General features: G+C 45.9%; 7 protein-coding genes and 1 long non-coding RNA gene across 11 annotated transcripts in view; 5 read left to right on the forward strand and 3 right to left on the reverse strand.

Moving 5' to 3' along the window:
• The window catches only part of socs7 (suppressor of cytokine signaling 7), a 13,443-nt gene extending 3,235 nt beyond the window's left edge, over positions 1-10,208 (reverse strand). The window contains exons 1-7 of one of the 2 annotated variants that reach the window (XM_034600381.1): positions 8,274-10,208; positions 7,518-7,600; positions 6,182-6,286; positions 4,793-4,921; positions 4,492-4,637; positions 4,065-4,233; positions 6-134 (exon numbers count right to left, since the gene is read on the reverse strand). In XM_034600381.1, coding sequence (XP_034456272.1) covers positions 6-134; positions 4,065-4,233; positions 4,492-4,637; positions 4,793-4,921; positions 6,182-6,286; positions 7,518-7,600; positions 8,274-9,745 — 2,233 coding nt within the window. In that variant the 5' untranslated portion in view covers positions 9,746-10,208. The remainder of the gene's footprint in view (positions 1-5; positions 135-4,064; positions 4,234-4,491; positions 4,638-4,792; positions 4,922-6,181; positions 6,287-7,517; positions 7,601-8,273) is intronic. The other variant, XM_034600464.1, reaches the window with a different exon arrangement.
• A 4,812-nt stretch (positions 10,209-15,020) lies between these two features.
• si:ch211-156l18.8 (probable G-protein coupled receptor 158) lies at positions 15,021-31,522 on the forward strand. Its single transcript, XM_034599980.1, has 11 exons — positions 15,021-16,773; positions 17,376-17,484; positions 20,819-20,915; positions 21,379-21,599; positions 22,319-22,387; positions 25,013-25,122; positions 25,554-25,792; positions 26,595-26,733; positions 26,813-26,915; positions 27,708-27,848; positions 28,174-31,522. Exons 1-11 carry the CDS (start codon positions 15,863-15,865, stop codon positions 31,375-31,377), a joined length of 5,343 nt encoding a protein of 1,780 aa, XP_034455871.1. The 5' UTR covers positions 15,021-15,862; the 3' UTR covers positions 31,378-31,522.
• A 37-nt stretch (positions 31,523-31,559) lies between these two features.
• On the forward strand, positions 31,560-32,556 carry LOC117770978. The gene is made up of 2 exons (XR_004615474.1): positions 31,560-31,979; positions 32,027-32,556. It is a non-coding gene; the product is annotated as an uncharacterized LOC117770978 (long non-coding RNA).
• A 481-nt stretch (positions 32,557-33,037) lies between these two features.
• mrpl45 (mitochondrial ribosomal protein L45) lies at positions 33,038-38,800 on the reverse strand. The gene is made up of 8 exons (XM_034590051.1): positions 38,682-38,800; positions 37,956-38,151; positions 37,204-37,321; positions 36,935-37,033; positions 36,359-36,407; positions 36,102-36,251; positions 35,171-35,344; positions 33,038-33,489 (listed from the first exon to the last, which is right to left on the reverse strand). The coding sequence occupies exons 1-8, from the start codon at positions 38,742-38,744 to the stop codon at positions 33,391-33,393; spliced, it is 948 nt and encodes a 315-aa protein (XP_034445942.1). The 5' UTR covers positions 38,745-38,800; the 3' UTR covers positions 33,038-33,390.
• Positions 38,801-39,666: 866 nt separating this feature from the next.
• Positions 39,667-54,122, forward strand: npepps (aminopeptidase puromycin sensitive). Its single transcript, XM_034589046.1, has 22 exons — positions 39,667-40,036; positions 42,273-42,357; positions 42,547-42,624; positions 43,191-43,312; positions 45,182-45,289; positions 46,592-46,792; positions 46,900-47,030; positions 47,517-47,631; positions 48,087-48,251; positions 48,434-48,538; positions 48,629-48,689; positions 48,768-48,877; positions 49,008-49,071; positions 49,179-49,318; positions 50,311-50,445; positions 50,576-50,795; positions 51,022-51,164; positions 51,836-51,892; positions 52,108-52,215; positions 52,688-52,843; positions 53,187-53,234; positions 53,805-54,122. The coding sequence occupies exons 1-22, from the start codon at positions 39,914-39,916 to the stop codon at positions 53,949-53,951; spliced, it is 2,622 nt and encodes an 873-aa protein (XP_034444937.1). The 5' UTR covers positions 39,667-39,913; the 3' UTR covers positions 53,952-54,122.
• A 1,874-nt stretch (positions 54,123-55,996) lies between these two features.
• On the forward strand, positions 55,997-59,690 carry c1h6orf120 (chromosome 1 C6orf120 homolog). Its single transcript, XM_034590420.1, has 2 exons — positions 55,997-56,136; positions 58,537-59,690. Exon 2 carries the CDS (start codon positions 58,585-58,587, stop codon positions 59,128-59,130), a length of 546 nt encoding a protein of 181 aa, XP_034446311.1. The 5' UTR covers positions 55,997-56,136; positions 58,537-58,584; the 3' UTR covers positions 59,131-59,690.
• Positions 59,691-61,624: 1,934 nt separating this feature from the next.
• mrpl21 (mitochondrial ribosomal protein L21) lies at positions 61,625-62,488 on the reverse strand. Of its 2 annotated transcripts, none has more exons than XM_034590325.1 (2): positions 61,830-62,488; positions 61,625-61,773 (listed from the first exon to the last, which is right to left on the reverse strand). In XM_034590325.1, exon 1 carries the CDS (start codon positions 62,480-62,482, stop codon positions 61,844-61,846), a length of 639 nt encoding a protein of 212 aa, XP_034446216.1. In that variant the 5' UTR covers positions 62,483-62,488; the 3' UTR covers positions 61,625-61,773; positions 61,830-61,843. The 2 variants fall into 2 exon arrangements, with proteins under 2 accessions (XP_034446216.1, XP_034446225.1); XM_034590334.1 differs by having other exon boundaries at positions 61,634-61,750; positions 61,832-62,488.
• A 1,535-nt stretch (positions 62,489-64,023) lies between these two features.
• Positions 64,024-69,523, forward strand: part of wipf2a (WAS/WASL interacting protein family, member 2a) — a 32,178-nt gene continuing 26,678 nt past the window's right edge. For both annotated transcript variants that reach the window (XR_004614334.1, XM_034589704.1), the window contains exon 1: positions 64,024-64,449. The gene's annotated coding sequence lies outside the window, so the exon portion shown is untranslated. The remainder of the gene's footprint in view (positions 64,450-69,523) is intronic.

The raw sequence follows: 69,523 nt of genomic DNA on the forward strand, positions 1-69,523 counted from the left end.
TTTACCTGGGACTCTGGAGCGCAGGAAGTAGAGGAATTTTCCGTTCTTGGAGTGCATGATGGCTCGCTCGATGAACTCCACCACCGAGTGGCAGCGGTCCTCAAACTTGGGGTGACACCACAAGCTGAATGTCCCTGGAGAGAGAGAGAGAGGAATGTTTTTCTTTATGTGTCGTACGCAGCATTTTATCATATATAAATCATCCCCACGTTAATTATGAAACATCGGCATCTTTACAGTTTTCTGTGTGTGTCAAAGCAAATGTCTTGGAGGAGGACGTTCAAAGTCATGTTCCCTTAGATCGTGTGAGCAGAGGCTGGAACAGCTTTAAGAGGACGAGCTGCGCAAAAAATGAAAATTGTTGCTTATTTACAACGAAATGACCTCAACTTCCTGGAACCTGTTCGTCTCTGGGAGCGAGTCAAGCGTCTTTAATGTCGACGTCATGGATAAAGTCGACATTTCTTCTTTCCACCACAGGAGATAAAGACAGTTGTGGAGGTTGAACTGTGAAATATCTCGCTGGGTTTAATATATTGATCACAATTCATTAACAACTACATTTAAATAATCCCTATAAAATATATATATATATATATTTTACTGTATGTGTTCATGTGAAATATTAAAATATAAGATACTGAAGTTAATATCTTAGTTGATTCACAGGTCATTTAGGTTTTATTTTCACCCAGGTCAGCTTTTTTGTTTGTTGATTGTGGGATAGTTTCATTGTTGGTTGTTTGGTGAATTTGTTGAGTGGTTTGTGGGTTTGATGGTTTGTTTGTTGGTTTGTGGGTTTGATGGTTTGTTTGTTGGTTTGTGGGTTTGATGGTTTGTTGGTCGGTCTGTTGGTTGTTGTGGGGGGGGGGACCTTGTGCCTTCGGGGTCTCGCCCACATATCAGGTCTGTTCGTGAAGCAGTTGTCTGCAGAGCTTGATCTCAAATAACACAGAGAGTAGTGATCATCAGCAGGACTGATCAAGGTGCTAACGTGGCTACAAACTGTGTGTGTTTGTGTGTGTGTGTGTGTGTGTGTGTGTGTGTGTGTGTGTGTCTGTGAGTGTGTGTGTGTGTGTGTGTGTGTGTGTGTGTGTGTGTGTGTGTCTGTGAGTGTGGACTCGCTCAGAGCTTGTTTATCTCAAAGCCCCCCTGCTCTCGATCTAGTCGAGCCTCAATCCGTTCATGCAGACACGATCGTGTTGATGTGAATATGTTGTGTCAGTCGAGGCTGAGCGTCTGAATAATGAATGTGTTTCCAGGCATGACTCTATAGCTTTATGATGATGACTCATTAATGTAGAGCCCCGTTTCTGTAGGTCCTTGTGTGTGTGTGTGTGTGTGTGTGTGTGTGTGTGTGTGTGTGTGTGTGTGTGTGTGTGTGTGTGTGTGTGTGAATCACCTTGTTGGTTTGTCACACATGTGGCGTTGTGAGCGTTATTCATGCTTCAGCTCTGGAGTGTGACCTTATTGACTCGCTCTGAGGTCGTGTTTGTGTTTATTCTCTCTTCTCTCGTGGCTTTACGGACTCTTTGTTTTGTTCAGTTGGTCTCACGCTGTTCTCTTGTTGTCCTGTTCTTACGCTCGGATTGTTTTCACGATGTTTTGTGAAGAAGATCCCGAATCAAAAGTGACGAATGTGACTTTTTAAAAGTTGTTATCACAGAAACATGAAATATTCTTGACTAAAATTAGAGTTTCGCTTCGGAGAGAAGTCGATTTTGAACTCTGAGGACTTTAGGGATTCTGTCCTAAACTCTTGAAAGTTGTCACATTTTACACAACAAAACAATCTGAATGTCTACACCTCTGTAGATTAGATCACTGCAGACTATAGATTAAATGAACCAGCAGCGTTTCCTGATCAACAGTAAAGTTGATCCTCAGCCAGTTCTCATCAATCATTGAAAAGTTGTTTTTAAGCATAAATGCAAAATAGCTGATGAGGACAAACTGCGGTTTTTCCTTCAGTGTTATAATAAATTTAAAATCCGTTTATTTCAGTTTCAGTTTGAGAGCAGAACTTGTAGATTTTCTAAAAGCTTTCACTCAAATACCACTCGCCCTAAATGGCCCTGCTTGTGCTCTGACATTTTGTCGCTTGCACTCAGGTTCCCTGCGCTCCAGCTTCAGCTCTTCTCCCTGCGCTCATGCTGCTTCTGTGCTCGTGTGAAACTCGGACTCGTGGAATTGCTGTCTGTCAACAGTGCCCAACCAGTAGAACTTTGACTTTGAAAACGATGACGCCTTGATGGAACAGGAGCCCTATATGAATCAAATGCATTATAATGAATATTATTATTGATAAGTCATGTGACATCTGATGTCTGGCGACTTCCTCTGATATTTACAGAGTCTTACTTTGGGAGCCTCTGATCTAATAAATCACTCAGTCACTGTTTATCTGCTGAGTGACGATGGAACCAGGAAACAATCACTCACTCCATCATCGACACGATTATCAGAACAAATCTTTAGTCGAGTATTTGACTGAAAACTGCTTTTGTCCGTCAAACACAGTTAATCTGCTGCTGTGAACAAGCTGAATGTAAAGAAGTACAAGTATATACATGTGCTGTCTGTCTGTGTGTGTGTGTGTGTGTGTGTGTGTGTGTGTGTGTGTGTGTGTGTGTGTGTGTGTGTGTGTGTGTGTGTGTGTGTGTGTGTGTGTGTGTGTGTGTGTGTGTGTGTGTGTGTACTCCTGTTCTAACTTCTATCTTTGTGAGGACCCGTCTTGACTGTGGACATGTTGGTAAAGTGAGAACCTCATCTGGTTTTGAGAAAGCGGTTCAGGTCACTTTATGGTACAGATAAAGTTCAGGTAGATGTGATGGTTTGGGTAAATAATAGTCCACGGTGGTACAGCGGTTTGCACCGCTGCCTCACAGCAAGAGGGTTCAAACATCAGGTTCAGGCCTGTTAGGTTTGCATCTTGCCTGTGGGGGGGTCAGGGCTGCTACCAGGTTTATATTTCATAATAGGCACAAGAACTGCTCGTGCAGTAATGTCAACATTCGCACATACGACTACTCCGCAAGCGAGCACGTTCGATTCTGCAGAACTTCAACTGGATGTCACGCACAATAAAAGCCTTCACGACACAGGAGCACAAACAACGGTAAAAAAGATCTGGGAAAAGGGAAGAAGTGTGTAACTCACTCTATCGAATGTGAACCCAGAGAAACCTGCAGGAAAAGGCTGAAAAACAAACTCCCTCATTGAAAAGCTCAATGTGTCTCGAGACAGGAAAATTAATCTCTTCCTCGAGCACATTGTTCCATAAATAAAACATCCAGAGATGATCTGCTGTATTTACTGAGATAGGATATTCACCGTTGCCAGCTCTGGTGGCTTCTCCCCACAATCCAGAGACTTGCAGGTTAATTCCTAATTGATAACAAACTGTACATGTGTGAACACTGTGGTCAAACATACGTGTTCCCTGCGTCCTACTTTCTTTTCACATCTTTCTGGTCAATTTTAAATGTGAAGGAATGTTTTCCTCCCTCGTGTCTTCAGGCTTTAGATCTCTGACTAAAATCCGTGCTTTGTGTTTCTCTAACTGTCTCGTAGCGTCCGGCCGGCTCATTCCCCAATGCCAGTTGCCTTAGCAACCAAGGTCATAGTGCGAACCCTGTGTAGTAGAAGGTATGATGAGGTGGAGTCATAACAGTCTGTGTCTCACAGTCTCATGGTCAGTGAGACCAGTGAGACCAGTGAGACACACACACACCAGAGCTTCATGTTGTGGTTCCATTAAGAATGAGCATATTTGGACATGTAGTGAGTATGATATGATACGGACGAGTTTAAATATGGTTAACTCGAGAGGATCTGGAGGATATTAAACATATTAACTGAGAGGCTTCTCCCGTTCACCTCCATCACAAGACTGCAGCTCCACATTCAAATATACGACAGGTTGTGTGAACCCCAGAAGAAGTGACGTACTGAAACTCTGTGTCCAGACCCAATCTTCTAGACATTTTCCACAACATGTCTGAAAATTGCTATAATGTGTCCGTGTGTGTTTGTGTGTGTGTGTCTGTGTGTGTGTGTCTCACCTCTGTAGTGCTCCATGCGTGTGTGGTGCGTGACTCCCTGCGACCTGAAGCTGAGGCTCAGGATGTATCGGGGGTCTGAACTGTCTCGGACCAGGAAGGATCCGTCCGGTTTCCCCTTCAGCTTCATCTCTGCGTCCTCCCAGTTCATCGGACCCCAGTACCAACCGCACTGCAGCCGGAGACACCAGCACAAGTCTTACTTAGTGCCAAGTCACAACACACATCATCTACACAGTAAGATTGAGACCTTGATAATTTAATTAAAGTCTATTTATTAGAACTGGTGATTTATTTAAAGGAGACATGTGAGGTTTCTTTTTGTTTACTCAGTTTACTACAGAAATATTAGCAGATATTCACATTTCCGAAGCGGGAACTTGTGACAGTTTTGCAGTGACGTGATTGGGTCTCACTTCGCCCGTCTTACCTTCTCCAGCTCCCTCAGACTGGCGGTGAAGTTGCTGGCCTCAGACCGCCGCAGTGCACAGAGCATAGGGGGAGGAGCCTGTCTGGACGGGGGTAACGCGTCCACCGGTGATGGGGTTGAATGAGGGAGGGCCCGGAGGAAGGCGTCTAAACAAACAAAAACATTTAAAAGTCCCGTCTGAGGAGGTTTTAACATCAACACGGCACAAATTACAATCAAGCCATCATTTAGTCAATTCAGATGAGACTGAGGAGGAGATGGTCAACACCCCCCAACCCACCCACCCCCTAACGGGTCTTACCATTGAGGCTGAGACTGTGCTGGATGGTGGCGTGGGAGGGAGGAGGAGGAGGAGGGAGAGGCAGGGGGAGGGACTGCAGGGAGGCGCCCATAACTAGGAAAGGCCCAGGCTGAGGCCCGGCTATGTCATCTGGAGGAAGGACAACAAGGAGAGGAGAGAGTGAGGAAGGACGCCAGGAAGGAAGGATGCAAGGAAGGATGCAAGGAAGGAAGGAGGGAAGGAAGTAAGGAGGGAAGGAAGTAAGGAAGGAAGGCAGGAACAAATAAACAAATGAAAAACAACAAGGAAGGAAGGAAGACATTTTCAACACTATCAGACAGAAAGCCTGAACTTCATTGTTGTCAAAAACAATCAAAAACACCTCAGTGAACCAAACTGTCGCATGTTCCTTCATTACTCTGAACACACACACACAGCACTTTATTTTGACACACACACACACACACACACACACACACACACACACACACACACACACACACACACACACACACACACACACACACACACACACACACACACACACACACGCTGCCCCAAATACTCAGCAGAGCAGCCCTAACCTTAATCCACCAATGAAAACAAACGCAGCTTCCTCCTGCTCCTAACTCTTGACGTCTTTTCTGAAATGAATGATCTGATCTCACGTCTTCAGCCAATGGGCTTTGAAAGCACTGAGCGACAAACTAACGCGTTATTGGTTTGGGTGTTTTTCATTGGTCGTGTTCACGGCAATAACAACACAGAATATCTCCATCTTCAGCTTTTGAAGAAATCCAACACGGTGCTTAAGGCTGCTGCATATGTGGGTCAGCAGACATCAGAGGCTCGGAGCAAAGGAAAAGATGCGATAAAAGGTCAGAGAGTGGTCCTGAAATTAGAAATGAGGGGATGAACCAAAGCCCTGATAGTTAGTAATATAGTTTTAACACGTCAAGTGGTTTTCCTTTCTGTTTGGGGACCAGGCGCCTGCATTAGGAGTCTGGACTTCCCTTTACTCAGCTGTAGACTGTCAGTCAAACATCTGCATCAACGAGTCCCTGAGTTTTCATTCCCCTGATCCCGTTGCCACCTCGCCGTCGACTTTGTCTTTGCGTCCAGATTTCAAATTCAATCTGTAGTTTGCCGCTGACCTTTCAAAGCTCCGCCAATCAGATTAGAGCAGATTACAAAAAACTTGCTCTGCATCCGAGTTTCCAGAAATGACAGACGAACACAATATTTGACTAAGAGAGAAAGTAGCAGCGCTTCCTCTCCAGTAAAGCCTGTAACTTAAGCTGCTTGCTGCCATTTTCCTCACTGCACATATGACGCTGTTGGGTGTGTGTGTGTGTTCAGATGAAGAAGAGGAGGAGAGAGGGAGAAGCAGGAAGAAGGCGAGAAAGGTACCTAACAGACTGAGACTTCGGCGTGGAGGAGGGGGCGGCGTGGGCGGGTGTGGCGTGTTCGCCCCTCGCCGAGAAATATCCACGTCCACCAGAGAAACAGTCTCACCTGAGAGAAGCAGAGAAAAAGCAGTGAAGGGAAACAGAAGGAAGGGAAAGTGAAAGAGGGAAGTGAGAGTAAAGAAGAAGTGGTTGGTGTTTCTGTGTCTTTGCCTCCTGTTGCTGCAGAGAGCCATTAAAGCTGCAGCAGGCAGGATGTTTATGGAAAATTACACCCAGCTAATCAGCCTAAATCACGGCAATAAAAAAAAAAAAAGAACGAACATCCCATCATCCTCACTAATTGAGATGCTGCAGATTCACTGTTTACTAAAGTGAAATTCTGCAGCGAGGGAAACAAACTCAAATGTTGCACGAGTCAAATCCCAAGCGTCTCGTCGGCCGCGGGGGAAACGGGCCTCACCCACATGACACCTCTGCCTCCATCGTCTCCTCAGCGCCCGCCAGAAACATCACAGGCCGCGGCCGGGCGGGTAAACATGAGCCTGTGGTGCTGTACGGGACTTTGGGTTTGAAGGATTTCAAATAACTCGGGCCCGCCTCCGATGGGACCGCCAGTGCTGCTTTAATGTTTCTGTCTAATTGGTGGTTGAGCCCCATGTGTTCGTCAAACTACAGAGAAAAATCGAAACAATTTTCAAGAAGCAAATTTAGTAAAAGCTGGAGAGTAACGTGGGACAGGAGACGAGTCTCTGAGCCCGATGGAGGTGATGCTGAGTTCCAGACCTCCTCACCTTCTATACCCACAGGCCCTTTGTGCTGAAGCAGGCCTCGTCACCAGTTACACAGTCGGACTGGTGACAAGTGTGTTACCTTAAAGGTCCAGTGTGTAAGATCCAGGTGTGTGTTTCATCTAAATCGTATGAATTGTTGTTTTCTTTAACGTAGAATGTGCCCTTTAGGTTTAATTACTCTATGTTTACATCAGGAGCGGGTCGTCTCTACGGAGGCAGCCATGTTTTTTACAGTAGCCCAGACTGGACAAACGAAAACCCTTTTGAGTTTTTATGACAACTGAAGCTACCACAGGTTCTCTGTCATGTTTGGAAGCCGAGGGTGAGGTGAGGGGTGTTCAGCTGCAACATGACGCTTCACCACTAGATGTCACTACATTCTACACACTGGACCTTTAAAAGATGACGTTTGATGGTTCACAGGCTACATCCACAACATCTAAACGCAGTCTGTCCACATCCGAATCCCTGCTAATCCCTGTTTTTGTCCTCTGGTTTGGGTGAAGTTAGAGGGAAGCAAGCGTCAGTGAGGGAGACAGATCTTACCAGTGAAAGCAGAGAGGGAGGCGGAGAGGGAGGCGGGGGAGAAGGCACTGTGGGCCCTGGTCAGTCTGGGCTGGTGGTGGCTGCAGGACGCACAGTAACACAGTCAGAAGAAGAAGGAGGAGAAGAAGAAGAAGAGTGCGGAGAAGAAGTGTTAGTAGCTGCAGAGGCTCAGAAAATTAACTCTTTGAGTACGAGTGTGTGTGTGTCGGCGGTTCGATGCTCTCAGCTCTGGTGGTCAATACTTCTGAATGTGTTTTTTAATCCCTTCCTTCAGCGAGCTGCTGTGAATACCGACGAAGCAGCGGTGGGGGGGGAGGACACAGGCTTGAAAAGTCTCTGCAGCAGGAAAGCACGAGTTCCTGGACACCTGAGAGGAGGCAGCCTCCGATCCACCGGAGGACGGAGCATGTTGAGGCTCCATCAGGTTTCAAAACGTTTCTAAAGGCCCCTCACCTCACACACTTCTCACCTTTAGGAGGATGGACCTTTGTTTGGTTCTTATACCTCCTGACCTACATCTTTTCAAGCTTATTTACAACTTCTGGACTGTGTGTTCTGGAGGGAAGTCACAGTAAGTTCACATGATAGAGCTTCATACATGTACAATGTGTGTTTGCTCCTTTGAGAGGTAAGACCATCAGGCCTCAGTCAGTGTCACAGCACACATCAGGCCTGTGACAGTGCTGAGGGTCATGTTACATGCTACATGCTACATGCTACAGGTCATGGGGGGGGGGGGGGGCTCACCTGTCCGCGTCCTGCTCGGCTCCAGCAGAGCTCGCCATGTCCACCAGGCTCCCGGCTGAAGACACCGAGTATGTGACCGAGGGCCTCTTGTCCAGCAGGTGGTTGGAGCCGCTGCAGCTTTTAGTCCGGAACAGTTTGCTCAGGCGGATCTTTAACGAGCCCTTTTTGGACTTGCCCGGAACTTTCAGGCTCTTTTCCGCCGCCCGGCCCGTGGGAGTCCGCGGCGCGCTGGCGCACCGCTCCGGGCGCCTCCGGGGGGTCGACGCCTGGCTCAGGTTCGGACTCGTGGCCCAGGGGGAGCTCTGGACCGGCGTGGGTGACGGGGACATGGCTGAAACCTGCGCCACGACCTCGGAGTCCCCGGAGCTTACCTGCGCCAGGCGGCCGGCCGCGCTCCCGTGGAGGCTGCACACCTGGGTCGCCGCCGCCGGGGCCAGAACCTCCACCTGCCGCCTCAGCTCCGCCTGGAAGCTGCTGATGGAGAAAGCCCCGGACATTTTCTGAACTATTTCCCTTTTCCTGTTGAGGAGAAACTCGCGGCGTCCGGTCTCGTCGTCCGTCTCGTCCTCCGGGCACTGCTCCATGCCCAGGCCGGCAACATCCCCGCTCCCCAGCCCCTCCAGCACCAACAGAGCGTCGCTGGTCTCTGTGGGGTCACCCCCGGGTTCCACTCGCCCTCCGCCCGGCCCGTGTGCACCCTGACACGAGCACTGCGGGAGCTCCCCGGCTTTAAACAGCATCTTGGGGACCGCGCCGACCCCGAGCTCCCCGAACCGCCGGGCCAGCTCGAACACGGCTCCCTCTCGGTCCCTGGAGGCGCAGCCCCATTTAGACTCGATCACGGTGAGAGGGTTGGATCTGTCCGACAACAAGGGCCACTCGGGCGGGGTGGAGATGAGTCGATGCCGGCGGCACAGCTCCGCGGCTCCCTGCATGTCCGCGGACACGGAGATCCGCTCCTGCTGCGAGTCCCCGGGACTGTTGTTGTTGACAGCCGGGCCGGAGCAGCCGGAGCCCGGGCTCTGCTCCAAACCCACCGCATCCCTCGGCTGATTCCGTCGGTCCAATTCTAAAATCCCCTCCTCGTTCCGCATTATATTGGAGAAGACCAGCAGCTGAGGCCGGAGGCCGGGGCTGGGAGCGAAGTCAAAGCCCTGGGCCTCCATGGGGCTCTGCGGCGGAGCAGGCGCGGACAGCGGGGCTCTGCTCTCCGGCAGCCCGCTGTCAGGTGCAGCCGTGCCCTCCCCGCTCGCCTGGCCTTTGTTCAGGCGGCCCCCGGGATGCTCGACGCCCGCCGTCGGATCTCGGCTTATATCCAAACCCGCCTTGACGCCGCTGTGAGCCAGGACCTCCTTCCCCAGCCCCGGCACCACTCCTCCCGGCGGCACATTCCCGTTTTCTGCGTCCAGGCGGTCATCCTCTGCCGCGGACACCAGGCGCATCAACACGAAATCCGGCGACATATCCTGCGCGTTGTTCATAATTATTCGTCAGGATCGCGAGATGAGAATTATCGGGCGATCTTCACATAGCGAACCGCGGATGACTCGTCCCTATAATAAAGAAAGGGCCGAGCGGCTGCTCCCGTTACCAGCCTAGAAAAACCTCGATGTTTTCATCCTCCTGCGCGACGACGGCCCCGCATCCATCTGTCACATGTGACGGGGGATGAGTGCAGCTCGCTCCCGGCAGCAGACGGACCCCTGGGTCAGACATGCGGTCTGATCACAGCCGAATCAAATCCAGGAGAGTCTCCGGTCAGTGACCAGAGCCAGGCCCCACCCGCTCCTCCTCCTCCAGCCCACAGCAGCTCCTCGCACCGAGGAGGAACCAGTGGCTCTGTTCCCATCCTCAGCTGAAGACCAGTCCCGTCACATGCATTTACCTTCAGCTTCTATTTGTACACTGGATTTATTTAATATGCTATGTTTGCTAATCCAGAGTTCACATCCTTCAGTTCAGCTGCGAGAGTGTTGTATTTGTTAGAAAACAAGTGTCTCAACCTAATTTAAAATAAGAAAATAATAATATTAATAATAACAATCTGGAAAAACAAGTTTACAAAGAGCTTTAGAGACAAAACAAATCATCAATTAATCAATCAAATTGTATCTGTATGGCCCTTATCCATTAATCACAGTTTGCCTCATAGATCTTAACAAGGTGGGACATCCTCTGTTCTTAACCCTCAACACGAGTACAACTACTAAACAAACCTTTTAACAGGGGAAAGGAAACGTAGAAACCTCAGAGAGTCGCATGTGATGCTGCGTGGAATAGATAAGATAAGATAAGATATATAAGCTTCGATAACACAGCCGGCTTTAGGAATTCTCTATGTGAGAAATAACACGAGTGCCATTCAGGTTTATAAGTGATGTGACAGAGGGAACATCAGCTGGAGTCATGGACGGATACAACACGGTATCATCAGCGTAACGGTGACGTGTAAAAACAATAATGGGCCAAGAATAGTTCCCCAAATATCAACATCATCGTCACTTCGCTCCAGAACAATCCTTGAAGGACAGGTGGGTTTATAATCTGGATTAAAGTTCGAGCCTTCAAGCTTCTAAACGTCACTGCTGGGATTAACCTTTGGTTTGTGTGAGGGAAGTATTGTGGTTTGAGTTAAAGACCCCACTCGGGTGAAGGTAAAGATCTGTGATCACCATGTGACATCAGAACATTTAGAGAATCCACAACTCCACAGTGAGTTCCAGCTCATTGTTCTTGTGTCTGGACCACGACCGACCTCATGGTGTGAATACTGGCTGCAGCAGGACGTTGGTATCAGAAGCTTTTAGCTGTGAAGAGCCAGAAATGAGCCTCAGGAGGTGGTGGAGACCAACAGCAGAGTCACAACAGAGGCAATACTGGACTCAGATTCAATACTTCAGACACAAACAGGACTCCTAATGAGTCAAAACACAATATAAAGAAATACAAATGTTTTCTAACAACAACATTGTGCAGACATCTTGTTTTTGTTGAATCACAACTTTAAAAAAATCATCAGAAATGTGACACGTTTTCAGAGGTCAACAGAAAATCGAAGGATGTTCAACCGGAGATGAAAACGGAAGAAATAGTGAAAGGATAGAATGAGTGAAATAGAAGAAGAAGAAGGATTATGAGAATAACAAACCGTTGAGAAAAGAAGACGACGGAGATTCAGGTGAGGGAAGCAGGATCTGGAGCCCAGAGAGCGGCTGAACACGTTAGTCCATAGAAATTAAATCAAAGAATTAAACTCTGTGATCGGCTGCGTACAGGAGACACTACGGTTACAAACCTCGTTGTTAAATTCCACCTCACACGAGCAAATCGTCTGAGATGTGAAGTCAAAGCTCGTGATTCATGTGCGTCGGCTCCTACAGGTGTTTTCGTCAAAGAAGAAGAAGAAGTAGAGGTTTGTTTGCTAACAACGCTAACAACGCTAACAGGAGAAACACGCCGCCTTCATCATGGGTGTCATTTTGTGCCCGAAACGTCCGAAACGAAGAGGCGCTGGCTTACGAGGAAGACATTTTGTTTTGGCTGTTTTGCAGAGAGAAGGCTGAAACGTGGATTGATGACTAGAGTCTGATTACTGAACTGTAAGAAGCTCTGTATCTCTGTATCTCTGTATCTCTGTATCTCTTGCTGTGTTGAGGCGTCCGGCCGTAAACTGCATCTCACACAACATCGAGACTCTGCTTCAGCTGCGTGAGATTCTCTGTGATTGTTCATGATCGTTCTTTGGCACTATTTATTCTTATTGTTTCCCATTGTTGGGACTTTTCTTTGGCCACTTCACTCCTGTGATGGAATCTGAAGCGGCGTTGGATTGGAAAGGGTCAAAGTGTAATCCTGTGTCAACGGGGCCCAAGGCCACTAGCTCGCTGCCAAAAGACGTTTGGTAGAAGAATTGATTTGGTTTGATGGGGGGGCCCACAGGCTCCTTTTTCCTGGGGACCCCACAGGTTCTTGAAGCGCTCCTGTGAACGATGGATGTAGATGTTGCAAGAAAATTCGGTTAAATGAAGTTCAGACCGAGAGGAAGAGAAAACAGGATCATAAACTAAAGTACTGGATGAATGAGAAAATGTACCTGAAGAGGGCGCTAGAAGAAAAGTCACCAGTGGTACAATTCACCCTGAAAGGAATGTCGTGCTTTATCAATTTGAAATATTTCTGCCTGGTCCGAAGTGGAGGAGACAGCAGGAGAACCAAAAGTAAACAACAACAAACAATCAAACTTTCTCCATAAGCTCGTCAGCAGTTTTCTTCTTATAGACAAGTGCAGAACAAGATTAACACTTATAAGATGTAACAAGACTTTAAATCTAATTAGACATTACTAGAAATTATACATTCTCCATTGTACATTACATTCTGACAAGGATCTAACAAGAGTCTTATAAAGACCTCACAGTGGGAAATAATGCAGTATCCATGGCAACAGCCTCCGTAGATGTGGAGCTGGATAACCACTGTTTATTAGGGTCCAGCTGTTTATTTACTGTCTAATGAAGAACATAATATTATGTCTTATTTGATTTAAACTTGTTACGTCTCTTTAACGCAGGGTAAAGACAAGCGAGACCAATATTTCTTACAATAAAGTCAAACTTTGAGACTTTAAGGCCTGAAACGTCTCACAGCCAGAAAACAACAGCACCGACCTGGGGTGATGCAGTAATGTCACGTGGCAGGCAGATGGCGCTGCAGGCCATCCAGCTGTGATGGAGGCTGCTGCTGGAGACAGATAATGACAGAGAGGCCATTAATCCTGTGTGTGTGTGTGCGTGTGTGTGTGCGCGTGTCTTCATATCGGAGGTTTTATGTGGAGTAATCAAACTAACACCCTTCCCCTGCAGAGCTGAATATTGATGTGATGCAGGCCGGAGGTCAGAGGTCAGCGGCGAGCAGCATTAATGTTACACAACAGCTTCATTGTCTTGTGTAGTAATGTTTGTTGTTTTGTTTGCGTTGTCTCATCATGTGCATCTAATCGTTTTCATATCATATTATGTGTTGTTGGTTTGTTATTTTGCAGGATTACGCAAAAAACTGCTGAACTGATCTCCATGAAACTTTGTGGAGGGGCGGGGCCTGGCCCAAGGAAAAACACATACAAGACAATAAAAGTGACACGGTACAAATATTCAAATTACACAGTCTTTTTTGAGTGTTTTTAATATTTAGAAATACTTCCCCATTTTTATATTAACGCTCAACACAAACATACCACAGCAAATTCCTTGTATATGAAAACCTACTTGGCAATAAACCGTGATTCTGATGCACTTTTTCCTGCCGTAATTATCTGACCTCATACAATCCTCTTAAAAAAAAAGGTATTTTCATCTGACACCTTTCAACAGAAGCCGATGCCTTTGTTTGAATCCCACCTCGTCTCTCTGCTGATTCCAGAAATCTGCGTGTCTGAGTCTCACATATCTCAAAACGTCCATCCTGTCAGCTTCACACCTCACACGTGTGTTGTTAAGGTTCCAGTGAAGTGCAGCGTTGAATGTGGTTCCATTCGGACCCTTGATACGTTCAATAGACCGTCTGAAAGTCAGGTTCTTGATGGGCGAGGAGGAAAGTTTTAGGGATTGATCCAAAGAATGTTTAAAATGTAAAGTTTTATGTCAGAAGTTATGTTGTGTGTGAGCAGAATGTGGTGTTTAACTGACGGCAACTTCTCTTTAAAACTGCACGAGAGCAGCCAGGAACATGATAAGACTGCAACAGACACACAGACACACACACACACACAGACTCACACAGACACACACACACACACTCAGTGCCTTATTGTCTTCCTCCGGCTCGACTGCAGCACCTTCGCCTTCTGCAGTGAAGTCCCGGGGTGGGGGTGGTGTTTGAGGATATGTTTGTGTGTGTGTGTGTGTGTGTGAATGGAAGGTGATTTTGTGTGTGTGGGGGGTGGGTGGTGGTGGGGAATTGGGGATGGGGGGGGTGATTCTCAGAAACCTGTTGCCATGGTCACCGACACAAGGACTCTTGCCTGCATCACTCCTCCCAGTGAGAACGCTTCATTTCGCTCTCTCTCTCTTTCTCGCTCCTTCCCTTTTTATTTTTTCTCCTCACACTTCTGATGCAGCATCTCTCATCCAGAGTTTGGTGCATGCACACACACACACACACACACAGACACACACACACACACACACACACACACTCACACACAGACACAGACACACACACACACACACACACACACTCACACAGGGAATTCCCTGACATCACAAAAACAAGAAAGAATGAAATCAAATAGCTTCTTGTTATTTTCATGTGTGTGATCTACAAACGTCAACTTTGTGTATTTATCATATCCCTAAGTTTGTGTGTGTGTGTGTGTGTGTGTGTGTGTGTGTGTGTGTGTGCGTGTGTGTGTGTGCAGTTAAAGAGCATCCATCCACTCTTCCAGTGAAGGAGGGGTTAATCCATCCATCCATGCGTCCATCAAGGGGATCCTTGATGGACGCCCAAATGCAGCAGAGCTTAACCCTCATCTCTCACCGACTGCATCATCCTCACACACACTCACACATACACACACACATATACACACACTCACACACTCACACTCACATACACACACACATATACACACACTCACACACACACACACAACAGATGTACCACTCTCATCACCTTTCAGCACTGATGAACGTCCCTGTCGATACGGAGGAGGAGGGAGGCACAGTGTGAATGAAGGGATGAAGGGAAAAGAGGAGAAGAGAGGGAGGTGATGTGAGAGAGGGGGTGAGGAGTGGTGGAGGTGGGAGGGGGGGTTGGAGAGAGAGAGAGAGAGAGAGAGAGAGAGAGAGGATGGTCGAGCATCACAGCAGCCTCCGTCAGATGAGCTGAAAGCTCTGTGGAGCAACAGATAGACTGAGAGAGAGCGGGTGAGAGGAGGAGAAGAAGAAGAGTGAGGAGGAGAGAGAGGGAATCTACTCTTCTCTCTTCATCCCTCCATCTCGACAACACGCTGCTCTCCACCTCCCGCCTCCTCCCACCAGACATGGGGATCCCCCAACTTTGAGGCTTTTCCCTCCTCTCCATCCTCCTCCTGCATCCACCCATCCCCATCATCCCCTCCTCCTCCCTCCATCCTCCTGCATCCTCCTCCTCCCTCCATCCCCATCATCTCCTCCTCCTCCCTCCATCCTCCTCCCTCCATCCCCATCATCTCCTCCTCCTCGCGTGTATTTTGCTCTGGAGCCTCACGGGCGGCTGAACACTGGAGGAGCTGACGGAGCGCAGAGATGCAGGGATCTCTCCCCCTGTCAGCCGCCGCCTCCTCCCACCTCCACCACCACCGAGGACACGCAGCTTTTATGACATTTTCTTGCGAGAGCGTGCAGGAGCGCAGGGGGGGTGCGCGCATGTGCCCGGGCGGCGCACAGATGGATCAGTGCGTTCCGAGTGTGATGGAGACAAACACCCGCCGCTGCAGAAAGTGCGGAGCTCTGCCAACATGTGACGAGTTTTCTGCTCAAGTTTGACTGAAAGAGGCTCCGAGCCGCAAAGAGAAGGTGTGTGACCCCCTGCTCCTCTTCCTCCTCCTCTTCCTCCTCAGGATGGATCCTCTTTGGCTTCTTCTTCTGCTCCCATCCCTCCTCCGAGCCCAGGTGACTCCAGACTCCACACCAGGAGTCCTGGTGGAGTCAGACAACAGCACCGAGTCTTTGACAAACAGCACAAGAACTTCAGACCCCTCCGGGAGCTTCAGACCCTCAGAGCCTTCTGGGTTTGCAGCCACAGCTTCAGAGGCTCCCACACAGGAGGAGGATGACTGGACTCCAGCTGAGACCTTCTTGTACACGGGAGACCCCTTCACTCTGGAGGTGGCACGCTGCTCACGGGCGTACAGCTCAGTGGGGCAGACCGGGTCCCTGCCCATCGGCTTTGGCCCCCCCCTCCGGCCGGCTCTGGACGCACTGGCAAGTACTGCCAACTTCCTCAACATGATCTTCCAGGCCAGTGACCTGCGGGAGAGCACGGTGCAGGAGGACATGGAGTGGTACCACGCCCTGGTCCGGGCCCTCCTGGAGGCCGACGTGCTCATCCAGCAGGCCCTGCTCACCTTCGATGCCGACCCCACCAACCCGGTGCCACAGCTGGTGCTCCGAGCCACCCGCAACCCCACGGCCAAGGTGCAGACCATCATCCTACAGGACTTATCCAAGGCCTGGGGGAGCCTGCACCCGCCGGCCCCGGCCCCCGACGACAGCTGGTTCACAAGCTTTAAGTTCCCAGAGTCCAACCAGCCAATGGCAGCCCTGTCTAAGCGGGTGCTGCTCAATGACCTCAGCACCTTGGACACGCCCAAGTGGGGGCAGGGGGACAGTTACGTGACCAATCGCAGCGGGGTGCGCTGGGCCAGCGCCCCCTTTCTGGACTGTGAGGACGGACGCTTTGTGCCAGGATGGATGCTGACGCTGTCCACGTCTTTCTACGGCCTCAAGCCCGACCTGACACCTGAGTTCAGGTCAGGGCCCACACTCTAACACACACTCTAACACACTCACACACACACACACACACACACACACACACACACACACACACACACACACACACGTAATATCTGGTTGCTCCAGGATTATGTGACCAATGTGGACGTCATCAGTTATTGTTACTGATTCATCTCAATGAGGTGAACATACAGTGAATTAAAGACTCTCTCACATCCTTCAGTCTTCTTGCAGGTTTAAGTTATTTAATGTGGACAGAAGTGACCAGCAGCTGTTGTTTCAAGCTCTTTACTGGAGCTTCTCTTGTATTTTCTGCCAGTGAAACATGTTCACAACCAGGGAGACATTTCACACAAACCTCAAACTGTGACTCTTTTCTTTTTAAGTACGTGAAATGGACAGAGGTGTTGAAAGTTCCAGCTGCAGGTTTTGTATTTCACCCTCCTCCGCCCTCCAGAAACATTTGATCAGCACGTGGGATAAATAACGTTTGATTCAACAGATATAAAATCTTACATTTAGAAAGAGAATCCATGTAAAGGCCACACAGGTTTCTGCAGAGGAAAGTAACGATTAATCTGAGGACACTCACCCGTCTCTTGTCTCTCTGCGTCAGAGGTGTGATCCGTGTGGACGTCAACATCCAGGACATCGACTTGGACCAGTGTGCAACGGGAGACAGCTGGTTTGCTGATACACACCAGTGCAACCGCACCAGCATGGAGGTAAACACGCCGACACGAGGGCCAGAGACAGAAACTAACAGATGCTAATAAGAGTTTTTATTACAATTCTTTATGGTTAATCTATTGATTATTTTCTCTCTGAGACACAAAACACACAAACTATAAAGTCAGTCTTTCTTTCTCTGACCGAGGCAACGACCTCAAACCGTCCCGCGACGCAAGAGTATTGTTTATATGCCTCCACGCTGGCGCCACCCAGTGGCCGGAGGCGTTATGTCTTCAGGTTGCATGCCCGTCCCATTCTTGTGAACACAATATCTCAGGAATGAATCGAGGGACTTTCTTCAAATTTGGTACAAACTTTAACTTTGAATCAAGGATGAACTGATTAGAATTTGATGGTCAAAGGTCAAAGGTCACTGTGACCTCACGAAATCCTTTTTGTCTGTTGAATGACCTCAACCAGAACCTGCGTCCTACTTTGTGAATACGATATCAAAAGAACGGATTAGATGGATCAACTGGTTGGCTTTGGGCGGTCAAAGGTCAGGGATCTCAAATCCCAGTTGAAGTCAGTACAGAGCTGTTTCATAGTTACTGGTTATTTCATATTTTTGTACTTAACAATCATTTACAGCCAAAAATATGGAAAAAATAATTTAATAATCCCCATAGTTATAATTGAAGTGTGGAATATTTAGTAGATGGTTCAAAGTGGTGAACATTGGCTGAGCCCAGGACAGTGTACATACTGTACATACTGTACATACTGTACTGCACCTTTGATTAATGAGCCATCAGGATGTCCACTTTTTGTGTAACACAAAATCACGCTAAGCCCATCAGCCTCATCGGTTAATGAAACAATCATCATCATCATCTTTGGCTCAGCGGGTTGGATTTGGTGTTAAAAACATTTACTGGCTTCTCTTCCTGTTTCCTCCTCCTGAGTTCGAGAGCAGCAGTGTGGTGGTAAAGAGGGAAATGTGAATGTTCGATGGCTGGTTTGTCTTTCACGTCACCTGGTTCCACACTTTCATTGGTCGGGCGTTGTGCCATTTGAGAAACAACCAATTAGAGCTTTGCACAAAGTATTAAGATAAAGGAGAAAATCTGTCTTCACTGCAGATGATCTACTGAGGAGCATGAGGCTCGTTCACACCTGGTTGGGTTCAGAGCTTCAGACTCTTCAGTTCAGTCTGAACCTGAACATCAGGTGTGAAAGGTTCCTCAGAGCAGAAGAGGAGTTCTGGGTCTGGATCAAACTGAACCAGGTTCTGTTGGTTTGCAGTGAAAACACTTTGTTGGATAGTTTGGACTTTTGGACCAATCACAGGAAGTAGAGACAGAATTAAACAATAGAAGAAGAAAGACTACTGACAACACGCCCACGTCAGACGGCGTCTACAAACCAATCAGAGTCCAGTATAGGTAGACTCCGCCCACGTAGGTGATGACGACAGGACGAACGTATGTCAGACAAAACTCTTTAGTCCCTAAATTACAACGTGAAACCAGAACTAACAGATCAGATGAAACTATGAACAAACACATGAAGCTTCAGACTCAGATGTCTTTGCAAACCAGCGAGAACTCAGGAATCCTGGTTCCCCCCCAAGAGGTCAGAGAACTAAGTGTTGAACTGTTGACAGAGTTAGAAGAAGCTGACCTGTGGAGATCAGAAGTGGGGTTTGGTTCTTCTGAGGGTGAACAGGTTGGAACCACGGATCTAAAGTGGAGACAGTGTTGGAACTGTGTAATTCATGTTTGTGACTTTTAGTTGCATCACACATATTCACTCGTAACTGTTGGCGACCTCTAAAAAAGCCTTAAGCCCTTTCTGTCTGCACTAATTGCTCTGTTTTCTGCCTTTTATCCTTTAACTCATTCACACTTTCATTCCCCTCCTCCATCGCCACCAGTCTTTCTGCGTCAGTCGCCCTTTTCCCTGCCGGCCCTTCTGTCCAGACCCAATCCTCTACCTCTCATCTCAGCCATCTATTTAAAGATGGCTGTGCTGGGTGGCGGGCTGTGGGATGATCTGATGGATTATGGCGCTAATCCAGCCCGCTGACATACTTCCCCTTTATGCACCGCACTCACAGGAGGACTGAAAGACAAGAGAAGAACTGCCCCCAAAATCCCCAAACGCCCCCTGTGTCCTACCTTAAGGATTCAAAGCCTTTCACTCTGCAGAGCATGTTGTTGGTCACCTCCTTGTCCCCTCATCACGTCTCCTAAGACCTCGTCCTGTATCGTCCTATCACAAGTCGTCCCTCGTCACGTCTCGATGCGTCTTATCTCATGTTGATGTCTCTGTTTACATCTCAGTCATTTGGGCTTTCAATTTCCAACTCCACACATTCAGTGTTCGATAAACCTGCTGCAGTGCAATGAGTTTTCAATGTCTCTGCATGGAGGTATCTACGGTTTCCAGGTGCCGCTGCAGTACTTTTATGGCTTTACGATCATGTTTCCACGTATAAGTACATGTATAAAGGAGTTTCCAGTGTTGGAGACGTCAGCGAGCAGAGCGCGGGACATGAAACAACACAAACACACAAGATTCATTTGATGCAAACAAACCTTTTGCGGCCGCGCAGCGTGAAAGTGTTTGACAGTGATGAGCCCTGGTCTCAACCTGAACGTCACCGATGAGGGAATCTGCTGATTTACTATCTGTTGAATTGAGATGCAGCCATGAAGAGAATTAAGTTGACCGCTGCATATAATCCATATCACATTAATGTTCAGCCCGCGGCATCAGGTCCATGGACATCTGAAGAGGGTCACGAGTTTGTACCTATGTATGTATGAGAGGCCAGTGTGTGTGTGTGTGTGTGTGTGTGTGTGTGTGTGTGTGTGCGTGCGTGCGTGTGCGTGTGTACATGGGAACAGGATTTCTCTAGAAAAAGGATAAAGCTTTCAGTAGAGGCATTATGTGTCCATTTAGCTCTTAACTTAGATTAACACACAGAGCATCACCGTGTGTGTGTGTGTGTGTGTGTGTGTGTGTGTGTGTGTGTGTGTGTGTGTGTGTGTGTGTGTGTGTGTGTGTCACTGTCCCGAGCATCAGTAGGAAACAGAGTGAGAGAGTAATGTGACCCTGTTTTTTAACCTTCATTCATTCAGCTTCACAGCATCAACAGGAAAATGATTCAAATTTATTTCAACCTGAGACTCGACATTTGTTTGGTTTTTAATCTTTTTATGTTAATCTCTTCCTTTAAACACTGAACTTTATATATACACACGATTATGAAACAGTCTCTGGGCGTAGACACGTAAAATAGACCCCCCCCCCCCCTTCTTAATGTTTTTACTACTCAAAGGAAAATACTACAAACTGAAAACGTCCCTTTCTCGTCTGCAGTGTGTGCCAGCACCAGGCCGGGGCTTCCGCCTGGGTCAGTACTGCTGCCGCTGTAAAGAGGGCTTCTTCAACCCGGAGATCTTTCCTCTGGACTCAGGTGAGTGGATCCCTCACCTCTAACCCCTGAGGTTAATTTAATACCTTCACATCGTCCTATTTCAGAGTCACTGTTGGAGCATCGAGGTCCCACTGATCACAAACACTTGAACAAACATCAGTGTGGTAGGAACGACCTGAAATGACAGAAACCATGTCCCATCTACCAACATGGAGGAGGTGGGGTTTATGTCCTATACTGCAGCCAGCCACCAGGGGGCGATCCAGATGTTTTGGGCGAGCGGCCATTTCTCTATAAAAGCTGTCATCACCAGTGCAGCAACGTGGACAGAACTCGTGAACATTTGGGAATCGAACCCAGACTCTTTGCAGGCTAAAGGTTTCCCGCCTGCTTATCTGGTTATTTCACAATCAAGAGACACATCTTGAGTTTGAAGTCACATGTGCGAGTCCCTCACGTGGGTTTGTGTAGGTGTCGATGCATGTGTCTGTGTGCGATGCAGATGGTGGCCCTGTGAACGCGAGTGACGGCGGCGGCGTGTGTTACCCGAACATGCCCATCTGTCTCCCGTGCTGGCCGGGCTGTAAGAGCTGTGAGGACGGCGCCCCCTGCTGGGTGCAGGAGGACTGGCTCCTCAGGGCCTCCGTGTTGGCCATCCAGGGGGTCTTCATGCTCCTCATCTTCGTCAGCATGCTGGCGGCCTACAGGCATCGTCGAAACCGGGTGAGTCAGAGCTGCAATATGTTTAAATTCAGCAAGAAATATCAGAAATGATCACCAAAAAGATTATATGATCTTTGAACAACTTTCTAGACAGTGGAAACCTGACGTTGGGCTTTTCTTTTTAAATGGAGTTAATTGAGTATCTGCTGCACAGCTGCTTCAAACTTTCATGGTTTTCATGAAACACCTGCAGCTCAGATGACGTTCGGATGTGTCTCCACAGCTGAGACTCAAAGGAGTTGAAGTTTATAAAAGCCAAGAAATAATCATTGGTTTATTATGTTTTTAAAAATAACTTAAACAAGTTGAACAGCTTGAAAGCAAGTTGAATTTAGAATTATTGAATTTGACTTTCGCTTCGTCGTGGTTAGCAAAGAGAAAAGTCCTAAACCTATTTTCACGTGTATTAAAGGGACTAGTTTTGCTATTGCTTGGCTGCAGCTCTGGTTTATTGGATCTGTAGTTTCTTCACTCGTTTTCCAAATAGTTTTTGTCTCTGAATTGAATGTTTTATGGTTATGATTCATCTCGTCGCTGGTCTGAATCAGAAATTTACTTCTGGAACCAGAGCCGTTCTACAAGTGGACGCTCAGCGTGACTCTCTCCTGGGTGCGACTTCACCTGAGATGTACAATCTACACAAGACTCTCAAATGGTGAACGTGGTCCTTTCACCTCATCATCTCACGACTTGTTCTCCTCCTCCTTCTCCTCCTTCAGCGGATCCGAGCGTCCGGCCTCCTGCTGCTGGAGATGATCTTGTTCGGCTCTCTGCTCCTCTACTTCCCGGTGAGTGTGTGACCGGTCGGCTGAGAGTGTGGCAGATTACAGCTCTTTACAGATCACTGCACGGCGCCACGGATTATATCATAATGGACGATGCGTGGGGGGGTAGGGTTAGGGTTGGGGTTGGGGGGGGGAAATGGGGTGGGGGCGTGTTTGTGTGCATAAGAGGAAATGGGGGGTGGGTGGGCGGTCGGCACTTTCACAACGCCAATCCATTTTCTGAATCATTGAACCAATTAAAGAGTGATTACGTCGGTCGGTCGTGACTTTTCGCCCGTTTCTCTCAGAGTGTCGGTCGATGTGACCTCATCCCTGCGGACGCTGAGGGATCCTGCGCTCGGAGATTATTGATGAGTGATTACTTTGAAAGGGAGGAATGGTCTCGGCTCCTCTTCACCACACACTGGTGCCGTGGTTCAAAGTGGGATAATTGTCGCGTTTAAGCCATTGAATGTTTATGTTGGAAGAAGAACTCGGGGTCTCTCAATCAGAACAGGTTCGGAAGCGTCCTCAGGGATCTCGTCCTCTCCAGGACAAACAGAGACGCTGATCAAATCCAATCCAAATCATAGACTGTTTATGAACATGGACGTAGACTCCGGATCCAGAAAGGGAAGCCAAGGCAGAAATGCCTGAATCCTGTCTTCTGTGTACTGACCAGCAGGGGGCGACTCCTCTGGTAGTTTCTATAGAAGTCTATAGAAAGTGACTCTTCTTCTCACTTTATAACGTCAGGAAACATTCAGGAGTTTATGTCTCAGTCTCTAGTTTCAAGTCTTCTTCAAACAACTGATGTTCATTTAGTGAATTATGATCATTTAGAGTCAAACAGACCATAAAGCACCGGCTGTATTGGGGGGGGGGGGGGATACCACAGTGTGATTGACAGCTGGTAGTGTCCAATGGGTGCAGATGGAAGGTGTTAGTGGGCGTGTCCTCTAGCTCTCAGTCAGGCTCCACCCCCTGCTCCTCCAAATATGTTTTAAAAAAAAAACAAGATGGCGCTGGACAAGATGTCGAACTGAGGCTTCAAACCAGCAGCTCACAAACCCACGGGTGACGACACGATTAGAGGATTAACCCGAACCCCAAAAGATACGAGGAACCTGAGTGTGGTTAAGTGTGGGAGCTTCAGCATCTCAAACTGAGACTCCGACACGAGGACCCTGGCGAGCGGCTCAGTCTCAGTCTGACAGAAGCTCCTGTGACGATGTTCCAGCTGCATTTAGAGAGCAGCCTCTGTGACCGTCCTCCAGCAGCCCACTGTTTGTAGATCAAACCACATCTGACCCCTCGCTGAGATGAGAGAGCGACCTCTGACCTTTCATCGAACTTTCAGAGCTACAGTAAGATATGTGGGCTGCAGCTCACCTACAGATTAACAGGCAGAATCGAGCGGCGCCCGGCGAACGCATTCCTCCACCACGGTTAACGGCAAAGTGATTTCTGCATCAGGGCCGGAACCACAGATTAGATGAGCGCGTCCCTGCTTTACTTGAGTGACAGGCGTCTCAGCCTATCACACTCGTCTTGCCTCAGCTGAACCTGGGTCTCCGTCCTAATTATAATCCTAAAAAAAATAATCCCAATTCAGGCAAATGACTGTGGATTGTGTTCTGTAGCAGCCGAGAGGAAAATCAAATCAGGCCTCAGAAGTGAAACCCTGAGGTGTTGTCATCAACGTTACCTCCATGTTTGATTCGAGGGGAATTTCAGCATCAACATCCGGACTCGGAGACTATACGTCCACGTCTGTCTATTGGACGACAAGTGGAAATTAGCAAAGTGCTGAATATGGTTCATATGTAGTTCAAAGATTAAAACCAGGATGTCACTCAGAAGAGCACAAACCTCCACAACGCCCAACTGTCCACATCTAAACTCACTGGATCCTGGTTTATATTTGGATTTTAGTTATTTATTTTTTTGCTTGTTGGTTTGATGAAGGTCGTCCAGGTGACACGGAAATAAAAGTAAATATTTCAAAATAAAAGGCAAGAGGATGATGTAGAGTTGGAGGAAGTGGTCTTCATAGGCCGGGTGGACCACGTCCTCAGAGGGATTCAGACCCTAAGTCTACGTCAGCTCTCCTCTGACGGATCAACCGGTCCGATGACTCCTGGAGCAGCTCCGTCTGTAACCGAGACGTCGATGCTGATTAAACCCACCGTCCTCTGCACGGCGTCTATACATGTTTCCCTCTGAGGACGTTATCCTTCATGAGTGGTTTTCAGCTGATGCTCTTATCCAGAGTGACTGACACCGACTGCCACAGCAGAATGAGCTTTAGTTCCTGGATTACCGTCGTCCGCTCTGCTGTCACACACTGCACAGAGTGGGAGGTACGACCTGTTGTTGACTGGGACCAGCAACAGGCAGGGTTCATGCTTTTAGTTTGTCCGTCACGTGAATGTGATTTGTCCAGAAGGGAAGTCAAGAACAACTTGGTGGTCAAAGGTCAAAGGTCTTTTTGGCCGTTAGTCAAGAATCAAGGAGCTGAGCAATTTTTTTGACAAATGATAAAGTGATGATATTTTCACTGTGACATCATAATACTGCAAATACACGTTTCTGACAGTGAAAATACCTCATTTTAAACTTATAGTCAACTTTCTCTCCGTCCTGCAGGTTTTCATCCTTTACTTCAAGCCGAGCACCTTCAGGTGCATCCTGCTGCGCTGGGTCCGAATGCTCGGCTTCTCCATCGTCTACGGCACAGTCACTCTGAAGATGTACAGGTACGTTTACATATTTCAGTTTTCAGTTCAAAACCTGAAGATCAACTGTCCGTCGGTCAATTAAAACCCATTACTACTGTTCTAAATAATCAGAATTCAGAATTAAAATCTAAAAACAGAAGCTGGAAAATGATTCAAGACAATGAATCTAATCTTGATTGTGATTTAAAGAAAAACAATTAGCAGCTAATGCACATGGGAAACAAATGATGGAAATGTAAAGATAAATCAATAAAGTGCATTTAGATATAAATGATATAAATGAGTTTTAGCTGTGTGGGGATGATTTGATAAGTTAAAAAAAAAGATAATTCAAAACGAGCTTAGCTACTTGTTTTCGATCTTGATGAAAATCCCCTCGATTGAGTTTTTACTTCTTTCACCGACACTTTGTCTTCAGCAGTAAAACATTCACTCTCGCCTCTCTCCAGGGTGCTGAAGGTGTTCCTCTCACGCACGGCCCAGCGGGTGCCCTACATGTCCAGCCTCCACCTGCTGAGGATCCTGGGAGTCATGCTGATGACGGTCAGCTGGTTCCTGTGTGCGTGGACGGTGGGCGTCCTCCAGAACCGCGACAGGAACATCCCGGTGTTCGTCACAACCAACACGACAGAGGGACAGGGCTTCAACCTGTGTTACCTGGACCGCTGGGACTACATGATGGCTGTGGGTGAGTGGCAGCGGTTAGAGACTCAGCAGTTTTCAGCAAAACAATGTTTCATTTATTCAGTGAACTGGATTTACTGAGAAACTGGGATGAGAAGAAACATTTTTTAAAGCTCAATCAACTCAATTTGATCGTATTGTGACTTAAATTATGAACCTTTTTTTCAACCTCTGCCCAACTCCTTTTATTTTACATCTAACTTCTCACTGACACCAGCCGTAACTTCTTGAGGGACAGTTTATATAATATTTAGCATCACAATAATCATTTCCCAGATGGATGTTGGCCACTTCTGACCTTCTTGTCGGCCTGAATAAATAGATTAATACAGATGTGGCCCTTATTTGGCAAACATGCGTGGCCCTAGGTAAGGTGTCATCTGGATGTGAACCTGAAGCGACCCATGTGGTAAAAGGTGAATATGGCCCAAATAGCACAAGACCAATTCTGGCCACCTTTGGTTGACCAGCGGTATTTCTATGGCTACTTGTGGCCCAGATCGTTCCACACCATATGTGGGACGGATGTGGGACGAAACTATTTAATGTAACAAACAAACTAGAAACACATGTTATATATATATATGATATATAACATGTTAACAGATTGTTAAATTAAGCTAACAAAGAAATTCTTGATCCACACCAAAATGTAATGAGTTCTTCCCTGACCCAAACCTCATCCTTCCAAGTTTCGTGGTAATGCGTCCGGTAGTTTCTGTGGAAACAGGATAGAAAATATCACGAAGTGTTAAACTGAATTTCCATCAGTCCCGACTTTTCTTCTGACTTTTCTTCTGCCTCAGCCGAGCTTCTGTTCCTGTGCTGGGGGAGCTCCCTGTGGACCGCCGTCCGGCCGGTGCCCTCGGCCTTCCACGAGCCTCGCTACATGGGCATCGCCATCCACAACGAGCTGCTCCTCTCCTCCATGTTCCAACTGTTCAGGTAAACGGCGACAACGTGAGTGACCACACGTGCAAACAGCAGCTGAGGGGAACTGACGTCTTCTCTCCGTCTCCCTCAGGTTCACCTTCCCCTCTCTCCATCCTGACTGGATGTTGCTGCTCTCCTTCACGCACACTCATGTCACCATCACTGTGACGCTCGCCCTGCTCTTCATTCCCAAGGTAGAAGTTCATCGATTCTAAAGTAGAAGAAGGAGTGAGAGTAAAAAGATGTTTCCTTCTGTCAATGGGACATTCTCACTTTTAAGGCTTGAAATATCATTTAAATTACACTTTTTGCATTTGAACATTCAGGTGTTTGTGTGTGTAGACTGCAACATGTACGTAATATGTTTTATATTTTACATATAATGGCAATATATATATATATTTGTAATGTGAGTTACAACAAATACTGTGTTAAAGACATGAGCTCATACATCCATCAAACATCCGTCTCCTAAATATGTCTGAATCCAAAATGTCCAATCTCACAATGTTTAAGAAAGTGATTTGAAAAAATACTGTATCTGCCGCTTGGTCTGAAGCTGCTTCAAAGTTTTACGATGAGCTTCTTGGCCCATTTCCTGTCACGATCAGAAAGGAAGTTGTTTCTGATTAACAAATGGACAGGGGGGAAAACACTTTACCTTTTTCTGTGGGTGGAATCTTTGCTGAGCTAAAGGTGGCAGAGATAAAAGCTCAGAGGTGATTTTAGAACATCACCCTCAACAGAACTTTGTTTGCTTCAGCTTGCTTTGTTAGTGAAATATACTTTTGGTTATCGTGTCGGCATCTTTTGGATACAAAGGAGTTTATGAAACTGTATTGGACCAACAAGCATCTTAACTGAATGTGATTGTCAGGACTCTTCTGACTTGATCCACATTCCACAACATCTTGATAATCTCGTAAACACATAACGTTCTCCTTTGCAAAGTGTGGACGTATGAATCGTATACGTTTGTTCCTCAGTTTCTTCACGTGTCCAAGCCCGGGAGGGAGGAGATCGCAGCAGAGGTGTATGAGGACGAAGTGGACCTGCGGCGCTCGTACCTGAACAGCAGCTTCCACTCGGCTTGGAGCGAGCACAGTGTGGACCCGGAGGACTTTCGGGTAAACTCTCTTTTCCCTTCAGACCGATGTTATCACTTCGCTTTGGGACATCATTTACAAACAGTGGAAGAAATTCCAAAGGTCACATTTAAATAAGAAAAAAATAAAAACCTAATTTTAACCATGACCACATGTAGACTCACTTAAACAGATTTTAAATGAATGATAATTAAATTATAAATGAACAGGAGATAGAGTCAGACGTAGAATGTTGTATTCTACCTTTCCTCTGACTTGTTACTGTCCTTGTCTTTTCCTCTTCTCCATCAATTCAACCATCTCCTCAATCCCTTCATCAACCCCCACCCTTCTTCACATGCACCAGGATGAACTGAAGAAGTTATATGCCCAGTTAGAAGTCCACAAGACGAAGAAGATGACCGCAAACAACCCCCATCTCTCAAAGAAGCGGAGCTCTAGATGTGCACTGGGGAGGTCCATTATTAAACGTATCGCTGAGATCCCAGAGTCCATGAGCCGACAGTGCAGCCGCGAGGACAGAGATGGATCCTTCCACAACAGAAGTGTGAACATGTCGGACTCTTTCAGGAGGAACCCAGACGCCGTCAGTATCAGTTACAAAAGTTCAATGAAGTCCCCGTCACCGTCCATGCGCAAGTCCCAAAGTGAACATCACTATGTCAGAGAACGAGACGCTTCCATGCGCGACTCCATGTTAAAGGCCAACGTTGTGAAGACGCCCTCCCAGCGATCTCAGACGGACTCCTTAGATATTCCTCCAGGGGTCTGCAAGTCCGCCAGCGCCCAGAACCTGACTATTGATATCAACCTCCTGCATCCCGATCACACCAGACTCCATAAGTCCTGGAGCCTCACCTCCACCACCGCCCATTCTATGGAAAATATACCAAAGGTTAACAGAGCCAGAACAGTGCTGACCAGGTCCCGGCAGAGCATTTCCATCAGTGACCAGACCAGGAGTGCTCTCCAGTCCGAGTCGTTTGACAAGGCGGAGGTCTGTCCTTGGGAGGTGGAGCCAGAGCCAACAGGCGATAGGAATCAGAAGCATGTCACCTACGCAAACTCTGAGGACGGTGAGGAACAAAGGCCAGCATCTCCACAGGTACTTGTCTGTCCCTGGGACCATTTACCGCCTGTCCAGAAGACTCCTTCTGAGGACAGAGGACTTCAAGGTGAAAGTGAGTCACCTAAACCACAAGCTTCTGTTTCTGCAAGCGCACCGGGCTCTCCGAGACCAAAGTTCACCAAAGATCAGCGCGTCTTCTCCTTCCGCACCACCACCAGTAAGTGGCTCTCTGTGAAGTCAGCCATGGGGTCCATGGATTCAGGAAGCAGATCCAGTAAGGACGGACATTTAAATAAAGAAGATTCTGTCTCACAAAGAAGCCAGGAAAGTGCTTCTACAACACCCAGATTGGGAACATCTAGCAGGCGTCCAAGCATGGAGAAGAGGTCACTGCAGAAAAGAAGCATGACGACACCAGAAGGAAAACCATGCCTTGTAAAGCAGCATGCAATCAGACTGTCCTCTGGGGATTCCTCGGACAGAAGCCCAAGAAAGCTTGTGATTTTAAAATCTGGCGTATACCCATGGGACATGGATGATATGCAAAAAGACGGCACCTACGAAAATGTGTTTCTATCAAGGCAGAACAGCAAACGCAGCAGTATCAGCTCCTGGGACACTGCCAGCAGCTCAAGAACTCCTTCAACTCACAGGAGAGGCAGTTACAGAATTACTCCGGTCCGCAATGTGGCTCATGCAGATGTGTGTCCATGGGAGGGAGCTGGTGCTCTGCAGCAAGGAGAAGGACCAAAGAGGCAGCAGAGCCTTAAAGCAGATGTCTGCCCTTGGGATTCCCAGGTATCTGAAGTATCTAATGTTTGTCCATGGGACTCTCAAGAGCAAGGGAATATGCGAAGACAAGGGAGTGGTCGTGGTGAAGTGCGTCCGTGGGAATCTGCAGATATTCCTGTTATTTCTCGTGCTACTCTGTCCAAAGATTCACAGAGACAACAGTCTTTGAAACCTGCAGCAAACATATGTCCGTGGGAGACGGCAGAATCTCCCCAACCTTCAGTGAGACAAGATAATGAATATACTAATATTTGTCCCTGGGATGTTAAGGACAAGGCTGAAGTCGTATATGAAAATCTAAATCCTTTGGAGACCAAGGGAACGTTGGCAGTTCCCCATCGACAAGAGGTTATGAAACCTGCCACGTGTCCTGGTGCATCCACAGAAATGGTAAACAATGAGCAACAATTCAAAACAGTATCCGCTGTTCACGATTGGGGTAAACAAGGGACCAAGACATCGGAAAGTTGTCCATGGGAATTCCCTGATCCTCCTCAAATCGTGGAAGTTATTTGTCCGTGGGACGAGGGAAGCACAGAGCCAACAAACACAGACTCATCTTCACAAATGACCATCAAGGTAGATGTGTGTCCCTGGGAAACTGGAAATCAAGAGGGACCAGGAGACTCACAAGAGGACGTCTCCGCTGGTACAGATGCACGGATTCAGACTGAAGGAAAAGACAACACAAGAGTAAATGTATGCCCCTGGGACACCGAGTCCCCTGAAAGTAATGCAGCTGCCAAGATGGCATCACAGGGGCTGGAACGACAAGCAGATGTTTGTCCATGGGAAACTGCAGGACCGGAATCAGGTAAGCCAGAGACCCCCAAAATATCCGACAGTCATTTAAGACAAGACACAGCTCGGGGAGATGTTTGTCCGTGGGACACAGAAGAACCAAACGTTCTTAAAAAACAAGACACAGCTCTGGGAGATGTTTGTCCGTGGGACACAGAAGAACCAAAAGTTCTTAAAAAACAAGACAGCACTCCGGCAGATGTTTGTCCGTGGGACACAGAAGAACCAAAAGTTCTTAAAAAACAAGACAGCACTCCGGCAGATGTTTGTCCGTGGGACACAGAAGAACCAAAAGTTCTTAAAAAACAAGACAGCACTCCGGCAGATGTTTGTCCGTGGGACACAGAAGAACCAAAAGTTCTTAAAAAACAAGACAGCACTCCGGCAGATGTTTGTCCGTGGGACACAGAAGAACCAAAAGTTCTTAAAAATCAAGACAGCGCTCCGGCAGATGTTTGTCCGTGGGACACAGAAGAACCAAAAGTTCTTAAAAATCAAGACAGCGCTCCGGGAGATGTTTGTCCGTGGGACACAGAAGAACCGGGAAGTGTCAAAGAGCAGGATAGCGCTGTACCTGATGTTTGTTTGACAGATCCACAAACATCAACCGACGTCGACACTCGCCACAGTGAGAAAGACGAAGTGACAGGAGATATGGAGACTCTCACTGACATCGGCACAGAACAGATGGATGAGTCCAAAACGAACTTAGCGTTGGGTCGGCGTGATGCTCTGTGTCCCTGGGAGATGGTCCGGAGCAGATCTGGGTCGTTCACTGACAACGCCTCGGACGTCTTTACTTGGGAGCCTGAGAATATTCCAGAGGAAGACGAGGAGGACGATGCAGAATGTGCTGCTGAGGCGTTTGTGTTCCCAACGGACTTGTGACCTAGCACTAGCCACTAGCCACTAGCTCCCCCTAAATCAACAGGAATAGGAACTCTGTTGAACCTGTTGATGTTCAGGAGGACCTTTAAACTCCTCCTGCTCCACTGGGAGTTCAGAGTGCTGCTCGGGAACAGCGCCCCCTGCAGCTGGCGGAGCAGAAAGCTCTTTCTGACGGACAAGTCGCTGGGCTGCGATATTTTCAGGTTGGATTCACTCCGTCACTAAGATGCGTTGTTATAGTAGCACATGTTGCAGACTTGTTAAAACCCCATTGATCCTGCATTGACCTACAAAGAGACTTTTTTTGAATGATGGGAGGCCGTTCGATGAAGTCCCCTTTCTTCCTGCCTCTACCCCCCCCCCCCACCCTTCTGAGTTAAATCGTTTTTGTGTATTTGCATGTTTTTAGGTGAGTTAGCCGTGTGCGTACAGTACGTTCCACACATGGCTGCAGTGAATATATCACAAAATCTGGACAAGTCTACAAGTGCAAATATAGCAAAGGACCAATGAGACAAAACTCTAATCTTAACCATCGTAAACAAGATGAGTCGACTTTTACTCGGATCTATATTTTTAAAGTAGGAGAAAATGTTGAGTGGGTCGTGCAGCCAGGAAAACAGTGGATGTCAAATTTTATTTCAGTCAGTTATTAATAATTAAAATAATGACGTATACCTGTTTTCTTCACTGAATGATGAATAAAGAATGACTTAAGAAATAATGACAAAAACTGCATAAACAACCATAAACTCGAGACTTAACCCTTAAACCTCCACTTTCCATATTTCTTGTTTATCTGGGAACGGTAGAAAATCCTGTGGATGCAGTTCAGTGGAAATCAGGTTTCATGGAGATGAGTTTAAAATTAGAAACAGGCTGTGAAGATTACATGCTTTTTAAATGTTAACAGCAAAGAACATGAAATCGAGGGATATTATTATATTCTCTCAATCTTGTGTAGCTCAGTTCAAATCTGTAAAGTTCAGGAGGTCCGACCTCAGAGCTGCTCGCTGATTAATAGAATAAATGCAGCTTCAGGTTTTGGTCGACTTTGGTCTTTTAGAGGAGCTGGATTCTCAGAGATCCTTCGTCCTTTATCCTAAACCAACATTTGGATTCGTCACATTTCTTCTGATCATAGGAAACAAAAATTTCAGATCCAAATAATGCAACTTTTTAAAAACAGTATTTTTTACATTTAATGGTGAATAAAACTTAAAATATCAGTTTTGTGTGTTGATGTGGATCACGTGTCTGTGGCAGGATTAGATCTGAACAGTCGGTTCCGTTGTTAAATAGTGAAGATCAGTAAACTGTCGGCTTCACGTTTCTTTCATGCGCGGATATTTGGAATTTGTCAGTGACCTAGTTTTGTGAGCATTGTTGCATGTTTGTGTGTTTTTGAACGAGCGTGCTGTACTTTGTCGTCATGTTTTTAAAAAAATTATATCATAACACACCCCTTGTTTTGCATAGAAAAAAAAAAAAACAGCCTGTGTACTGTTTCCACTTTTGTATGCATCTACTATGAAAGATTCTTCTGAGACAAACTGGTGTGAAGAAAAGCAGATGGGACACTTTATTTTTCTATTTCCCGAGGTCGACGAGCAGTATCATCATCATCATCATCATCATCCCAGAAATAAACCAATACGATTTCTGCAGATCTGTACATTTTATTTTTCACATGTACATATTAAATTAGTTTCATGGAGCAGACATGAAGGAAACAGTTATTTGCCAGGACGGCTGTGTGATGGTTCCGGTGTCGAGTGAGAAGCAGCTTTATTGGCTTCAGGCCACAGAGGTTTGTTCATTACTACATCTCACCTGCTGCTTCCAGCGTTTGAACAGACGACAGCCTGTTTAAAACAGAGAGAGCCTCCAGAGGAAGCCTGGTTTCACGCCAAAGTGGACAAACTCCCCGACCACAGCCAAGTTTTAAACAGCCTGATTCTGGTCATAATGTCCTACTGTGGGTTTGAGGAAAGGGCATCGCCATCTGGTGGCCTATTTAGACCACTGCACCGCTGCTGGTTTGGGAACTTCAAAGTTGACGGCATCGAACTCTTGGTCCACCCGGAGCTTCGGACCAGGAATCATGACGGTCTGGAGGAGAACGAGGAGCAGAGGAGTCTTAATTAAAATCAGCACATAATCATATCGATACATAGAGTGACACCTTCACATCTCCTGTAGTGACTCAAGCTCCGTGACCGTGATTCAAAGCAGGGGGAGGGTTCTGGGAAACGACTTCAGCAACGACATTACTGGAAAAGAAGTAGTGCGACTGTTTGCTTCCGTTTTCCTAAGTTGGTTTCAGGGATTCTTTCACAACTGCTTTGTTTCAGACCTTCAGACTTTGTGAAAGGTTCCTCATGAATTACTGTCTTTCTGTCACGAGGACTGACATCTAATCTCCAATGTCCTCTTTTGTGTTCACATTAACCACGAGGTCCGTTGTGTCGTCACCTTTGTGTTCATTTGACACTTTTGGATTCTGTCGGAGTGAGAAACACCGTCCACAGCGTCCCTGCTGCGTGTGTCAGGTTTATCTGAGACGCAGCTCAGGCTGACTCACACATTTAAGGTGATTATGTTCTCACTTTTGCAGCGATGCGTGTCCCAGTCCTCACTCCACTCACCGAGCACTTCATTAGGAACACCACACCGATACCGGGTGGCTCAAACCACCGTGACGTCACCCAGCGGCCATTCTGAAGCCTCAGTTTGGCATTTTGTCCAGCGCCATCTTGGTTTTTTTAAACCAAAAGTAACATATTTGGAGGAGCAATTATCTCCGTTGGCCCAGTTATCAGATGGTGGGAATTATAAGTGTGTGACACATCGAAGACCTTGATTGACAGCCAGTGTGAAGGAGAACAACTCTAACCAACGGCTTAAACGGGACCATCATTTATCAAATGAACATAACAAAACCATAAACTCCTCAGGAAAATGTTTACTGTTATAAATCCAAGTCACTTTCTCATAGACTTCCACAGAAAGTGACGGACAGGATTCAGGCGCTTGTCTACATCCATTTTCATATTCAATCTTCCTCCCACAAGCTGTTCCTTTGAGGCTCTGCTCCATGTTGAGATCATTTCTGCAGATTTGCCGGCTGCACATTGCAGCCACTCTCCTGTTCTACCACATCCCACAGGTCTGGTGACTGCGGAGGCTACAACCACACTATTACATTTTAGTTTTAAAACAAATCATTGTTTTTGAGCACCTAAAAGCGTGAACTCTGGGGTTGTGTTTTAGTCTGGACGGACAGAAACAGAGATTTGAAAACAATGACGCAGATGCATTTTGCTTCCTTACTGGTTCTAATCAGTCACGACTCGACAAAGCATCGCTCCCAGTTACTGTTCTTCCTCCGTCACGATAAGATGGAACTGTTACTGCAGGAAGGATCTATCACAGGGCTGTTGCAGTACTTAACGTTCAGAGTACGTAATAAACCGCCACCTGGGTCTAAGTCGACGAGGAGCTCAGACAGAACTGGAGCAGAACTCCGGCTGTTAGACACCAAATATTTCATCCTCTATATTACAACAGGGAGCAAAATCCATGAAGAGAGAACTGATAAAAGCACACGACAGAAAGATAAGTCACTGAAAAAGTGATATTAAAAAGCTTGAAAATCCATTGATTCATTGGGTCATTAAAGTGAAGTATATACCGACCAGTTAATAAAGATTTTATAATCTCCTTTAGAAACAGAGAGCAGCTGGGAGCTCGGCATTTTTCTTTGTGAAAGACAAATGTTGTGGAGCGTCACCTTAACAATTGGATCTTTGGCAGGAGCCCAGGATGGCACTATTTTCCCGTGTAACCTCCACTGGCCGTAGGGGTTGACGAGGTGGCGTTCTATAACCAGGTACTCCAAGACGTCTTTCGGCTGCTCCTCGCTGCCCAGCATCAGCCTCCCGAAGCGGTCGTAGACGGCCAGAGTCTGAACGACAGAAACGAGGATTCATTAAGTGACATAAACCTCGACTGTGACCTGGATTTTATGGTCTGGAGCAACATTAAATACTTTTTTAACCCCGGACAATGTGACAATATTAGAAAGAGTTGAAATCATAGACAACTGCAGTATATGTCATAAAGCAGCTCTCCTCCGTGTTAGCAGATGGGACATGGACCTGTTCTGATGTTTGTTCAAGTGTTCATGTTTCTTGTACGTTTGGTTTTATTTAGTTAAAGTAAGTATTAATGTGTTCAAATGATCTAAAGCTTAAAGCTACAGTTGAGCCTTGGTAACACGTGGGGACAGTAATAAAAATAAAAACCCGAATGGAATGGATTTAGGGGCTGATGCCGTAAAAAATGTTTATCAGGTGATACATCTTTTTTCTTAATTTACAAAGATTCCTACGATGTCCTTATCGAACCCTGTCGACAAAGAAATGCAATTGAGGTTCGATATTTTACAGTTTAAACCATAAACTATGTTATAAATAACTATAAATAATTTAAAAAAACACAAATACATTTTAAGTGAAATGTAAATTTAAATGCTCATCTTTTCTGCTTTGTTTATTCTGTAACTCGTTTTCATATCCGCAAACATAATGTCTATGAAAGGCTCATATCCGCTGGGCTCTAATATTAATATTGTCTCAAAAAATAATAACAACAGGGAAAACTTAAGAGAAACTTTGAGACAAATCATTACTGCACCGGAGCTATTGCCACTTGGATCGTACCTGTTTGGAGTGCATGCGGACCGTAACCTGGCCGTACAGGTTGCCTTTGCTGACCATGTCGGGGCAGCGGGCGTGGACCACTCTGGGCGGCTCCAGGGACTCGATGAACCTCCAGTGAATGGTCTTGAAGCGGTTCCCCCTCGTCATCTCCTGAACACAGGACATGCAGTTCATGTATTTAAAAAAAAGGCAAAATGTAAGCAAGGGTGCAACATGAAACTGAATTAGCAAGTGTCGCTCTTCACAAGCAGACTTACCGGATAACACCTCTCTGTTACCAAGGAGTGAAGTTTCACCTTGTTAAACCTGCAAAAGACCAAAGACTTTACGTCAGAAGACGTCAGTGTAACCGGGGGGGGGGGGGGCTGTATGTGGGAGGTGCTCTGGACAGAGTGTCAGAATGTCAGAGTGAGTCCATGTGAGAATTTAGCAGTAAAATGTCTGGAAGCTTCCCAGTGAGCGAGTGGACGTGTTGAGGTTTCTAACACGTGACGGACGTGAAACTGGAAAAACACAAATATCTCAGGATGAAGAAGACGTGGAAGACGAAGACGTCAACTTGGAAAGACAAGGAGATTCGAGAGCTCCGCCCCTCCCCTGAATGTTCCCCACATGTTCCCGTTGTTGTGAACGAGTCTGACCCGGACAATCTGCTGCTGCTGCTTCACGTGGGAAAGACGAACTTAATCTATTTCTGAGAACAGCTTTGGAGAGATTTCTCACATCTATAACAAATGTCTCACTGTTATTCCTCATTTCTCACTGACTATGAGGCCGAGAGGAGCTGTGTCACCTGACTGAGCAAAGTGAGAGACACAAATTCATCTTCTTACTGTGTCAGGGCGTCGTGAGCCTCGGTAAAGATTTCCTGAGCTCGCACTGCAAAATCCTTTGTTTTGAACAGAGAGTCGTGCTCTTTGATTTTACGGATCCTGTGAAGACATAAAAAAAAAAAATACATTAAGCTTTTCAGCATTTGCTTGGAATTAAATAAGCGAACAGCTACAACAAACTCTCACACACAGAATGCTCTCCTGCATTGGTCCAGACAAGAAAACCAACAGCACAGGAACAAGTTCAGAGGTTAGAAAAACCATCTTACGCAAGCTGGGAGGCGGCGCTCTGTCGAATCTGCTCCGTTCGTTGTTTCAGGCCTTCCTTGGAAAGCGTGGACAGGCGAGCGTCGCCCTCTGGGGGGATGTAAGGGTCGAAGACTCCGGCTGGTAAAAACAGAAGATAGCACCAATCAATCAGTTTGTACCATCACCATTATATATAACAGTATACCCTTTGCTTTATACAATTGTTATTCCTATTTATATGCAGATGATGTGATCCTTTATTCCTGTGCAGATTCTATTCATGCTGCCACACAAAATCTACAATTATCATTTAACCTCCTTCAAAAGCACTTTCATAACCTGAAGCCTGCCGAGAACTGCACAAAAACAAAATGGATGTTGATTTCAAATGCAAAAAAATATTGACTATAATAGCTGTGAAATTCAGACTGAACTTGAGAGAGTACAATACTCATTCGGCATCTGCATTGATGAGAATCTGACCTTTTGATCTTTGGTTTCAAAGCTGAGAATAAAACTGAGATTTATTTTTAAGAACAAATCTTGTTTTCTTTCATTCACATGAAGAAGAAGCAGTTTTTCTCTCTGCTTCCTGCTGCGCCTGAATCCTGCGGAGAATTTGTAGCTGTTGTGTTTAGATTAATTTATAACTCGAATTCTTGTTTTTATTGTAAAGCAATTTGTGTCTTGGGAAGTGCTGTGTAAATTATGAAGATTAGAAATAACTGGACACAATATGTGAACAGGAGCAGCGGTTGGTTTTTCATTGTACCAGTGCAGGCGATGTTGATGGGCCTCTCTGAGTACTCCTGCCTGATGACGAGGCCGGCTGCTCGGGACTTGGCCTCCATGTTGCCCTCCGTCCTCTCCTTGAGCCCCGCCGCTGGAGGGATGAAGTATCGCTTCTTGGTGCGGACGGGCACGTACAGCGGGACTGGGTGTCGCACACCTAGAGACGCCTCTGCGTTCTAAGACAAGGGGGACAAATAAGATCTTATATTATCTTATCTTAAATAAGTGTCTCATGATAACAGCTGTTTTCATAACAACAGCTCTGCCTTGCATTCTAAGGAAGCTTCTGTTTTTCCCTGAAATTGTCAGAAAGGTGATAAGTTGTGATAACTTATTTAGGTCGTAGTTACACTTTTTGTTGTTTATATATTACATTTAGGGGATTTCTTATATTATTACTCACTATAATAAAAAATAAAAAACTACAAAGCTGAATAATTGACACTGTGGAACTGACACTGTCATAGGTTTGACTCAGTAACTCGTATTTTCTGCGTCATATTCCATCATCTAGTCTAAAAAACTTGACATATTATGATGGTGACAATAACCTGCATGTCCTGACAGTTAGCTAACGTAAGCTAAGCTAGCTCAGGGAGGCGCAGTGCAGTGTGGGTAGTTCAGACCAAAACAAACGAGCTGCGTCTTCAAGGTGTTTACGCCTCTTTACAAACAACAACAACAACATGTTTGAACTCTTCCTCACCGTCACACAGCGACATGTTGCTCTGTGAAGAGACACCAGCGTCCTCATCATGGGCAGCGCCATCTTTACACCGTCCACCGGAAAGCACGGGACTACACTTCCGGTGGTAACTTTCCAAATAAAACTATACTATATGTATTTCCGCCAGGAAAAAAAAAACTGGAGACGAAAGTTCAATATATGAAAAAGAAATGTTGACAGGAAATCAAGGTTTTTGACTGAGTGAGGCAGAATCTTTACATTAAAAGTCCAAACGGTTAAATAGAAAGTAAAAATGATCTATCTATCTATCTATCTATCTATCTATACATCTATACATCTATCTATCTATCTATCTATCTATCTATCTATCTATACATCTATCTATCTATCTATCTATCTATCTATCTATCTATCTATCTATATATACATCTATACATTTATCTATCTATCTATCTATCTATCTCTCTCTCTCTTTATCTATCTATCTATCTATCTATCTCTCTCTCTCTTTATCTATCTATCTATACATCTATACATCTATACATCTATCTATCTATCTATCTATCTATACATCTATACATCTATCTATCTATCTATCTATCTATCTATATATATATATATATATATATATATATATATATACATATATCTGTCTGTCTATAACAACTCATATACATAATATATATGTATATAGTATAAACGTAATATATAGATAGTATATTTATAACATAAATATACTATATATATATATAGAGAGAGAGAGAGAGAGAGAGAGGGAGAGAGAGAGAGGGAGAGGGGGGGGTGAGATAAAGGTTATATCTATGTCTCGGTATATCTAGTATATTTGTTTATATGTATATACTATAAATACTGTATAGAATATTTATGTATATATAATATATAATATATGTATATATAGATAAAACCTAACCCTTTCTTTTTGTAATTTTGTTGTAAAAGGAAAATTGTAAATGATTTTAATGGCGCGCACCACGTCAGGTACGTACGCAGTGATGACGTGATGACGCTCCGTGCGTGCGCACGTGTGTGTATGAGTGTGTGTGTGTGTGTGCGCGCGCACGGAGGTTAAGCGGAGTATCTGCTCGGTCTATGCGGGCAGAGGAGTCGCTGTAGACGGATCGAGCGGAGCCACTTTAGCTGCTGAGCATCTCCACCGAGGCCCCGACACAACGACCACCACACGCACACACCCAGCAGCGTCTTCGTTAGCGGACAGATATCCAGGAACCATGCCCGAGAGGAGGCCCTTCGTGCGGCTACCGACCGACGTCTACCCCGTCAACTACGGCTTATGCCTGAAGCCCGACCTGATCGACTTCACTTTCGAGGGGCGGCTGGAGGCGCTGGTGGAGGTATGTGTGCCCGGCGGTGTGTGTCCATGTCGGGGATCTGCTTATGTAACGTGGCCGGCTCACGTTCCCTGGAGATGGTTAATTTGCCGGGCTCGACGGAGGTAGCTAGTGTTAGCCGCGGGGAGCTAACGGACCTCCCGGCTCCGAGGGGGCTCCGGCCGCCCCAAGGAGACCCGCGAACCGGGAGCGACCCGCGGCGGGTTGTGTGTGTGACTAGCCGCTAAGCTAAGTGGTGTCAGTCGGTCCGGCAGTCCGGCAGACCTGCCTTCTCATGTTAGCTTAGCCCGCTGTCTCCCACCGTGCACGTTAGCCTGTTAGCAGGTTGTGTGTTTAATGTGCGGCAACAGCCTCACAACCTCCATTAACACACAACCCGGCTGTGTGGATAAACTGCTGCTTCATTATAGAGGTTAACTGGAGCTAGCTAGCTGCTAGCATCCACTGCTAATGTTTGCAAAATCATGGCAACACCATGCCGCCCCCCCCCCCCCCAGTTCAACCCAGGGTTACCTCACACACTCGCACGTCACTTTATTAGGAACACCTCACTTGAAACAGCCGAATGCTACACAAACCCTCCACATGGAGCTCATAGTGTAGAGTTTGTGTTGAGAACAGCAACACAACACACACACACACACACAACCTCCAGAGGGATCATCAGCACCACTCAACTTTACAACCCACATGAGTGATCACAGGCCTCGAGTGTCAGATGGATCACAGCAGCATGTCCTGATATCCAGCCTCAGAAGCTGTTGGTGCTTCTGGAGGCTGCAGCTTGGGACGGGTGCAGTTCCTCAGGTGGAGTAAACATTGAAAACCCACTCCTCAGTTTAACACCGTCCACTTCACACAGCACCGCTTTAAATCAGTTTCAGCGAAGACAGAGCAGTATAACCCTCGTGAATTATCGTAGGACTAATTAAATAACAAACACGGTTTAGCACGTTACACCTCCCACAGTGACATCACAATCAGTTTCAATAATAAGCACATTATAACCTGTAAGGTGGACCTGTCATATGATGATGTTACACTGGAGTTTTGGAGGCTGTAGTTTGTGGCGAATGGGCGAGATGTTCTTGTTATTTAAATGGGAAATGATAGAAACACCTGTCATCATTAAAATCATTTTCAACAAAAACTGAACATTATAACTCAGGCTGGATAGATGGATGGATGGATGGAGGTCCCACCACAAACTGCAGCCTCCAAAACAGTGGAATCTGTCCCCGACCATAACCTTTTCATAAAAGTATATTCCTTGACGGCCTGTAGTTAGCTGTACCTAATAAACTGACCACCTCCGCTCAGCTTTGGTTAAAGTTGAACTGCCCGTTGGAGGAATGCACACAGGTTAGTGAATCAGTTCGTTTCCTTATTACTTGGAGCTGATCTGGATGTTGATAGTGGCTCCTATAAAACTTGCACATTAGTATCAGCTACCAACGGTATCAGCTCACGGTGTGTGTTGGTGTGTGTTGGTGTGTGTGTGTGTGTGTGTGTGTGTCATAAATAGAAGTCTAGTGTGTAACCGGTCAGCTGATGTCCTGACACCTGTGACACTCGCTCATCAACACATGAGCAGAGTAATCAAGTGAGACCACATCATTCTATGTTTTCCCAAGTGTGTAACTTTGCTTCCTGCACTAATTGAGTATAAACTGCTTCACTATAGGTGTTTTCAGATATGACCTCCTGAGAATGTCGGCACATTTGAGTCTGGAGTTTCCTGTCACATATGAAGAACGCAGCAGGAGATTAACTCCAGAGCGACTCCAGAGCAAGGGACTCCTCCGGATAATGTCAGGAGCTTGTCTGGAGTTCAGTGCATGTCTGAAAGCAGCTTTCACAGAAACAAGCTCATGGTGATCCGAACATTGTTCACCATCACGTGATGTCGTGGGATCTCTTCATCCCTTTGGACTATAGACGCAACATGAAGGTTATATACGTCCTGCTGCCATTTCACAGTGACGTCGTTATGGCTGTTTTATTTAACAGCTCGTCGGCCTCTGTAGGATACGCTCTCAATAAGAAGATTCATTGCTGTCTGGTTACCAGGCTCCGTCTGGTTCCACCATCATTTCTGCATTAACACCAGTTGTAATCTGGTTTCTTTACATGGGAAGAAGCTTTTCACTGAAACTTTCTTTCCCAGACGTGCAGGCATTAGAAACTGTCGCACAGCAGAGATGCTCAGAGGATAAATGCTGCTGTTTTATGTTTGCAGGTTACACAAGCCACAAATCAGATTGTGATGAACTGTGCTGACATCGACATCATCACAGCTTCCTTTGTGCCTGAGGGAGGAGAAGGTAAGAATCAGACTCTGTCAGCTTTCCCCCTCTGTTTTCCTTTATCGTTTACATTCCCATAAATGAAGTTTCTTGTTCCACCTGTGCTCCATTTTGCAGAATTGTTAATGAATGATTATCCAGTGCAAACAGCCACAGCTCTGGCACTCAGCCCGTCTTTTCTTTCCTCTCCATGTTTTTCCTTTTCAGAAATTAACGCGACAGGATTCAACTATCAAAACGAGGATGAAAAAGTCACCTTATCGTTTCCTAGCGCTCTACAGAAAGGTAAGAAGAGACCCCACTTGGCTTCACTGACGATAAACAACCATTATTATTTAAGAATAAAGTCGCTTTTCAGACATGAACTCCAAAAAATGTCTGGAAATATGGGTCTAGACATTTTCTAGAAATTGTCAGCAGCAGCAGGTTGTCGGGTCCGACTCGTTCACACCAACAGGAACATGTGGGGAACATCCAGGCGAGGGGCGGAGCCTGTGGAGCAGCAGGAGGCCGGACATGACGTATAAATGTGGAAAGATCAGTGTTGTTGTCTCCAGCTCGTCCTCACCGGCGTCGGCCCTCATCACCAGAAGCTCCGGAGTCTCCTCGACGACTCCGCTTGCGTCTTCTACGTTTACGGCTCCTCTTCTTCAACCTGAGCACATTTTCCTGCTGTAGTCTCACATGGCCTCTCCCTGACATTTTACTCGGGGGGATGCAGGAAAAGTTCAGGAAATTGTCTGGACTTCAGTGTATATCTGAAAGCACCTAAACGTTAACGGTCGTGGCTGAACAAACAGTACAACTCTCTGTGCCCCCCCCCCCCCCCCCCCCCCCCCTTCCCTTCTCAGGCTCCGGCATGTTGAAGATCGACTACGTTGGGGAGCTGAATGACAAAATGAAAGGATTCTATAGAAGTAAATATACAACCCCTGCTGGAGACGTCCGCTACGCTGCTGTCACACAGTTTGAGGTGAGTTGTTTTCCTTTGGTTCAAATGTTTGACCCTTCACTTGCTGGTGTTGCAACATGTGGTGTGTTGGTCGTGTGACTCCTGTTTGTATTCGTACTTAATATAGATTTATGTCATATTTCCTTCTATTTATACGCATGTTTTGAAACTGCTGCTCTGTGTGTGTGCACGTGTTTCTGGATACTGACTGTCGCTGGGTGCTTCATTGGAAGCTGAACCAGTGCAGGATATAAATCTGTTGTGTACATGCACGGATTAAAGGGTTCGGCAGATTGGCTTTACACAGAATTGTTTTCAATCATTAGCTTCATGTCCAGGTATCGGAATCCTTTCAGGTGAAATACAGCCACACGGTTTAGCTTCAGGCATTTTGCTGTCATGTCGATTTGAGCTACTAGCTAACTGGCTGTTGTTTTGTGCCAGAGCCGTGGAGAGAGTTTGTTGCCATGCGAGTTAAGTTGTTGTTAATTGTTAACTAGTCTCGTGTGGGGATGTTTATGTTGCCGCTAAGAAGGAGAACTATTTCAGTCCAGAGCTCAGGCACCGAAATGAGGCCCCAAAATCTGCGTTGTGATTCGATCTGGTCGGAACCAGCTGTGTTGGAACCGGTGCCAGTATTTTGCCGGATCTTGGTTCAGACCCTCACTAAAATTAGTGCATTGTTACAGGTCGAGTGCAAGTTTCTTACCTGAAGAAATAACCGTTAATGTTTTATAATTCTGAACATTTGAGCTTTTGGTTGCTGGATGTTTTAGTTTGCTCATGAGCTGGTTCTGGTCTTTAGCCACTGAAACCAGCTCTGACTTCAGGTCCCTCAAAAAGAAAAACCCAGAGAAGATAATAACGTTTTCACTTAAATAAATATATTTATATATATATATATAAGATGATATATATATATATAACGGCTTCTCTTGACTGCAGGATACATTACTGGATTAATTTGTCATAAAATGTGTCCTGACCTTTATCCAAGTGTTGACAAACGCAGTGTACGCAGTGTGCTGATAACACACACGCACAATTATAATCTTTTACTCAACACACCCATCAAGCATTCCAAGTGGTGGTGGAACCCTGGATTAAACAACTGCTGCTGTCCAGAGACAACACTGTTAATAAATTCTGACTGTGACAAAACAACAACCACATAGAAACTGTGTCTTCACGTTACGCTTTGCTCGTTTGGTGGGAGTGTCGGAGGCGTTGTTTATATACGCTCTGCCATATGAGGAAGACTGTGACTCAGTGGATCCTGACGTTCTCTATAACTGCGGAAGCTGCTGCCTCGTGTTCTCATCAACTTAGGATGTTCGAAGCTGCTTTTCCAGACAAGAAGCCGAGACCGTAACATCAAGTGTATTTTAAAGTACCACACACGTATTTATGTCATCAACCTGCAGAGAATGACCTTCTCAGCTGCCATTGTTGCAGCACTTGTGAATCACAACAAGGAGCTCAAAGCCCCACTAAGTTTCAATAAGTGTTGAGTTATGTTTTCGTCCAGGCTCTGTATTCCCTCTTTTGAAGCCAAATGAGCAGGTATACCCGGGGTTTTTAAACACAGGTAGACGAGCTTCAAAAAGGAGATTGACTCCTTAGCGATTGCCAGTAGCAGAGATTTCCTCTCTAAGTTGTGTTCAACGTCACAAATGCACAAACCTCTGTTACGATGGAAGAGAGTTTTTCTTTTTGTTCGATTTTGTTGATTTTGTTCTGACTGGACAAGTTCCAGAGGGGACATGCTGTCACAAAGTTTGATTGTGTGGTGTTAGTCCATCTCAGCACCTCTGAACGCAGGCCGTGCTCATCTGGATTCAAACACCGGGTCTCACTTTCTGTCCCTTCTCCCCCCCCTCTCTCTTTTAGGCTACGGACGCTCGCAGAGCTTTCCCCTGCTGGGACGAGCCAGCTATCAAAGCCACCTTCGACATCACTCTGATAGTTCCCAAGGAGCGAGTAGCCTTGTCAAATATGGTACGTTACACTGCTCCCTCCTGACGAACTGAATTACATCAGAAAACACCACCTGCTTTCCATGATTTCTAACAACACCCCCCCCCCCTCAGGGTAACTCAGTTCCTCTGGGTGTCTGCAGAGAAGCTAAATGTGGGTCTCTGATGATTGACCCTGTCAGTGCTAAATCTACATACAAGAAAAAAGGCAAATAACCAAACATTATTATGGGTAAATAAACCTAGATGATATTAAAAAAAAAAAATAGAAATGATAATCGATTAATTGAACCATGGTGTCGCCCGACTAAAGCCTGTGTTTGGACTCATGATGGTCCAGCTCTTGACCTTTTTGTGTTCTCGTGCCTGCTCAGGTTTGTTGCCTCAGTGAGTTACAGTGACCTTTTCAAAGTCTGGTGGTTTCAAACTGTTCTCTCTTCACGTAGCCGCTGAGCACGTTGGAGAGGAAATGAATTGGCCTGTTGTGCTGCGTTTAGGTTCCTCCTCCCCGAGTCACACAGGAGCAACAGCCAACATCACTATCAGCAGGTTTTTCTTTCGTTATCTAAACGCTGGGGCTTTGTCCCTGGGATGGGTTTGAATTCAGGGATTAATATTTGTTCATTGTGGAGCTTTCTATTATTCTCAGATAACGCTGGAGAGTTTAATTAATAATAATGCATCATATGTTATTAGATGTAGTCGGTCAAACCTGTGATGTTAAGAGTGTTCATGTTGAATTTAGTAACTCACCTTAAAATGATTCCTTTATATAAATACATTTTACGTCTGTGAGAAAGAATCGATACCGTCACAGCCGTAGTTTTCAGTCTTCACTTCACCAAATTTCAGTAATCTGATCTTTAGGCCTTAAAAAGTCTTAAATACAAAATATTATGCACCACGTGTTAAAGATGTTTAGTTGGGTTTTAATAACGTTAATTTAAAGCTAATTCTGCCACTATTTTCTTTATATCAACGTGCTGTAATAACACTTCATTTAACACCAATGTGGAACTGATCGACTACCGACACTAGGTCGGCATCGATCTCAGTTCACTGCCTTTCTGTGATAACGACTGCAGATACTGTCTCCGTCTGTAACTTGAGAGATAAGCTGGTGTTTCCTGGGTGGTTTTCTTCTCAACTTCTTGACTTAATCTTCAGTTACGGTGAAGTGTAAGTAGTTCTGGGACTGATATTCCTTCAAATCAGTTTAGCTCTGTTCTGTTAGCTCACAGAGATGCTGTTAAGTGACGTAGCATCAACGGTGCCGCTCAGCCCCGTCTATTTCCCACGGCTCCTTCCTCTTTATCCTCTCCAGAATGTCATTGATCGAAAGCCACATCCAGAGGACGAAAACCTGGTGGAAGTGAAGTTTGCCACCACACCCATCATGTCCACGTACCTTGTAGCTTTTGTCATCGGCGAATACGACTTCGTGGAGAGCCAATCATCAGACGGTATAACGGTACGCGTCTACACACCCCTGGGGAAGGCAGAACAAGGGATATTTGCGATGGAGGTGAGTGCGTCAGGGAGGAAGCCGCAGAGGCTGCAAACACTTTCATCTGTTCTCCATCAGTGTTGCTGTGTAGACCTTGTAGTCATTTCTTTATTTTCCTCTTGCAGGTTGCGACTAAGACCTTACCTTTCTACAAAGACTACTTCAATGTTCCTTATCCATTGCCTAAAATTGATCTCATAGCTATTGCTGATTTTGCTGCTGGTGCCATGGAAAACTGGGGCCTTGTTACCTACAGGTAAACTTAAGTTCCTTTCGAACTACTGATTTTAAATCGTCCCGTTTGTTTCAATATTATCATTTGCAAACCACTTATTTGCCCTGGTCGCAGGTTTTGGAAAAGTAAAATGGTGTTTTTTTAGTTTTTACAACCATATAATAAAGCATATTGATAATAAAGTAAACGCACAGTTTCCTAATTATTATCCAGACTGTGGTGGTCCGCCATATTCGATTTTGTCCTGCCACAGTTTAATAATTAAATCAAATTTTCTTTCACTTCTCAAAACAACACAAGAGCAGCGTGCTCACTCTCACTGGCACGCTGTTGTCCGTAATGTTTTTCCCGTCCACGGCGGCAGTCGGACCTCATCTTTCCCTTTTTCATATGTTCACCTCGGATTCTGTTGTGCGTGATCTTCGTGCATGTGCACCCCTCTACCACCATAGATTTCATTAATTCTGTAGGAAGCGCTGAAACATTTCCGTTGCTTTGGATTTCCAGGGAGACGGCGCTGCTTATCGACCCGAAGAACTCCTGCTCGTCCTCCAGGCAGTGGGTGGCGCTGGTGGTCGGACACGAACTCGCCCACCAGTGGTTCGGCAACTTGGTCACCATGGTAACCAACCTTTTGAAACTGAAAATAACCTCAGACACACACACACACACACACACACACACACACAGAAAGTTTTGAAAATGTTGATAATCATAGGAACAGAACTCACCTGGGTAATGAATAAAAAAAAAACTGTGGCTTCAAGTGAAAGATTCTAAAGTTTGTTAAAAAAATGACAAAGCACACGAAAAACGTAAATCAGCAGCTCTGGATGTAGGAAAGTAAGAACCTTATACTAATTATATTTAGTGCTGATATCTTTGTTTAAGGAAGATCTGGTGTCCAAGCTGCTGCACGTTAGTCGTGTCCCAGGTCAAAGGGCTGTGTCCTTGACGAAGGCCCAGTAAGAGCAGAACAAGCTGGTGAAGCAAATGGGAAATCTGCAAATATATCTCATCAAGCTGTGTGTGTGTTCGTGTGTGTGTTCGTTTGTGTGTTTGTTTGTGTGTGTGCAGGAATGGTGGACCCATCTGTGGTTAAATGAAGGATTTGCGTCCTGGATCGAGTATCTGTGTGTGGACCACTGCTTCCCAGAATACGACATCTGGACCCAGTTCGTCTCAGCTGATTACACTCGCGCTCTGGATCTGGACGCACTGGACAGCAGCCATCCCATCGAGGTGAAAACTGCTGAGTCATGTGTCGATGATCACTCCACAGCCTCATTTTTACATTTTCTATTCATAAAAGCAGATTGTAGTGTCACTGAATACGGATTATTTGAAGTGCAGATCAGCTCGGGTACATAATTCGATATATTTCAGCTGCTTGAACTCCTGATTTCTGACTTTTCGTGCTCCAGGTGAACGTGGGCCATCCGTCGGAGGTAGATGAAATATTTGACGCCATCTCCTACAGCAAAGGAGCGTCTGTGATCCGCATGTTGCACAACTATACTGGAGATGAGGTTGGTCGTTTGACCCTAATGATGTCTCAACCTTTTATTGTTTCTTTTTATTTTGTTCTGTAACGTTCTCATCTGATTCCTTCTCTGTAGGATTTTAGAAAAGGAATGAACGCTTATCTTTTGAAGTTCCAACATAAAAATGCATCGACAGGTAAGAGCGTGGAGGAAACGTTGAGATGAAGCGTGATTGATTCTTGTTTCCCCTCTAACCTCCGGCTGTCTCCCACAGAGGACCTATGGGACTGTCTGGAACAGGCCAGTGGGAAACCCATCGCTGCAGTGATGAGCTCGTGGACCAAGCAGATGGGCTTCCCTATTATTGAAGTGGAACAGGAACAGGTGAGCTTCACTGGACCAAAGCTGTTTAATCCATGATAAATAAATGATAAGAAATGATAAATATTCTTTTCTTATTTTGTGCCCTGGTTCTTGATTCTCACTGACACACTGACCATGATGTCATTAACAGCAAGGCGACGACCGCATCCTCAAGTTGTCTCAGAAGAAGTTCTGTGCCAGTGGACCACATACCGGTGAGCGTGTTCAACAAAAACACTCGTATGAATCCTCAGAGCCGGGGAGTTTAGCGTTGTGTTTACTTGAAGTTAAGACTCATGGCTGTTGCTCGTCTGTGGGACAGGTGAGGATTGCCCCAGCTGGATGGTCCCCATTAGTATCTGCACCAGCGAGGACCCGAAATGCACCAAGCTCAAGGTTCTGCTGGACAGACCCGAGACGACTGTCACTGTGAGCGGCGTCGCTCCAGACCAGTGGCTCAAGGTGAGTTGTAACATTTCAGTTTACTGAGGATGATGAGAGAGTCTGAAGCTTCATGTTTGTTCCATAGTTTCATTAGTTCTGGTTTCACATTGTAATTTAGGGACTAAAGAGTTGTGTCTGACATGCGTACGTCCTGTACGAGACTTGAAGTGGGTTTGGGTCACAACCATATGTAATAACAGATTCTACACACTGAACTCTCAGTTGTTGTTTTTATGATTTCTTCAGTCTGGCTGTTAATTCGACATCAGCTATGACCAGATGTGTGTAAAAGGTTGTGCACATACATACATGTCAAACTTTAACCTCAGGCAGTTACTGTTCGTTGGTAAATTTTAACCCTGACTCTGAATGGAAGACGGGTGTTTGTTATCGCCTAACAGGAGACGCTTGTTTCACTGCAGTGGGAATGTGAGAGTGGCCGATTGAGGGGAATGAATCAGTCCGAGTCATAGAAGACTCACGTTAACTATAAACTATCTTATAAATAACTCAAATATATGAAAAGAGAACACAAATACAGCCAAATGTAAAGAGAAATAATTAAGAAAGTAAACACTGATGTAAACTGTAAAGATAAATTTACATTATAAAGTAAGTTTTTATATCAGGGAACAAATACTGATATTTCTGTGAAAGGTTCATATCGACTGATTTTTGTTGCACTGCTGATAAATCAGTCGAGCTCTGCTCTGGTTCTTGTTCCGGCTTCGACAAATGTGTCAAGAACGTGAAAAAGTGATGTGGGATTAACTGAGGTTCTCTGTCTGTTAATGTTTGTTCTATTAAAAGTCAGAATTACCAGTGTTTGTGGAAAATTCACTCACTGCGTCGGGCTTATTGTCGACTAAACCCCCCCGAGCATTAGCATCAGTGCGATGCAGGTTCAGCCCATTCTGGATAAAAGCAGTCTGTCAGTCTAAGAGGTTCAAATGGTGAAAGTAAGATTTTCCCACAGTGTGACCCAGTTGTGTCCCTGCTGCTGTTTATAGATCAATCCCGGCACCGTGGGCTTCTATCGCATTCAGTACAGCTCGTCCATGCTGGAGAGTCTGCTGCCGGGCATCAGAGACCTCAGCCTGCAGCCCGTGGACCGACTCGGCCTGCAGAACGACCTCTTCTCCCTGGTGAGAGCTTCCTGCACCTCGCTGTGGAGACGCAACTGAGCGTGGAGGCCTTTTCCACATGCTGTTTTCATTCTGTCGGAAGTTTGTAGAGCGTTGAAAGATGCCGTTTGTTTTCTTTGTGTGCTTCCAGTCTCGTGCCGGGATGATCAGCACAGTCCAGGTGCTGACGCTGATGGAAGCTTTCGTCAACGAGCCAAACTACACGGTGTGGAGCGACCTCAGCTGCAACCTGGGCGTTCTGTCCTCGCTGCTGTCACACACCGACTTCCACGAGGAGATCCAGGAGTTTATCCGGGACCTGTTCACCCCCATCGGCCTCGAGCTCGGCTGGGACAGCAAGCCAGGAGAAGGTGAGGCGGACGAGCTGGACAAGAACCACGACTTAACATTTACCTCGAAGGATTTAAACTTATTGTATTTTCATTTGGGTTTTTTTAAACTACGCCCCTCTACTTAGACATCTACCACAGAAATATATTCTTTAGGTTATTTCAGTCTATATTTGTCTCTAAAAAAAATCACTGTGCATGAGGAAGAGGAGTAGAATAACCAGGGTGGGACATTTTCACCCCGCAGGTCACCTGGGTGCCCTGTTGAGAGGTCTGGTTCTGGGGAAGCTGGGAAAGGCGGGACACAAACCCACACTGGAGGAGGCCAGACGGAGATTCAAGGACCACGTGGAGGGAAAACCGGTCCTGCCTGCAGACCTCAGGAGCCCAGTGAGTAGACAAACACGCCTGCGTCTCTTTTCGTACCGTTCACACTCCACCACACTTTCACCGGAGAATTTCCTGCAGATTGAAATGAAAAATCCATGTTCCAGGTTGAATCTTTAGGTTGAAGCTGTACACAACTCATCGCACACTCAGGGCTGTTCACTCATGAAAGTTTGAACTTCCCTTGACCATAAATTCTGACAGTTAACGAGGGATCTGCGCTGTTCAGTTCTCTTGGCTCCTGTTAACTCCAATCAACATTATCTTCCACTGTACGCAGCGCGCGCAACAGAACCATTACGGAGTTCTCCAACACAAATGGGTGTATGAGCAGCGTTTTTCATGAAAGCCGCCGACGCCTGTGGCCCACACGCGACTTTGTTTGGACTCTGGACCCGATGACTTTATACTGTTGATCTGTTATGAGTCGACATGTGTTTTAAAGTGATTAAACTCCTGATAACAAAACAAGTGTTGCAGTGAACTGCTCAGCGGTCCAACCACCTGGTGTGCCGTGTCGTCTGAACACGCCATGAACACGCCATGAACACGCCATGAACACGCCATGAACACGTCTGACAGTGTCGGGTGATTCAGTCGAACAACACAAACCACACTGACTCAGTTGGATTCATGTTTGAAAGTGGTCTGACTGGACGTTGTGTCTTCTTCAGGTGTACCTCACAGTGCTGAAGCACGGAGACAGTGCCACGTTGGACACGATGCTGAAGGTAAATTAGAAACAAATGAGTTTCAACTGTGTCCTAAAGATCTTTACACAAACCAGTGACATTCATCCGAGTGATGGCGCTTTAGCGAGGTCGTCCCCAGAGACATCATCCTTGATTAGATTTTAAATCGGATGTTTGTGCTCGATTCTGTTGAAACTTCTCTCGTTCTCTCTCTTTCGTGCGTCCATTCTTTCTCTGTGTCTCTCGGCCCGCAGCTCCACAAACAGGCCGACATGCAGGAGGAGAAGAATCGCATCGAGCGAGTGCTGGGCGCCATCTCAGCCCCCGACCTCATTCAGAAAGTCCTCAGCTTCGCCCTCTCGGTACATGTGACCTCACTCTGACTGTTTGGTTTTGTTTCTCTGGGTCAAAGGTCATTTATTGTAAAGTGTGTTTTATAATCGCGAGGGAGATAAAACCCTTCTGTTCTCTGTAGTGTTTAAGTGGTTATGTTCCTCTCCTATATCCGTGGTTTACAGATTATTGTGTAATGATCTGTATCATTCAATATAAGAACAAATGTAGTGACTGACTTTATGAAAATATGAACATTTCCTATTTAAATACTATTTTGTGCAGATTTTACTGTCAGTTCTATTCTTTGTGTAAGATTAAGAAGTTAAAGTTAAATTATCAACTGTTTAACCACAGGTTTACCTGACGAAGTGAGGCAAGCGTAACCACAGCAACAGTGATGCATTTCAAAACTAACCCGTAGTCGCCGCCTCAGTCGGCCCAGATCGCCCTCTGACTGTCGGGTGTGAAACTTCTTCTTCTGGCTTTTCTCTCCACCAGGAAGAGGTTCGTCCCCAGGACACAGTGTCAGTGATCGGTGGCGTCGCAGGAAGCAGTAAACAAGGCCGGAAAGCTGCCTGGAAGTTTGTCAAGGACAACTGGGAGGAACTTTACAATCGCTACCAGGGCGGCTTCCTCATATCACGACTCATCAAGGTAAAACTGCTGCTGCATCTGATTTACACTTTATCATGACTTAAAATAAACAGACGTCTCAGATTTCTCCTCCGATGGTCAGGGTTGAAATTCTTTAGAAGTCTTGTAGTCCGAGCCCAGCTTTACTTAAGTCCTGGTCTACTTTTCACCTCAGGTCTGGTGGACTTTCATTATCTGTGCTAGTTTTAGTTTTCATTGCAGAATCAAAAGCTTTCAGTCGTCTGTACTTTCTCTTCAGGAACATTTACGAACCCACTTTCATTCAAAAGTACAGATGTCGTTTCTTGTTTTGTTTCTCTTTCTGTTCAGCACACACACGTTTCTTGTTTGCTTGTCTTTGCAGCTCACGGTCGACGGCTTCGCTATCGACAAGATGGCTGCTGAAGTGAAGGTGAGGGCACTTTACAGAACTCCTCCGGGTTCATTTCTTGACGCTTTGGTTGTTGCGATGTCATTTTCTGCTCGGCCACTACTGTACGACTCCCTGCTTTCTTTAGAGAAGCAAATACGTTTCAAAGATGTAGTTTATTTGGAAACGAAGTTGAAAATGAATTAATGTTGAGAACAAAAACTGCCCTCTTTTTACCACTAGAGGGCAGAATAACTGCAGGTTGAGCTGTTCACCTGTTTAAGTTCAGTGAAGCTGATCAACATCGTCACTGATGAGACCCAGTCGCTGCTACAGAGCTGGATCGTCAAAGTTTCACATATCACGTGTCCAAATCACAGCAAGTCAACAATACACATGACAAGTGTGATCAGATGAACAGTTCTGGAGTTAATGTGACACATACAGAGATTTCTGGAATTATCAGACAGAAGATGGAATATCTGGTGAGGAAGATCAATCAAAAACTCCCGAACAGCTAAATACGTTTTGTGGTTAGATTCTTACGTCTACAACTCTGTCTGTGTTTTTTTTCTTCCTTCCACAAACGCCTGTTTCTTTGTGTCCCTGCAGAGTTTCTTTGAGAGTCACCCGGCGCCGGCGGCTGAGCGTACAGTGCAGCAGTGCTGCGAGAACATCCTCCTCAACGCCGCCTGGCTGAAGCGCGACGCAGACGACATCCAACAGTATCTACTGCAGCGCAAAGCGCCCCCCGTCTGAGCCTCCGCCTCTCCGTCGCCACCTCCTCTAGCCCCCTCTCCCCTCCCTCCAGCGCGGACTTCCCAGCATCATAGCTGCCTCGGCCCCACCCCCGTCACCACAGAGCAGAGCGGGAGAGCAGAGCGTTCTTACAGCAGGCTTCATTTCTCTAAAGAAACTCTATGAAATCAACAAGACAAAGCCAAGAATTTAACAGTGTTGGAAACACAAAGAGACTCTTTTTACGTCAACAAAGCAAAATCCATTTTAACCAGACCAGGAATGTAGTTTTACCCCCATTCTGTCCACGGGCAGATGAGCCGCCAGCGAGTCGCGTCCGTAACCCGCAGCTGAGTGAAGTCACAGGAACGGCTCCAGCCTCGAAATGATCGTTAACCCTGCTAACGCTGCCTGCATCACCTGCCCCGTATGCACTCCCTCCTCCTCCTCCTCCTCCTCCTCCTCCTCCTCTGCATCGTAGCTGAGAAAACTGTGAACCCCCCTAACCCCCCTCACCCCCCTCCTCCTCATTGGAACGCAACAAGTGTGATTTGTTTTTGTTTTTTTGCTGATTTGTTTACTTTGTTTTCTCCACAAACAAATAATCTTTCCCTTTCCCGCCCGCTCCGATAGTACCCCCCCCCCCCCCCCCCCCCCCCCCCCCCCCCTCTCATTCGGGGGCTGTGATTGGGTGAAGGCAGGAAAGCACCTGGACAGAATGGGGATAATAACAGTCGTGTGTTGTAGTTTCCAACCGCACTGATTCTCCATTGCTAATAAATGACTAGGACGAGACGAGCAGCGCTAGCATGGTACTACATTGTAAACTGTATAATGCAAGTTCTTTTTTTTTTTTTTGTGGACAATGTTCCTTTAAAAGAATTAAACCGAAAAGTTCATGATTACCTGACACACTCACAAACACACACTCACTCTAACACACACACACACACACACACACACACACACACACACACACACACACACACACACACACACACACACACACACACACACTCTCAAAGCCCCTGGAGCTCTACTCAGTCGAAGTTGATATTGTTCGAATCGTCAACAAGTATATTTAAACCCCTGTTTCTTGATCTGCCACCCTCAATGAGATGAAGATGTCAGCACGTGTTTTTATAAGACATCAGATGCAGTGATTTATTTAAATGTTGAGACGATCGTATATATTCTGAGGAAAGGATAAAAAAAAAAAAAACCAACTAAAGAACACACAGCACTACTTTTTGGGGCCTTTTCATTTCTGAAGTAACATCAGGTTAAACGCCGCCTCGTGCAGTCGAGCGTCCGGCGAGGCCCGCGCCGGAATATGTGGACGTGACTGATCGACTTTTACTGCGCCGTCGAACATGGAAGCCTTAAACTGGTCGACTGGTTTGCAGTAAACGTGTTGTGATTTTAAAAGGTGACTTCCACATAACGTCTAATGTGACAGAATATGCAGACTTGTTGAGCGAGTATATCTATATAGAATTTACAATTTGATGTGGTTTTTGAGAAACATCCCCACAAAGTCATCCAACCTGTTGTCGAGACTCTTTTCCCCCTGGAACATTTGTTGTTGTCGTTTTTTCTTTTTCTTTCCGTCTCTTTTCTTTTTGTTTCTTTTCGTTTCTTTTTGTTTAAAATTAAAGTTGGTGTTCATTAAAGTGAAAAAGGATTATAAAAACAAATGATGTGAAAATAGTACATGTTGATGGTTTTTTCTTGAGTGCGCACGTGTGAAAACGGATTTGTAATCGATGGTGTATTAACAGGTGAGGTGACAGAATCTGTTAAAGTAGCAGCTGAAATAAAAAAAACAGGCCAGAGATCAACTCCACATCTGGAGTCTGTGCAGTGACCATCAGGAGTGAGTCTCAGCTGTCAATCATCACGTCTCAGCCTCTTGCATATCATCAAATAACTAATCAAATCCCACCGGGCTGTGATTTCAACCTTGAATTTAAAAAAATGGATAAAATCAAGTCTGGATAAATTTAATGAAACTTCTTTTCATTGAATCGACTTTTTTTTAAATTTCAGCTCAAACACAAGAAGCCGTGCTCGGTGTAGTTACCAGGTGTGGCCGGTGGCGGGGCAGCAGTGAGCAGGGTGGCGCTGAGGCGGTCACAGATAAGGCCTGAGAAGAAGAGGTTAGCTAGTTTCTGCAGCTCGCGGTTCGCTTTGGATCAAGATGCCGGTAAGAAAACAACACGAGAGCGATTAGTCCGTTAAACACGTTGAATAAAGACTCGACTCGGTGATAATCAAGTTTCATTTATCCCGCTGTTATGAAGAGAACTCAAACTGAGCAGGCTAGTAGCGGCGTTAGCTGCGTGAGTGCCAAGAAGCTAGTTAGCTCCTAGCTCAGGCTAACATTAGCTTCGTTTCTACTCTGACGCTGAGGGATTCGAGACAAATATTAAAACATGATCTAATATCGTGTTTCTGAAGTGGTCGTGTGTCACTGCCCGGCGCGGACTGCTAGCGGCTAGCGGCTAGCTGCTAGCATCCAACTGCACACAGCTCAGCGACACAGATGGTTTCAGATGTTGCTAAAAATAAACTGGCGGTTTAAAGTTCGCTGTGTGTTTCACGGTGCCGGTCTCGAACCTTCACGCCGGTTTTCATTCAGGAGTTTTCACGTGTTTAAACCGACGTTAACTTGTGGTTCGTTCGGGTCAAAGGTCGAATTCACCTGCGGAGTGTGTGGGTTCAGCTCCGCTGCTTCATGCGGGTCAACGGAGAAGAACCAGTCATTCTGCTGGGAGCTCGTTCTGCCACAGAGAACTGAGACGGGATTTAAATAATCCCCACTGGGAAATTATAATGAGACATGTCAACACTCCACATACAACTAACACGCTGTACATACAACTAACACGCTCCACATACAACTAACACGCTGTACATACAACTAACACGCTGTACATACAACTAACACGCTGTACATACAACTAACACGCTGTACATACAACTAACACACTCAACATACAACTAACACGCTCCACATACAACTAACACGCTCCACATACAACTAACACGCTGTACATACAACTAACACGCTGTACATACAACTAACACGCTGTACATACAACTAACACACTCAACATACAACTAACACACTCCACATACAACTAACACACTCAACATACAACTAACACACTCAACATACAACTAACACGCTGTACATACAACTAACACACTCAACATACAACTAACACGCTGTACATACAACTAACACACTCAACATACAACTAACACACTCCACATACAACTAACACACTCAACATACAACTAACACACTCAACATACAACTAACACGCTGTACATACAACTAACACACTCAACATACAACTAACACACTCAACATACAACTAACACACTCCACATACAACTAACACACTCAACATACAACTAACACACTCAACATACAACTAACACGCTGTACATACAACTAACACACTCAACATACAACTAACACACTCCACATACAACTAACACACTCAACATACAACTAACACGCTCCACATACAACTAACACGCTGTACATACAACTAACACACTCAACATACAACTAACACACTCCACATACAACTAACACACTCAACATACAACTAACACACTCAACATACAACTAACACGCTGTACATACAACTAACACACTCCACATACAACTAACACGCTGTACATACAACTAACACACTCAACATACAACTAACACACTCAACATACAACTAACACGCTGTACATACAACTAACACACTCAACATACAACTAACACTCCACATACAACTAACACGCTGTACATACAACTAACACACTCAACATACAACTAACACGCTGTACATACAACTAACACACTCAACATACAACTAACACGCTCCACATACAACTAACACGCTGTACATACAACTAACACGCTCCACATACAACTAACACGCTCCACATACAACTAACACGCTCCACATTCAACTGGGAGTTCCTTCCCTCCCTTTGACGTGTAGTGAAACCACCTGCTTCATCATTTCTCTCATTAGTCTGTAACGATCATTTCTTACGGACTCTCTGACATTGAGCTGTGCAGAGCTCTGGGTCGATCCTCTGCAAAAGCTTCTTCTTAATAAATATACAAAGACAAAGCTCTTTATTTTCAGTACTCTTTTTCTTTTTGTCTTATTTAACCAGAAAAGGTCCCGTTGAGATTATGAAAGTAATTACTTATGAAAGTAATGATCGTCCGCAGGATGAGTACAATGGCAGCAGATGTAGTTACAGTTAGTTTGTTTGATTTATTATTCTCTGTCAAATCATCAGACTTTTGTTTCACAGTCAGATCTGTTTATGTCACATCAGAAACACATGGAAGTTAAATGCCATGTATCTCTGATTCTAATTATTAAGGATTTGGTAAAGTTATAACTTTTTGGGGGGGACTTTGACTGGTCATAGCTCCTTTTTATATACAGGTGCAAGTCCAGATATAAATGATTCCTCAGTCAAAACTGGTGCAGAATTAGTTGTTACTGTTTTTCACGCTGAATGCAGAACAGTTTTCAGCTTCCCTTTGTGTTTGTGGTTTTCATCTGTGCTTCATTAGGCTGTCTGGCGTCGTCCAGGCGGGTTCTGACTGACCGATGCCTTCATCATGATGCTGAGTTGCAGCGCCCTGGTCGTCGCCCTCCTGGTGTCGCAGACCAGGAGCTTCCTGACCTCGGAGGACGACGGTGTCCCTGAAGAGTGGGTTCTCCTCCACGTGGTTCAGGGCCACATTGGGGCAGGAAACTACAGCTACCTACGCCTCAACCACGATGGCAGAATCATCCTGCACATGCAGAGCCTCAAGGGGGACGCAGACCTCTACGTGTCGGATAAAACCCTGCAGCCGAGCTTCGACACCTACAAGCTGCAGTCAGCCACCTGCGGCCAGGACGTGGTGGTGGTGCCCGGGGACTTTGTGAGGCCCGTGGGAATCGGCATTTACGGCCACTCGTCTCACCAGGAGAGCGAGTTTGAAATGCGGGTGTTCTACGATCAGACGGTGCCCCAGAATCCATTTGACGCAGGCTTGTACACGTCAGAGGACGGACACGAGCAAAAGCAATCCCCTCAGGCTGCAGATGAGAAAGAGGCCTCGATCGTTTGGACAATTCTGATTGGACTTTTGAAGATTATACTTGAGATTTTGTTTTGAAAACGGGGAGATTCCTTGCTGCTGTGACAGGGGGAAGAGACTCGGTTCTTGGTTCACTCGGCCTTGATAAATTAAAGATTTATTTTTCCTTTCATTCTGTAAGGATGAGAAAATGTCCCACAAAACCTCAGTTAGAATTCAGGCATTTTAACCTTTGCTTGTAGGCAAAAAAAAACACACTTGATCAAAAGAGAGGGAAATGAGAATGTCAGTCAGTGGAGCTCAAACATCCACCAAGACCCAACTGTCTCTAAAATCCAATCAAGCTGCACCAAATCACACTCTCACAGATATCAGTCCTGTAATTGTGCCTGATTCATGAATTATTCTTCGGGGAAAGTATGAAAATGTTAAGAAACGTCTTCTCTCAGTTTAAGAAGCGAGAAAAAAAAGTCCTGGATCCACACACGTCCCTTCACTGACAGCCCGGGGTGGAAACATAACCTCCTACCTGGAGATGGTCAGTTTTTCAATTAGAAGCTGGATCACTTGGTTGAATTCACCAGTGAAGCTCGACCAATCAGAAAACGTCTGTATGTTTGATGTTCAGTGATTGAACGTGAGCAGAGTGTTCTCACTCAACTCGAGAGTGAAGTGAGTTAAGTTCATATTTAACTTTAAGTTCGCTGCAGTTTTTTGTGATTGAACTGCAGTTCAACCAAAAGGACAAGGGGGGGGGGGTGTATGACTGGAGTCTTGGGGGATGGTTTGCGTTGTTTGGGTTTTTTTAAGTTCATAAAACGCTCATATGTTCGTATGTAAAGTGAAAAACTTCTCGGTTGCTGCGATCTTTCCTCCTGTGGTTTCTGTCCATGAGGTCGCTTCCTGACATGATCCCAGCGCTAAAGACGAGCGACAAATCACTTCTGTGTTTTTTTTTTTTGGTGCAAACTGTTCTCAGATTTTCATGTTTCCTTGCTGAGCGGTCGGAGGAGTAAACTACATCCTGACGCCTCATTTGAATCCCTCAGACTCTCTTACAGCATGTCCCCAAGCAGGGAGACGACTGCAGCCACGTTCACACCTGGTATCAATATCTGTCCTGAGTGATCCGGTCACAAGTGTCTAAGTTCAGGTGTGAACGCGTCTTGAGATCACTCGCTGTGCATTTACTCTTCAGAACGACCCATTTCCTGAGTTGTGAAGTTGTTGCTGTGTTCATGAGGTTTGAAGCCCAAATGTGGAGAAAGAAAAAGATGGACACTAAATAACGTGTTGCATTTGTGTTCTGAGCTGTTACACAACACGTTGACTCCTCTGAACACTATTTATCTACCAGAGCAAAGAAAAAGGATCAGATGCGACACGCAGAAATGAAAAGTTCAACATAATGTTCATTGGTTTGTAAGCGATGACGTCAACAAGTTGTGTATCAAGCTTTATATGTTGTTGTTCTGAGACGAGATGGCGTTCGGGGGAATTTTCCCAGTCAGGAACAAATTCTTTCCGATTCCGACACCACATGAAGGCACAGTCTGAGGTGTTCTGTGCTGCATGTGCTCCCTTTCATTTGATTGTGTGAACAGACACACACCAAAGGACTCAGCTACAGTTACACACACTGGAAGAATAGAATTATCTCAGGAATAAAGCGATGAAGGATGCATTTTACTATCAGGCGTGAACAGATGAACTTACAGCTGTCCACTTGTGAGCAGATCTCTCAGGAGGACAGATGTGAGACCAGGTGTGATCAGAGCCTCTGAGCGTTGAACAGAAACCTGTCCGTCAGCTCCTCGTTCATCTTTAAAACTAATTTAGCATCAGGCAGAGATGACAGCTGTGTGTGTCTCTCACCTGTGAATGAAAACCACTTGTCTTAACTCTGCATATCACACAGGAAACTGAGCAATACCCTCATTGTCAGCCCTTTATCCTGGAGGTTCCTTCAGGATACCCGTGCTGCTCTGTTCTCATGTACTTGCTGAATTTCGACTCCAGACAGGAACCTCTGGTCAACAGCGACGTTTCATTTGGTTTGATGGTTCACTTTGTTTCACCTGTTGGACGAGCTCCTGATCTGAACACCCCCTCCTCCAGCTTTAGAGGAGTTCAGCTATCGTTCACCACTGAGCAGAAATGTTCAACAGTGCCTTCAGACCCTTCCTGTGCCGGGAGGAGCAGCCAAACAGTTTCCCTGTTTCCAGAGACGATTCTGTCTGGTTTACAAAATAAAACTCTTGTCATACAGACTGTTAAAACCTCCTGTCTCCTGAGTCCTGTGTTTCAGAGTTAATAAAGAGGAGCTAGCAACACTACTCAACTTTCGACCTTAATCCAGCAGCTTGATTAAAATGAGTTTTATGGTTAACATACTTATTGCCGTTAACATATCTGAAAAACCCCGGTGAGGGTCAACAGGTCAGAATCTGGCCACGACCGTGATGGAGCCACTGATTTCGGGCCTTTTCAGAATATTTCAACAGCTTCTCCAGAGTTTTAAAGTCAGGATGTTAAAGAAGTAATGACAGCACAGATACTCAATGTATTTCAGTCACGTCTCTGTAGTAATTAATTTATTTACAGGAGATAATCCAACATGTTCAGTCCTGGTTTGTCGCTGATGTAAAAACAAACTGTGGAGATCATCACCGACCCTGGTGTGTGTGAGAGAGATATAGTCCAGTCTTCATCAGGAGAGTCTGGGGTCCAGTCTTCATCAGGAGAGTCTGGGGTCCAGTCTTCATCAGGAGAGTCTGGGGTCCAGTCTTCATCAGGAGAGTCTGGGGTCCAGTTCGATGCTGTTGATCCTCAGCACCGTCTGAGGCTGGATGATGATCCTCTTGCGCTGGAACCGGTGTCTCTTCCAGAACCGCATGTGGACTTTGGGCCAGGACTCGGTCTTCTCCAGGACGGTGGCCTCGACCCGGACCAGCTCCTTCCCCAGCAGAGGCCTTCCGGCCAGGGTGAAGTCCTCCGCCCCGACCAGCAGCACCTTCTCCATCCGGATCCGCTCCCCGCACTCCGCCTCGATGTGGTTCTCGATCAGGACCAGGTCCTCCGGGGTGACCTTCCACTGCCGCCCGGCGAAGTGCACCACGGCGAAGAGGCGGCCGAAGTCCTGCCGCTGGATGCGCTGGTTCACGGCGCTCACCACGGCGGCGTGTCGGCCCCGCTCCTCCTCCGGGACCGGGCTCGTCTGCTGCGGCCACGGCGGCCTGGACAGGGAGGTCCGGGGCAGCACGTCCCCGCGCACGGAGCTGTGCGGTCGGCCGGCAGCGGGGAACAGGAGCGGGGTCCTGGGTGACCACAGGCACCACGTCCTCCACAGTCCTCTGGTCGCCGCCATCTTTACAGGAAGTGTTGTCAGGTGGCAGTGCGCATGCGTCACTTCTGCACAGGCAACACACATGTTGTCATATTTCACATTTCACAGATAAAAGTTCATTTCAGGAAGCATTTCTGAACCTGAGCTGAGCAAAACATCAGTTTGTTTACCATGCAGGACATGTTTCACTTAATTAGGTGTCTTAGTTTGAAATGTGTCCTCAAAGGTGAGGAATGACAGAAACACTCCAGTCACTTCTGCTTTCTGAGATTTATTATGGATTTCTAAAGACACTGGAAATGTATCATCACATATATCATGAAAATACTCAAATTAAACACATGTCTAAACCTTCTGTGTCTCTGTGGTTGTTTCCTGTCTCTGTCAGATATGTGCCGGTGAATCCCGGGTTTCGGTGCCTGTGCTCGGTCTGTCCACCTGTCTCTCTGTATGTCTGTCTACCTGTCTCTCTGTATGTCTGTCCACCTGTCTCTCTGTATGTCTGACTGCATGTCTCTCAGTCCACCTGTCTGTCTGTCCACCTGTCTCTCTGTATGTCGGTTCACCTGTCTCTCTGCATGTCTGTCCACCTCACTGTCTGCATGTCCACCCGTCTCTCTGCATGTCTGTCCACCTCACTGTCTGCATGCATCTCTGTATGTCTGTCTGCATGTCTCTCTGTATGTCTGTCTACCTGTCTCTCTGTATGTCTGACTGCATGTCTCTCTGTCCACCTGTCTCTCTGTATGTCGGTTCACCTGTCTCTCTGCACGTCTGTCCACCTCACTGTCTGCATGTCTGTCCACCTGTCTCTCTGTATGTCTGACTGCATGTCTCTCTGTCCACCTGTCTCTCTGTATGTCGGTTCACCTGTCTCTCTGCATCTCTGTATGTCTGTCCACCTGTCTGTCTGCATCTCTGTATGTCTGTCCACCTGTCTGTCTGCATGTCTCTCTGTATGGCTGTCTACCTGTCCACCGGTCTCTCTGCATGTCTGTCTACCTGTCCACCTAACTGTCTGCATGTCTCTCTGCATGTCTGTCCACCTGTCTGTATACCTGTCTGTCTGCATGTATCTCTGTATGTCTGACTGCATGTCTCTCTGTCCACCTGTCTGTCTGTATGTCTGTCCACCTGTCTGTCTGCATGTCTGTCCACCTGTCTCTCTGTATGTCGGTTCACCTGTCTCTCTGCATGTCTGTCCACCTCACTGTCTGCATGTCTGTCCACCTGTCTCTCTGTATGTCTGACTGCATGTATCTCTGTCCACCTGTCTCTCTGTATGTCGGTCCACCTCACTGTCTGCATGTCCACCCGTCTCTCTGCATGTCTGTCCACCTGTCTGTCTGCATCTCTGTATGTCTGTCCACCTGTCTGTCTGCATGTCTCTCTGTATGGCTGTCTACCTGTCCACCGGTCTCTCTGCATGTCTGTCTACCTGTCCACCTAACTGTCTGCATGTCTCTCTGCATGTCTGTCCACCTGTCTGTCTGCATGTATCTCTGTATTTCTGTCTACCTGCATGTCTGTGGTCAGCACAGTTGCGTCCTTACAGGTTGAAAGTGGAATTTCCTGCAGCGCCTGAACGCGGCGCTGATCTGCCTCCATTTTGTGCCGTTTCCGTGTTTGGGAGCGGGGCAGACCGCAGAGCGAACCGGGGCAGACGCACGCAGTCAGCGGGAGAATGGCTCTGCTCGCAGCTCAGGAGTGCGGACAAACTTTGACGTAGCTTCCCGGAAGCGTTGGCAGAGTGTGTGAACCGCGTCCACCGGGCTGTTGGCGGCTTGTTCCGCGGTGTCGTGTCGCAGATCTCCGGAAGAGACTCCTGACAGCTGGAAGTAAACAGCTAGCGGCTAACGGCTAACTGCGGCTAGCTGCAGAGGAGCCGCCACCAGGCTAACGTTAGCCGGCTGCTCGCATCCCCGCGACCCGCCCGCTCCCTCCCGGCCCGAGCTCCTGTCAAACCCCGCTCCGACGTCGACACAACGACACCTCCCATCCATGTTGGTGCGGAGGACGACGCCAGCGCAGCTCCTGTTCTTCCGGCCAGGGTGAGTTCCGTGTCCGAGCTAACTTTTCCTGCGGGCTAAGTTGAAGCTAGTTCCAGGTGTGTCGGTGGGGATTCACCTGGGAGCGGCCGCAGCAGCTGCTCGCCCCGAACAGGCCGCACTCTCCCCCGCAGCTCCCCGAGCCCCGCGTCGGTCTGGAAGTTTCCCTCAAACTCGGACGTTCAGTGAACTTAAAGCACCGGTACTTCCCTGAAACCCGGGGCTCGTGCTCCGGCGACACGGACCCGGGTTCACGTACACGATGCAGGTTTATCACCCGTCCAGAGAAGAGTTGCACTGATTTCAGCTTTTTAACTTTTGAAACTAAAGGCTTGAAGGAGCTCCTCTGACCGGATGTAGACATTTAACAGAGAACCGCGAAGAAACAATGACAACAAGTTAAAATAATTTAAAATGCAATCACTGTCACTGAGTCAACAGGTTGTAGATTACATGCACTTTGTGACTGGTCCTAGTTTTATCTTATCGTGAAGAGATCTTGTTTTTCACTATTGATTAATCATTTCTCTACTAAATGCCAGGTGTGATTTCCTCCAGAACCAAAGTGGCGTCAAAGTAGAATATATATATATATATATATATATATATATATATATATAAAGATAAAATGACTTTTATTCCTGATTGCACTTGGTAAATCGCTGTAGGTAAAAAAAAAAAGCTTTCAATTGCTTTGTAAGAACTTTTAAAATAGTCTGAACTTCCAATCCTCATATTCAAGAAGTTAGAAACAACAAATTTGGCATTTCTGTTTTTAAAAAAGTGGCCAAAGTGATTATTCAACTGTTACATCTTTGTCACTGTCTTGTTTGGTCCAACCAACCTCAGAATTATACCGTTAACTGTCATTTTAAAGACTAAAAAAACCTGCGTTAAAACCCACATTTGAGCAGCTGGAACCACGTAGAGCTGCAACAATCACTCAGCCAATCAATCAACTAATTCAACATGTCTTGTATCCGGAGATGGAGCCATCTGATGGTTCCAGCTTCGTAAAGGACGAATATTCTGCTGTTCTTTGGTCTTACTTCGTGGTAAATTTAATAATTTTGTGTCTTTGACTGTTGATTGGACAAAATAAGACGTTTCATAACATGACCTGGTGCTGTGGGACTCTCGGACCTTCATCAGTGTTTTCTCACGTTTCACACACCAGAGTGTTGCCATAGTAATCGAGAAGAAATCATCTGGTGAAGTCCTACGGATACGAAATGTTTCTGCAGGAAAATATAATTTAACAATTTCATTTTGGTTTGTTTCATATGTAAAATCGCAACAACAGTTTTTTTTCAGATCCTGAAATTGTGATACTAATGTTTTGCACTATCGTCTGCACAGTGCAAGTCAAGAGACTAGAAACGCTCACTCAGAGCCACAGGCCTCTCGCTCAGTGTGTTTCCTTAACCACACACGTGTCTGACTTCCTCGTACGCCACCGTCCCCAGGCTGTGTTCCTCCGTGCAGCGTCACACTGTAGCTGTGTGGAGTTGGGACGCTCGTCTATTTCCAACTATTCGGCTGTTTACCAACTGAGCGAACGGCTAAATGGAGCCCAAACCGCAGCAACCGTGACCTACTTAGGACCTCACTTCTGCCACTTTGATCTGGAGTGGAAAGGATTAGTCCGATTAGAGGGGTCAAAGGTCAGGACCTGTTGCTTTTATCGCTGCGTTCAGTTTTATGTGTAAATAACTACATGTAAATATACATGTTCTTTTTTTCAAGCTACCTGAGGCCACAGAAAAAACAAATTGTTTCTGACGACATGTTGAATCTTATACTTATTCATAATTAAAAATACCCAGTAACTCTTCCATCCTCCTATGTAGGGCTGCAACTTTTTTTTAAATAATCATTCATCTATCATTTATCAGTCAGTCAGTTGTTTTTGTCTATAAAATAGCGAAAAAAAACACTATATAAGCTCAATGTGATCTATATAAACATCTTGTTTTATTCAACCGTCAGTCTAGAGTCCAGAATATGTGCGTTTTTCAGTTTTAATGACAAAGGATAAGATCAGAAATCTGTTTGGAGAAGCTGGAACTATCAGATGTTGTAAATTTGATTAATCAATTACTGCAGCTCTACTCTGCAATATTTGAATTGTGATAACAATAGTAGAGCAATATCCCTGTGTCTTACTTTTCTGAGAATAAAGATACTTTCTAGAAAAACAATATATTTATTTATACTTGTTGATACCAGCTCTAAATCCAACTAACTCAACTTATCATTGTCTTTAGTGTCTGTTCCCAGAGGGTTGACTACAACAAGTACTCCACTTTCTTGCTTTTAACCAATACCATATAAAGCTGCAGCTAAAAACTATTTTCTTGATTAACTGATTAATAGTTTGGTGTTTTGAAAGGTTTTACAAAGAATTCTTACATCTGTTAATAGCTGTTTTTAGACATGAATGCAAGAGGAGATTGTTCATAACAGGAAACTGTCTAAAAGCTCCTGAATCTCCTCGTCTTGCCAAGTTGGCGTCTTCACCTGCGTCTTCTAAGTTCACTTCTCCCTTTTCATCCGGAGTTATGTGTTCTTCCAGCTTCACATCCGTCAAGTGTCAGAAACATCAACGCGCGCCCCTTCGCTCGCTGGGAATTTTCTATTCACTGTTGCTGTCAAAAGTCTCAGTTTCTATTTGTCCAGATCAAAAACCGACTCCGGAGTTTTCAAACTAAAACGGGAGCAGCAGCGATTTAAAAATACAGAGCGTTAGTGTGGCTGCAGCTTGGATTTCTTCTAGAATCAGGTTTACACATCTCAATATCAAACAGCATGACGTCATTGTTTGAGGTTGGATTACTGGTCTGATTAACAGGCTCAATGGAAACGCAGTCATTGACACAAGTGTCTACGTCTGTGGCTTCAGTCGTCGTGAACTCAGCAGACCTCCAAACATTTCTGTAACCCCCCCCCCCTCACTCCCCCTGTCTCTGCTGCTGTGCCTTTCCCCTTAAACCACAACACTGACTGGCTGGTGAGCTTGCTCGGTGAGATTCCTCTGGATTCCCTCGGTGATAAACCTGCCCCGACACTCAGCCCGGCAGCCTGAGGAATGGAGCGGGTGAGGGTGGGGTGAGCAGGCGACGCTGCCTGCATGAGCCAACAATGGGCCCAGCCAGCTAACTGGTTTGGGGAGATCCAGTGACCTGAGTCAGCCATTGTCTGCAGAGCTGCCACATTTAGAGTAGTTTCAGGTACAGGTGTATCATGGGTAGGTTTCAGATGAATGAACTGAGCAGGATCTTAATCTAAAAACCTCCAGTTTGTTCTACAAGAGCATCGACTTCCACAGAAGTGAAAGTCAAATTAATACCTAAGAGCAACTTGTAACTCAAGATGTTCCAATACCAGTATCAGAAATGCCTTCTAAATTTTGGGTCAGCCATCGGCGAGATCTATGTACCGATCCAAAACCACGTCTTAAAACAATATTAGTTTCACACAGATTAAACTGCAAATGTCTTTCTTGGAAATCACCTGTTCTTAACCGCTCCAAAACAGCCGCTGTACGCTCAGGACCTTCTCCGCAGTTTGTCTTCTCCCACATGAACAAGGCAGCGAGCGATTCTCCGCTCTCCCTGTATCGTAGAGCTGGGTTTTTAAAAATCGATTCTCTGATTTGAAATCGATCTTCAAATCTTCGACCTTCTTTAAATGATCTGATAGCGATTCATAAAAAGAAGGAATCCATCTTTTAATAGATGCCTTTTCCCCTGAGTGACCTCATTTTACATAAGAACTGTGGCAGCATTTTAGCCAGTTAGCGAGTCGCTCAACTCATATCTGTGTCTGAGTTTACACACACACACACACACACACACACAGACACACACAGACACACACACACAGACACACACAGGCCCTGGGCACAGCCAGGACTTCAGTGTTGAATTGACTGGAACGACCCGGATTCCATCGTTTTAATAACTGAATAAATGTGATCGTCAGTTTGTGTGTGAAGAGCGATGAGCAGAATCCGTTGCTGTTTGAACGGGTCATTATTAATATGCTATTATAATTATATCAGTGGTTTCAGATTATGACAATAACATAATTGATCACAGTCATTTCTGGGACAATATATCATCCAAACAAGCATTAAATACACATTGAGTGCATGTCGGGTCTTTCTGATTCATTTTGACTTTATGATCAGGAGCTTCTTTCACAAATTGCACACATTCTACCAAATATGGCGATCCATCCAGAAGTGGGGTGGGTATTTGGTTGTTGGATGTAGACACCAGTGCTGATGGCATGGTTCTAAAGCTGAGATTTAAAGCTCTCTAAGCCTCTTTCTGTCTGTGGATCCATGATGAAATGTTCCTCATCTTTCTCCAAACTACGCTGACGTTTCCCAGAAGCTGCTACGGCAAAAAGATTCCTTCCACCAAGGATGTCGTCTTTAGAGCAAAGTGGGAACAGCCAGGGAGCAGAATGAAGCTTGTTGGCATCCGGCTCGTCGTCGTTTCTCTTTAACACAGAAATAAATCCTGACTGATGCAGATATTAGGAAGTAAAAAATATCTGATACAGATTTATACTAAATACAATTTAGCCAAAATGGCTAATTAACAAAACATTTTATTAATGAGCATTGGACCTATAATTTTAAACTGAATATTTAAAAAATATACAGATTACTAAGAGGCCGTTATGAAACTTCAAATGTATATTTCACAGACTCTTACCCATGTTTTTCTATTTATTGTTATTCTCTTGGTCTGTATATGTTTCTGTTCTTGCCTGGAGAGACTCTTATTACGAAACACAATGTTCTGATAATACAATTACATAACTCAAACCAAAGAACAAAAAACTATTACAACCAAATATATAGAACATGAATTAAGAAAAACAAATGTTTTAGGTAAAATCCAGACATAAATGCTCAACCGTTTTATTAGCCGGCCAATAAGAGTCGTCTGATAAGAGCCTTTTGCAGACAGTGTCACGATATAGTGACTATAGATAGTGAAACGATGAAGTCTGACTGTCTGCGTGCACGGTAACATCTTTATGGACGATGGTGCCAGTGCAC

The sequence above is a fragment of the Hippoglossus hippoglossus genome, chromosome 1, assembly GCF_009819705.1.
Source record: "Hippoglossus hippoglossus isolate fHipHip1 chromosome 1, fHipHip1.pri, whole genome shotgun sequence".
NCBI lineage: Eukaryota > Metazoa > Chordata > Actinopteri > Pleuronectiformes > Pleuronectidae > Hippoglossus > Hippoglossus hippoglossus.

Excerpts from the sequence above, each read along its gene's own strand:
- mrpl21 (XM_034590325.1), bottom strand. The coding sequence starts at position 62,482 with ATGTGTGTTGCCTGTGCAGAAGTGACGCATGCGCACTGCCACCTGACA.
- c1h6orf120 (XM_034590420.1), top strand. The coding sequence starts at position 58,585 with ATGATGCTGAGTTGCAGCGCCCTGGTCGTCGCCCTCCTGGTGTCGCAG.
- si:ch211-156l18.8 (XM_034599980.1), top strand. The coding sequence starts at position 15,863 with ATGGATCCTCTTTGGCTTCTTCTTCTGCTCCCATCCCTCCTCCGAGCC. Across the intron at positions 21,600-22,318 it reads ACAGGCATCGTCGAAACCGG|CGGATCCGAGCGTCCGGCCT; the intron begins GTGAGTCAGAGC and ends CTCCTCCTTCAG. Across the intron at positions 27,849-28,173 it reads TGGACCCGGAGGACTTTCGG|GATGAACTGAAGAAGTTATA; the intron begins GTAAACTCTCTT and ends CACATGCACCAG.
- mrpl45 (XM_034590051.1), bottom strand. The coding sequence starts at position 38,744 with ATGGCGCTGCCCATGATGAGGACGCTGGTGTCTCTTCACAGAGCAACA. Across the intron at positions 35,345-36,101 it reads TCCGCATGCACTCCAAACAG|ACTCTGGCCGTCTACGACCG; the intron begins GTACGATCCAAG and ends TCTGTCGTTCAG. Across the intron at positions 33,490-35,170 it reads CCAAAGATCCAATTGTTAAG|ACCGTCATGATTCCTGGTCC; the intron begins GTGACGCTCCAC and ends GTTCTCCTCCAG.
- npepps (XM_034589046.1), top strand. The coding sequence starts at position 39,914 with ATGCCCGAGAGGAGGCCCTTCGTGCGGCTACCGACCGACGTCTACCCC. Across the intron at positions 45,290-46,591 it reads GAGTAGCCTTGTCAAATATG|AATGTCATTGATCGAAAGCC; the intron begins GTACGTTACACT and ends TATCCTCTCCAG. Across the intron at positions 48,539-48,628 it reads ACAACTATACTGGAGATGAG|GATTTTAGAAAAGGAATGAA; the intron begins GTTGGTCGTTTG and ends CCTTCTCTGTAG.